Here is a 72,089-nt window from a genome sequence, read left to right as displayed (position 1 = left end):
CCAAAATGGTGCTGTTCCCTGATGTGTTCAGGTGTAGTAGCCTGAATCATCTTGAGTACCCAGATTGCCCTATGAATTCAGATATAAACACGTTGAATGTAGGTATTTATCAAAATTCTTGCCAACCACATCATGCACCAGAAAAATTGGCACTCATTGTAGATTGCCCTAGGTACATGAATACAATGAGATTCCTTTCTGGTCTATGCTTCACTCTGCCTATGAGGAAGCCCTTTATGGGAGGCAGTTATCATCGGTATATCAAGAAACAGTTCCACTTGGATCCAACAAAAGACCATCTTTCCACCTGAGTTAGCAAATTGGCCTATCAGCACTGAGACTGATGGGATGAAAGTCTTCACTCTTTTTGCCATTAGGATCCTAAACAGAGTGAACCACTTGGGCCATTACGCTGTTCTTACAGTGCACAGTTCCACAGCACAACATGACCAACAAGTTCAGTACAAATTGTCACTCATCTCAATAGAGAGATCATCAGGATATAGGAGGAATGAAGTATCACACTGGTACAGTAGTGGCTGCCCTGCTGAGGTGAGGGCTGAGACCACTGAGGGTCAGCATATGATTGATTGGAATTTTAGTCTCATCTCTGCTGCACCTGACATGAACATGTGTCATGTTGACTATAGGTGTGCAATAGTGTGCTCAGTGTGTAAGTGCCTCAGGCATAGTGGTACTGAGCCATACAGAAAAGGAAGGTCCTATCTTTGATCACAATTGTGTGATAATTGGTGGTGCTATAATTGATTTCTGTACAATTGGCTGAGTGAGATAAAATCAGCAGGACTCCCCCTCTAGATCCCTGTCCAGTAATCTGCTAGAAAGGCACATATGTGCATGTTAAGTGTTGACAAGACTGGATTCAACTACAATGCCATCTATAATTGAATAGCATACTGGCACATACTATTCAGGCTAACATGAAAAATAATCACTTTCTCACAGTATCGGAGGGCACCAGGCTCCCATGGAACTAAAACAAAAATAGCTGGAAAAACCCAGCTGGTCTGACAGCATCTGTAGAGAGGAAGACAGAGTTAACGTTTCGAGTCCGTATGACTTCATCAGAACTGAAGAGAAATAGAAATGAGGTGAAATATAAGCTGTTTAAGGGGGTTAGGACAGGTGGAGCTGGATAAAAGGCCAGTGATAGGAGAGGCAAAAGAGAGATTGCCAAAGATGTCATAGACAAAAGGACAAAGGAGTGTTGACGATGGTGATATTAGCTAAAGGAGATGCTAATGGTGACATTAAGAGTAGAAAGCAAGATGAGCAAGTGACGGATGGCCCCAGTGGGGGTGGGGTAGGGGGAAGGGATTGAAATAGGCTAAAAGCTAAAAACTTATCTCCATCTTTTAGCCTATTGCTGAGTTTTTCCAGCTATTTTTGTTTTTGTTTCAGATTTCTGGCATCCATTTTATTTTGCTTTTATCCCATGGAACTAAACCCAAAAAACATTGGCTATTTCTCATAATAGAAGAGAAAATCCACACAAAGAAAACTTTCTCAAATTGGCATTAGTTTTGATTCTAAATGTTGGGGAAAGATGAAAGAATCTCAGAATAATGAGATGCGAATGCAAAGCCCACTATTCATTTCAATTTCTTTAAGTGGAAACTGCATATATTTCATTGCCAATAAAGAGGCCAGTAGATCTCCTTGAACATAGTGGGAGGTTTGATCAAAAGCAAGATCATACACTCACTCATAACAGAGGCGAAAGAGCGAGGAGTGAGAGATCTAACAACAGCTGGTGCACATCACTCATAGGGATTGTTAACACAGTGTACTTGAACAAAACAGACATTTGTGTACAGTCAGCACAGCGAGAGAATGGAGGATGTTGACAACATGGAAATAAGCATGGAAAGGGTAAGCAGTGACGCTGGGAAAAATAGAGATTTTGCACATTATGCATTAGCTGGACGAATTAAGAATATTTATTAGCTGGAAATAATGAATCATTAAAATAAGATTGTGCCTGAATGGAACATAACTGCTTAAAATACTTTGGATTATTAGAGAAAAAAAAACTTCTCAACTATTGCATAGAGGAGGCAGTGGTGCAGTGGTATTGTTGCTGGACCAGTAATCCAGAAACCCAGAGTAATGCTGTGGTGACTTGGGTTTGAATCCACCATCGTAGATGATGAAATTTAAATTCAATAAAAAGCTGGAATGAAAAGTCTAAAGATGACCATTTGGTTCACTGGCAGGACAGACTCAGCAGCAGTGGCAGCACAGTGGTATACACTCAGGGGGGGAGTTGCCCTAGGACTCTGAAACATCAGCTCCAGATTCCATAAGTCTCATGCATCAAGGAAACTTCCTGCTGATTATCACATATCACTCTCCACAGATGATGCGTCAGTACATGTTGAACACCACTTGGAGCAAGCCCTGGTGGTGGCAGGAGTGCAGAATGTACTATAGAACCATAGAAAAGTTACAGCACAGAAGGAGGCCATTTGGCCCATCTTGTCCATGCCAGACACCCAGGTGCCCTCTCTAATCCCACCTTCCTGCACCCGGCCCATAGCCCTGCAGCTTACAGCACTTAAGGTGCAGATCTAGGTACTTCTTAAAAGAGTTTAGAGTTTCTGCCTCTACCATCAACTTGGGCAGCAAATTCCAGACACCCACTACCCTCTGCATAAAAAAGTTCTTCCTCATGTCCCCCTACGCCTTCTGCCACTTATCTTGAATCTATGTCCCCTGGTTCTAGAATTCTCCACCAAAGGAAACAATTTTATCCTGTCCAATCTATCTGTTCCCCACATAATTTTGTACACCTCAATCAAGTCACCTCTCAGCCTTCTTTGTTCTAAGGAAAATAACCCCGACCTATCCAATCTCTCCTCATAGCTACACTTTTCTAACCCTGGCAACATTCTTGTAAACCTCCTCTGCACTCTCTCCAGAGCTATTACATCCTTCCTGAAATGTGGTGACCAGAACTGTACACAATACTCCAGTTGTGGCCTCACCAGTGTTTTATACAATTCCAACATTATATCCTTAGTTTTATATTCTATACCTCTGCCAATGAAGGAGAGCATTCCATATGCCTTCTTTACAACCTTGTCTACTTGAACTGCTGCCTTCAGGGACCTGTGTACTTGTACGCCAAGTTCTCTTACTTCATCTACCCCTCTTAGTATATTCTCATTTATTGTGTAATCCCTGTAACTGTTTGACCTCCCTAAATGTATGACCTCACACTTCTCTATGTTAAAATCCATCTGCCACTTTACCGCCCACTCCACCAACCCATCTATAACATTTTGGAGATTATGGCTATCCTCTACACTATCTAGTACTCAGCCAATCTTTGTGTCATCTGCAAATTTCCCAATCGTGCCCCCCACGATCACGTCCAGATCGTTAATATATAACACAAACAGCTAGGGTCCCAACACCGAGCCCTGTGGAACACCACTTGAGACAACTTTTCATTCGCAAGGGCATCCATCAACCATTACCTTTTGCAGTTCTGTCGAAGGGTCATGAGGACTCGAAACGTCAACTCTTTTCTTCTCCGCCGATGCTGCCAGACCTGCTGAGTTTTTCCAGGTAATTCTGTTTTTGTTTTGGATTTCCAGCATCCGCAGTCTTTTTGTTTTTACCTTTTGTTTCCTGTTACAAAGCCAACATTTTATCCAGTTTGCCACATTACCCTGAATACCATGGGCTTTTAATTTCCTGACCAATCTGCCATGTGGGACCTTGTCAAATGCCTTGCTAAAATCCATGTACACAACATCCACTACACTACCTTCATCAACCCTTCTTGTCACTTCCTCAAAGAATTCAATCAAATTTGTGAGGCAAGACCTTCCTTTAACAAATCCATGCTGACCATCCCTGACTAGTCCATGCCTTTCCACATGACAGTTAATCCTATCTCTCAGGATTGATTCTACTAATTTGCTCACCACTGATGTAAGACTAACTGGCCTATAGTTGTTTAGCATTTCTTTTGATCCCTTTTTGAACAATGGAACTACGTTTGCATTTCTCCAGTCCTCCAGTACCTCTCCTGTATCTAGTGAAGATTGGAAAATCATCCTCAGAGCATCTGCTATCTCCTCCCTGACTTCCTTCAGGAGCATCGGAAACAATCCATCTGGCCCTGGTGACTTATCAACTTTCAAGAATTTCAACCCTTCCGAGTACTTCCTCTCTCTTTTTGAGTATCCCGTCCAATATCTCGCAGTGTTCCTCCTGGACTACTATATCTACATCCTCCCTTTCCTTTGTAAACACAGAGACAAAATATTCATTCAAAACACTTCCCACAGCCTCTGCATCTACAAACAAGTTTCCATCTTCATCTCTGATAGGTCCCACTTTTTCCTTAACTAACCTTTTAGCATTAATGTACTGGTAAAACATCTTTGGGTTATCTTTAACTTTACTTGCTAATCTTTTTTCATGCCCTCTCTTTGATTTCCTTATTTCCTTTTTTACTTCGTCCCTGCATTTCCTATATTCATCTAGGCTATCTGCAGTGCTTAGTTCTTTGTGCCTATTGTACGCTTTCTTTTTCTGTTTGATCTTCCCCTGTATTCCTCTAGACAACCAGGGGGGTCTAAATTTGGCAGTACCACTCTTATTTTTGTAGAGGACATGTCTACTTTGTACAATTAGGATCTCGCTTTTTAGTGCTTCCCACTGGTTTTCCACTGTTTCATCCTCCAGCAGTGCTGTCCAGTCCACCTCAGCCAAGTCCCTTCTCATTTATGAAAAATGTGCCTTCCCCCAGTTCAAGACTTTTACTCCTGCCTTATCTCTGTCCTTTTCCATGGTAATGCTAAATCTAACTGAATTGTGATCACTGTCCCCGATATGGTCGCCAACTGTCACTTCACCCACTCACCCTTCTTTGCTCCCCAAAACTAGGTCTAGAATTGCATCTCCTCTCGTTGGGTTTGTCACTAATTGGTTGAAAAAATTTTCCTGGACACACTGCATGAATCTTTCTCCCTCAGTACCCCTCATTTTGTTTGAAACCCAGTTGATATTAGGATAGTTGAAGTCTCCTACTATTATTGCCCTCTTGTTCTTACAAGCAGAAATTTGCCTACGTATTTGTTCTTCTATCTCCCTTTCACTATTTGGGGGTCTGTAGTATATTCCCAGTAGTGTGGCTGCCCCTTTTTTATTTCTAAGCTCAATCCATAAAGCCTTGTTTGTTGACCCATTTAGTATATCATCTCTTCTCACAACTGGAATTGATTCTTTAACCATTAGTGCTAGCCCCCCTCCTTTTTTATCTCCTACTCTATTGTGTCTGAAGACTCTATAACCAGGGATATTAAGCTGCCAGTTTTGTTCCTCCTTTAGCCAGGTCTCCGTTATAGCAACGACATCCTGCTGCCATGTGTCTACCTGTGCCCTTAACTCATCTACCTAGTTTGTAATATTCCTTGCATTGAAATATAAACCGTTTAACCCCATCAATTTCCCTTGCTGTACACCTTGTAAATTTTGCTTCTCCTGTAACTCCATATCTATCACAACGTCCCTAGCTAATGTTCTACTCATTTTTCTGATCTGAATCTAACCTATCTGATCCTACTCCTGGGATCCCATCCCCCTGCCACACTAGTTTAAATACTCTGGGTGAGGTCTTCAGTAGCTCAGTAGTACCACCAGAGACTGAGATGGTGGAGTCCTAAAGGACATAGCTGCTAGACTGGGTCTGCGGCAGGTGGTGAAGGAACCAACAAGAAGGAAAAACATACTTGACCTCATCCCCATGAAACTGCCTGCCGCAGATGCATCTATCCATGACAGCATCGGTAGGAATGACCACTGCACAGTCCTTGTGGAGACGAATTCCCATCCTTACATTATGAATATCCTCCATCATGTTGTGTAGCAATACCACCATGCTAAATGGGATAGATTTCAAACTGATCTAGCGACTCAAGTCTGGGCATCCATGAGGCACTGTGAGCCATCAGCAGTGGAATTGTACTCAACCACAAGCTGTAACCTCATGGCCTGGTATGTCCCCCAGTCTACTGTTACCATTAAGCCAGGGGATCAGCCCTGGTTCAATGAAGAGTGCAGGAGGGCATGCCAGAAGCAGCACCAGGCATACCCAAAGATGATGTGTCAATCTGGTGAAGTTATAACACAGGACTACTGGTGTGCCAAACAGTATAAGCAGCAAGTGATAGACAGAGCTAAGTGAATCCCCATGACCAAGATCTAAGCTCTGCAGTCTTACCACATCCAGTCGTGAATGGTGATGGACAATTAAACAACTCACTGGAGGAGGAGGCTCCACAAATATCCCCATCCTCAATGATGGGGGAGCCCAGCACATCAGTGCAAAAGATAAGGCTGAAGAATTCGCAACAACCTTCAGCCAGAAGTGGTGAGTGGATGATCCATGTCAGCCTCCTCCAGAGCTCCCCAGTATCACTGATGTCAGTCTTCAGCCAATTCGAATCACTCCACGTGATATCAAGAAACAACTAAAGGCATTGGGTACTATGGGCCCTGACAATATTCCGACAATAGTACTGAAGACTTGCGCTCCTAGCCAAGCTGTTCCAGTACAGCTGCAATTCTGGCATCTACCCAGCAATGTGGAAAATTGCCTAGATATGTTCTGTACACAAAAAGCAGGACAAATCCAACCCGGCCAATAACCGCCCCATCAGTCTACTCTCAATCATCAGTAAAGTGATGGAAGGGGTCATCAACAGTGCTATCAAGTGGCTCTTGCTTCGCAATAATCTGTTCACTGGCGCTCAGTTTGGGTTCCACCAGGGCCACTCAGCTCCTGACCTCATTACAGCCTTGGTTCAAACATGGACAAAGGAGCTGAACTCCAGGGATGAGGTGAAAATGACTGCCATTGACGTCAAGGCAGCATGTGGCCGAGTGTGGTATCAAGGAGCCTAGCAAAACTGGAGTCAATAGGTATCAGGGGGAAACTCTCCACTGCTTGGAGCCATACCTAACACAAAGGAAGATGGTTGTGGTTGTTGGAAGTCAGTCATCTCAGCACCAGGACATCACTGCAGGAGTTCCTCAGGGTAGTGTCCTCGGCCCAAATCAGCTGCTCCCTCAATGACCTTCCTTCCATCATAAGGTCAGAAGTGTGAATTTTCGCTAATGATTGCACAATGTTCAGCACCTTTCGCGACTCCTCAGATACTGAAGCTGTCCTTGTGCAACCAACCAGGCTTGGGCTGACAAGTGGCAAATAACATTCAAGCCACATAAGTGCCAGGCAATGACCATCTTCAACAAGAGAGAATCTACCCATCTCCTATTGACATTCAAAGGCATTACCTTTGCTGAATCCCCCACTATCAACATCCTGGGGGTTACCATTGACCAGATACTGAACTAGGCTAGCCATATAAATACTGTGGCTACAAGAGCAGGTCAGAGGCTAGGAATCCTGTGGCAAGTAACTCACCTCCTGACTCCCCAAAGCCTGTCCACAATCTACAAGGCACAAGTCTGGAGTGTGAATGGAATAGTTGCCCCTTGCCTGGATGAGTGTAGCTCTAACAACACTCAAGAACAACACCATCCAGGTCAAAGCAGCCCGCTTGATTGGCACCTCATCCACAAATATTCACTCCCTCCACCACCGACACACACCAGCAGTAGCGTGTACCATCTACAAGATGCAGAAACTCACCAAGGCTCCTTGGACATCACCTTCCAAAGCCACGACCACTACCATCTACAAGGACAAGGGCAGCAGATACATGGGAATACCACCACCTGGAAGTTCCTCTCCAAGCCACTTGCCATCCTAACTTGCAAATATATAACGTTCCTTCACTGTCGTTGAGTCAAAATCCTGCAACTCCCTCCCTAACAGCACTGTGGGTGTACCTAAAGCACAGGGACTGCAGCGGTTCAAGGAGGCAATTAGGAATGGGCAATAAATGTTGGCCCAGCCAGCGACACCCATATCCCTTGAATGAATATAAAAAATATTTTATTGCTCAATTGACTCATTTCTTACCATTAATCACTTGATCTCTTACTCATTGATCAACCAATCCCTCACCTCTCTATCAACTCCCTCAACAGCCAGATATCATGCCCCTCATTCAACTAATCTTTCCATAGCATTAATCTCTAATCCTCAATCAATTGATCTTTATCCGTCGATCAACAATTCTTTTACCTCTCCATCATCAATCTTCTGCTTACAATGGTATTCATGAATCACCCCATGATTGCTCACCATTCGATGGATTGGTTCCTCACCACAGAATCAGCTAGTTTGTTCAATTGGTTACCTGTTCTCAATTGATCTCCCAGCCCTCAACCTCTCAGTTCTACAGGGTGACAGTGTCTGAAGTCCAATTATGGCAACTCATTACAATTCAACAGTAGGTTCTAAAGAAATTGGAAGGGACTGAATGAAAGGCAATATTGATAAAACTGAATTTTTTCACACACTATGGTGTATGAGTTAGAATTTCACTGTCTAGTACTATGGGGTTTTGCCAGATAGATGTCTCCCTGGTAAGCACTAGCCCAACTCCTACTCCAAGGATTTATGAAATCTAAAATTTACACTTACCCATTGTACATTCAAGATGAAAGAATGCACCTGACCACCTTTAACAAACCCATACCCCCATTAAAAGCATTGACAGAAATACAACATTATAATCTGTGTTGTACATTAATGAGTATGAGTCACACTTGACCAAGAGTGTAAGGTATACTCATAACAATGTAATAGGAGCAGAACTAAGTCATTTGGCCCTTCAAGTCTGTCCCACATTCAACAAGATCATGGCTGATCTTCTATCTCAGCTCTGCCTTCCCTCACTACTCTCAGGTCCCTTAATTCCCTTAATATCCAAATTGTCACCAACCTCTGATATGAATATACTTAATGACTGAGAATCCACAGCTCTCTGGCGTTGAGAGTTTCAAAGATTCACAACCCTTTGAGTGAAGAAATTTCTCCTCATCTCAGTCCTAAATGACTGAGAATGTGACCTCGTGTTCTCGATTCACTAGCCAAGGGAAACATCTTCTCAACATATATCCTGTAAAGCCCCTTAAAAATTTTATGTTTCAATTAGATTACCTCTCATTCTTTTAAACTCCAGGGAATAAAGGCCTAGTCTACTCAATCTCTCCAACATCCACTCATACACAGGGACCCATTCTCTGCAAACAAAATGAATATGTTCAAGCCTTGTTTGAATTATCCAGGCGTATAGGGAGCCTATGGTTCCCCATTGCTTTCTCCATGGCAACGCCTCAACCAATCAGATTTGCCTTGCCAACCAATTGCCAACCTTTTCTCCTGTAGCATAAATTGTTGTGATCGTTTGAAATTTAGCTTTCTTGCATTTGTCCTGATGGGTGCAAAATGAAAAACTGCGGCACCACGTCTGTCTTCTCAGCAAAATCCATTATCTCCGCAGTTATGGTAAAACTCACCAATTCATGGGGAATCTCATGTTTCAACTTTTTAGCTGTTTGCTGTAGACGAGATTTTGAATTGTTATGTCACACTGCTGCTCTGAAGTTAGATTATGTTCACAAAAGAGTTTCAGAGAGTTACAAGTTTCCTGAACATTGTTCAGGGTAAGATTATTGGAATACCAGCCTTGTGAGAATTGTGTATTCTCATATACCAGGTCAGGTTGAGACAATGGAAGGTTATCAAAGCTGTCCTAAAGATACTTACACCTTTAATGTTGGAATAAAGACAGAAAATGCTGCAAATACACAGCAGTTCTGGCAGCATCTTTGGAGAAAGAAGCCAAGCTAACGTTTCAGGCCTGCGACCTTTCATCAGAATGTTGGAATGGTTTTCATTCAGAACCCACTGGCAGTGAGATAAGCTAAACAACTAACATTATTTTGATAACTCCCACATGAAAGGGGAAGATGTCTTCAAGATGATAGATTTGCTTGGCAGTTGAGTGAACCAACTCATGACACACTCAGCTTGGGATAGGATCAAAGTCAACACTTGTCTTTCACTTTATCTTTGAAAGAGTCAGTCTGCAGGAAGTTTGAGTACTAGAGATGGATAGGACTTACAAAGTGAGTTAGGCCCGATCATTTACTTATGTTTCATGATATGAGCAATGATAGGAAAGTCACTGTAATACTGTGTTGTGTTCATTGAATAAACAAACATTTGTAATTGGCCACATCTCACAAGAGCACTTCTCAATCTGCCTACCAAAAGATAGGAAAAATGCACATGGTGTCATGTGCAGTAATCATAGTATTCAGTACACACAATAAGGGGTCTTATTAGTACATCCTCCAAGTCATGCTATATTTGGGCAGTAAATGTATTTTCTGGATGTGGGTTTCATTTAGGGAATTGATCAATGACCCTGAATTCAAGAAAATATCTAGAGGCACACCTGAGCTTTATAACAATCAGCTATGATGCAACATTATGTGTTTCATTAAGAACCAATAAAAATATCAGTTTTGCAGCTGGAGTGCTATTTAGGGTGGGAAGTTGGTTTCAGCACCTCTGGGCAAAAGGCAAGAAATTATCCTGTGTTTCATTCCTGATCACTATACACAAATACGTGTCTGTGGCCATTCAACAAAACAAGATTGGCTTGGCAATAACCTGCTAACATTTGCTATTTAAGCTTGCACAAACAAAGTAGCGACTGACTGAGGTACTGGGAAAATTGCCAGTGTCCCTGGATACATATTACAATCTGATTCAGTGTCTTTTAGAGATTGAGAGAAAAAAAATCACTTAACATTAATACAATTGTTGCCACGGTTACTGTACTATTAAAGTACAAAGCTTTAACATTCTCTGGTTGAGTATTCGTTATGTCAATGGATCTATAACAAGAAACAAATTAAATAATCAGCTGAATTTCTATTGCAACCAATACATGTCTTGACAGGAAGCAATAATTTAATATTGTTTTAAATACAAATAATATTTAGGCTGTGATTACTTACCAAGAACCTCATTCAAATTAAGGTGAATTAGAAATATTTCTAATATGAAATAATATGAAATATTTCAACAGAAGTAGTTCTGTTGAAGGGTCAGGAGGACTTAAAATGTCAACTCTTTTCTTCTCCGCCGATGCTGCCAGACCTGCTGAGTTTTTCCAGGTAATTCTGTTTTTGTTTTGGATTTCCAGCATCCGCAGTTTTTTTGTTTTTATCTTAGAAATATTTATTGTTCTGTGTCTTCAACCTCTGACAATGCAAACTATGGCTTGTCCTCCCATGAGACAGTGTCCCTTTAAACAACTGAGACCTAAAATGGTCAGATGATCTAGCCCTACTTGTAATATAGTCCGTAATATAGGTAGAGCGCTGCACCCATAGATGGCAGTAGGCCATACAGTCTTCACTCAGCTAATAGTGTTTATGCTTCCCATGCAGGTTCTGCTGCAGCCGAGACTCATGAGCATCCTGCTACTGAACCTCCAGACAGTCCCATTGTCTCCGACAGTGCAGTGTCACATCTTTCCCTTGAACCCAGCAGCAGCTCAGGTGCACTCACTTCAGTGGGGAGACAATTGCGAACCGGCCCCAGGCCACAATCTGGTAAGTACCTCGCAGGTATGTACATGCAGATGACAGAGGCTGTGAGAGACCAGGCCACAGACAGTCAGACAGCTGTTGGAGGCCAGGCCCATGCTTCGCCTCAGGCTAGTGATGGGCCTCCAATGAGGACCACACTCAACCTGGTGGAGTTACAGAGGCAAACAAAGAGAATCTGGCAGAGCTGCCTGTGGCTTTGAGCAGACATGGACGGTCAATGGCAGAGTCCATCCAGACAATGACCTCTGCCACGTCTCAGGTAGCTAAGTGCATTGTTTCTTCCATGGAGAGGTTGGTGACTGTAGTGGAGAGGCAGACCCAGGAGACCCTCAATGGATGCCTGGTATTAATATTGTTTAAATACAAATCATATTTAGGCTGTGATTACTTACCAAAAATCTCTTTCAAATTAAGATGAATTAGAAATATTTATTATTCTGTTTGTCTTCAGCCTCTGACTATGCATACCATGACTTGTCCTCTCATGAGATAGTGTCCCATTGAACAACCAAGACCTAAAATGGTCAGATAATCTAGCCCTACTCTGTAATATGTCTGTAATATAGGCAAATCGCTGCACTCATAGATGGCAGTAGGCAAACCTGCAAACTTGCTTAGCGCAGCAGTGGGTAAGCGAGAGATTGTCAGTGCCCCTGTACACTCCCCCAGGTATACCTCGATCAGCAGGAAGCAGGGAGGTGCCATTTGCACCAAGAGGTGGGGGGTGGGGGGGTGGGGGGGAATGCAGCCTAATGCACTTGAACGTTCCTCTCATGGTGGTCCAAGTCTTGACAGGAACACCCCAGCCCCTCTGTTCATGTGTCCAAACTCCTCCTGCAGCAGTGGCCATAGAGAAGCCTCCTGTACTGGTGCAGGAGAGCAGGAGACCTGTAGTTAACTGGGCCCTGAAGGCCTGGGGCTGCCAGAGGACGTCCACCGCAATCATCCAAGGCCATGGGGCATAGAGAATAGCAGCCTGTCCCAACACATCTGCAGATGCTGGGGATGTATCTCACTTTAGCACCCGGAAAAGTTTTAAAAAGTTCACTTAGACACAGTTGCACCACTGGTTAGCTCATTTGGAAAGAATGTTTGTGTCATGTTAAACTGTTTTAGGGTGTACGTCAATGTGTGCTTTTTCTTGAAGGCTTCCTGATGTTGCCACATTAAGAGGTTTGGAAATCCATCAGAATGTGTGCAAAGAACATTGTGAGCTTGGTCACCATTTCAGCAACGTGCATCTCTGTGATAGCAGTGGAAGGACAATGGAAGGGCTTTATTGCAAAGACGTGTGCAAAATATGGCCAAAAAATAAGAATGGTGAATGGCTGATTCTTATTGGTATTGAGGTCTTTGGAAGCAGGTTTGGATTCTTACCTTCTCTCGATCTTTTCATTGAGAACTGTCGGCGTGACATTAGTCGTCTCAATTTCTCTGCTCCTCTCACCCATTCTAACCTGTCTCTCTCTGAACTTACTGCACTCCATTCTCTCAGGCCCAACCCTGACATTGTCATCAAACCCGCTGACAAGGGTGGTGCTGTTGTTGTCTGGCGCACTGACCTCTACCACATGGAGGCTGAGCGTCAACTCGCAGACACTTCCTCCTACCTCTCCCTGGACCATGACCCCACCACTGAACATCAAGCCACTGTTTCCAGGACTGTCACTGACCTCATCTCCTCTGGGGATCTCCCTCCCACAGCTTCCAACCTGATAGTCGCCCAACCTCGGACGGCCCGCTTCTATCTCCTACCCAAAATCCACAAACAGAACTGCCCCGGTAGACCGATCGTCTCAGCTTGCTCCTGCCCCACAGAACTCATTTCTCGTTATCTTGACTCCCTTCTCTCTCCCCTTGTCCAGTCCCTTCCCACCTACATCCGTGATTCCTCTGACACCTTACGTCACATCAACAATTTCCAGTTCCCTGGCCCCTACCGCTTCCTCTTCACCATGGACGTCCAATCCCTCTACACCTCCATCCCCCACCAGGATGGTCTGAGGGCCCTTAGCTTCTTCCTCGAACAGAGGCCCGAACAATCCCCATCCACCACTACTCTCCTCCGTCTGGCTAAACTTGTTCTCACGCTGAACAATTTCTCCTTCAACTCCTCTCACTTCCTCCAAATAAAAGGTGTGGCTATGGGTACCCGCATGGGCCCCAGCTATGCCTGTCTCTTTATGGGGTATGTGGAACATTCCTTGTTGCAGTCCTACTCCGGCCCCCTTCCACAACTCTTTCTCCGGTACATCGATGATTATTTCGGCGCCGCTTCATGCTCTCGTCAGGACTTGGAAAAATTTATTAATTTTGCTTCCAATCTCCACCCCTCCATCATTTTCACGTGGTCCATCTCTGACACTTCCCTTCCCTTCCTTGACCTCTCTGTCTCAATCTCTGGTGATAGACTGTCCACCAATATCCATTACAAACCCACCGACTCCCACAGCTATCTCGACTACAGCTCCTCACACCCCACTTCCTGTAAGGACTCCATCCCATTCTCTCAGTTCCTTCGCCTCCGTCGCATCTGTTCCGATGATGCTACATTCAAAAACAGTTCCTCTGACATGTCCTCCTTCTTCCTTAACCGAGGTTTTCCACCCACGGTCGTTGACAGGGCCCTCAACCGTGTCCGGCCCATCTCCCGCGCATCCGCCCTCACTCCTTCTCCTCCCTCCCAGAAACATGATAGGGTCCCCCTTGTCCTCACTTATCACCCCACCAGCCTCCGCATTCAAAGGATCATCCTCCGCCATTTCCGCCAACTCCAGCATGATGCCACTACCAAACACATCTTCCCTTCACCCCCCTTATCGGCATTCCGTAGGGATCGCTCCCTCCGGGACACCCTGGTCCACTCCTCCATCACCCCCTACTCCTCAACCCCCTCCTATGGCACAACCCCATGCCCACGCAAAAGATGCAACACCTGCCCCTTCACTTCCTCTCTCCTCACCGTCCAAGGACCCAAACACTCCTTTCAAGTGAAGCAGCATTTCACTTGCATTTCCCCCAACTTAGTCTACTGCATTCGTTGCTCCCAATGTGGTCTCCTCTACATTGGAGAGACCAAACGTAAACTGGGCGACCGCTTTGCAGAACACCTGCGGTCTGTCCGCAAGAATGACCCAAACTTCCCTGTCGCTTGCCATTTTAACACTCCACCCTGCTCTCTTGCCCACATGTCTGTCCTTGGCTTGCTGCATTGTTCCAGTGAAGCCCAACGCAAACTGGAGGAACAACACCTCATCTTCCGACTAGGGACTTTACAGCCTTCCGGACTGAATATTGAATTCAACAACTTTAGGTCGTGAGCTCCCTCCCCCATCCCCACCCCCTTTCTGTTTCCCCCTTCTTTTTTTTTCCCAATAAATCATAAAGATTTTCCTTTTCCCACCTATTTCCATTATATAAAAAAAAACCCACTAGAGCTATACCTTGAGTGCCCTACCATCCATTCTTAATTAGCACATTCGTTTAGATAATATCACCAACTTTAACTTTAACACCTATGTGTTCTATTGTACTATTGTGGTTGACATCTTTTGATGATCTGCTTCTATCACTGCTTGTTTGTCCCTACAACCACACCAACCCCCTCCACCTCTCTGTCTCTCTATCTCTCCGCCCCCCACACACACACCTTAAACCAGCTTATATTTCAGCTCTTTCCTGGACTCGAACTCAAGTTCTGTCGAAGGGTCATGAGGACTCGAAACGTCAACTCTTTTCTTCTCCGCCGATGCTGCCAGACCTGCTGAGTTTTTCCAGGTAATTCTGTTTTTGTTTTGGATAAGGTTTTCCCTTGCCTCCCTTCTGTCTACCTCCAAGGTTCAGGCATCAACTCCATGCAGTTGCTCTGGTCCCCTTCATGATCAATCTCCACATCCCCATTCTCCTCATCAGATGAGGATTGTGCCTCCTCTTCTTCATCTGGGAAGGTTGTGAAGTCCGCAGCACACAATGACAATCCCCAGAGAGATCAAAGCAGCGGAAGTGCATCTTCGGAACATTGATGGTTTGTTCAATTATGGCCCTTGTTGTGCTAGTGTTGTACCTCTTTGTTCTGCATCACTGTGCAGGTTTCTGACAGGTATCATCAGCCAGGTGCAAAGGGTGGCCTCTGTCACTGAGGATCCATCCATTAATCTGTGGTCATGGTACGAGCAGGTGTGGCATCTATGAGTCATGCAGCATGTAGGCTTCATGGCCACAGCTTGGATATCAAGCACACACCTGTAGTATTTAACTTCCAGCTGAATATTGAGTAAATAGTAGCTCTTTCTATTGATATAAACTACCAACTGCTCAGAGGGTGCCTTGATGGCTACATGGATGCAGTCTATTATGTCCTGAACATGTGGAAACCCAGCTACGACAGTGAATCCTGTTGCCTTCTCTGCCTGCCAGTTGTCATCTGTCCTGAATCTGATGTACTCTGCAGCCATCTCAACAGTGTATTTATCACCTCCTATATGGAGCGGTGAGTAGCTGCTTGCAAGATACCACAAATCTCACCTGTGGGATCCCGGAATTGAGGGCTGCATAGACTTTCAGGGTCACTGGAATTGGGGTTCTATAGTATCACTGTGGACGTATTTCACCCTGCAGTAGGGCTCAGAGGTCTGTGTCTGTCTGAGTTGAGAGGCATAGTATCTTCTGGCACTGCCTCTCTGACATCTGCAAGTATGCCATCCTGGTCCTGCACACATTGGATGCACTAGGCCATGCGCCTCCATCTCTTTTGCTGCCTGGCTTCCTGTCCTTGTGCTGCCTCTTGTTGTTACCACTACTGATGTGTGGGCTGCATTGGTTGTGTGAAGCAGGATGCTCATCAGCACTGCACATTCTGTCCAGCACATGAAGATGCAGAAGGACTGGGTAGATTAATCCCATGGTGTCAATACCTCATCCTTTCCTTACAGACAGCATCCAAGATGTCCTCTCCTTGGGTCCTGAGATCGGAGAGACCACTTTAAGGAATGGCCCCTCTGCACCTCAGTGGTGCACTGCCCCTTTAAATTTTGAGCCATTTCTTCTCCACAGTGAGCTTTCTGGCTGAAGCTCCACTCCTGAGCCTCTCGGGTCTGCAATTTTTATACACAGAGAAAGCTCCAAGATCAATCCAGTACCCTGTGATTCAGTCTCCCGGAAGCCAAAACAACTCTCACAGTGAGTCAAGAAAGTCACTTACAAGTAACCAGCTTTCACTGGGTGGGTTACTGAAAGCACAAAAAACCAGTGTGCATTTCAGTCAATTCAGGAGACAGCATTAAACTTCTGCAAATTGGATGTAAATTATATTCAAGTGGCTCTTTATTCATTTCAATGAGGTTCCCGCTGTCGGAATTCTGATCCATGGCCTCCTGTGTGATCCTCCGATTCGCCATTCATCTTTCCCACTCCAGTGGGTTGCACTAAATCCAGCCTATATGACTCCCTGAATTGGAATCCACTGCTTTAAGTGATATGGATACCAGCTTCCATAGAACCATAGAAAAGTTACGGTGCAGAAAGAGGCCATTCAGCCCATCATGTTGGCGCCAGCCAGAAAAGATGAACAAGAAACTAGCTGCTCATTTTGACCCCACTTTCCAGCACCTGGTCTGTAGCCTTGATGGTTACAGCACTTCAGCTGCAGATCCAAGTACCTTTTAAATGTAGAGATAAAAACAAAAAACTGCGGGTGCTGGAAATACAAAACAAAAACAGAATTACCTGGAAAAACTCAGCAGGTCTGGCAGCATCGGCGGAGAAGAAAAGAGTTGACGTTTCTAGTCCTCATGACCCTTCGACAGAACTGTCGAAGGGTCATGCGGACTCGAAACGTCAACTCTTTTCTTCTCCGCCGATGCTGCCAGACTTGCTGAGTTTTTCCAGGTAATTCTGTTTTTGTTTTACCTTTTAAATGTGTTGAGCATTTCAGCCTCAACCACCAATTAGGCAGTGAATTCCAGTCGCCCACCACCTTCTGGGCGAAAAGTTTTTCCTCATGTCCCCTCTAATCTTTTGACCAATCATCTTAAATCTATGCCTCCTGGTAATTGTCCTCTCAGCTAAGGGAAACAATTCTTTCCTGGCTACCCTATCAAGGCCCCTCATAATTCTGTACACCTCAATTAGGTCACCCCTCAGTCTCCTCTGTTCTAAGGAAAACAACCCTAGCCTAACCAATCTTTCCTCATAGCTGCAATTTCAAGCCCCAGTAACATTCTCGTAAATCTCCTCTGTACTCTCTCCAGAGCAATTATGTGCTTCCAGTAATGTGTTGACCAGGTTCTTGAATGAGAGTCAAGTAATCTACTACTGGAGTTGGCGAATCTTACAGATGAGAATTAAGTGCACAATAACTGATCTTCTGAACAGGAATTCAGCATTCTACAAATGAATTACCAGAAACTGAATGGGGAGCCAGCATTCTAGCACTGGTTATCAGATGCTCTATGTGGGCATATTTACTCTATCAACAGTAGCACCAGATCTTTGCAATGGGATCTAACAACCTACTATTAGAGATGCCAGGCCTCTTGAACAGGAGTCCAACACTCCATCATAAAGTACATCAGTTGTTGTCAATAGGTGTTCCGAAGTCTCCACAGGGTAATCACGTCTTTTGAATGGAGACAATAGACTTATCAGACTTTCTCAATGGAAGTTCAACACAACAGAGTTGATATACTAAACTCTGTGGAATTGCAAAGCCTTCTGAATTGGAGTCCTACATGCTGCCATTGTGTTCACAATCCTCTGAATGGAATTCCAGTTATTTGCCACTGGAGTTCCAAAATATCTGGTTAAAAGTCTAGATTGGAATACAGCACAATATTATTCTAGATAGTAGACTTCAAGTAAGGACATAATAAATATAATAGGCTCTGTGAATTGAAGTCCAGCACCCAAGCAACTGAGTTTTGAGCTCCACTTCACGGGAGACAAAATGGGCGTTACCTATTGTGCATCTGTAATCCACATCCCTCCATTTCAGCACTTCCCTGTTAATGTAGCATCTATTTCAATAGGCACTACAACCTCAGGTGATTCACTAGGATCACACTGGTCCACTCAGCATCCTTACTCTAACTTTTGTGCAAGAAGTCATCTTTGATCTGGTGGAGGAATATGACTCAGCAAGCTCAGTGGTAATCTCACCATTGATGTGTAGTGGTATATAGATGAAACACTTGTAAAGTTTCAGGGTGTTGACCAGCCATGTAGATAGATGACCACCGCTTACTTCAACAGGTAAAGAGTGCACCAAGGACTTCATTGACCATCTTGGGCTGCAATAAGGGCACTATAATTGGTCTCAGCACAATGGACAAGGAGAGCAAAATTGGCCATGGTTCCTTTTTTCAGTCCTGCTTGAAAGTGTATGTGAATATAGTGAAGACAGGATCTCAAATCTGATATTATCTCTGGTTCAGCAATTGTATTCACAGATAAAAAAATGACTTTAGGAGCCGATGAAACTGTTTGCCAACCAGGACTATCATGTAAAGGAATTGATAAAAGCAACATAGAAGAAAAAAATGATAAACCACATTTACTCAGCAACCTGACAAGTAAAGTCACATAACAACATCAATACACAAAATGACAAAGAGTAAAAATTAGCTTCAGCATAATCTATGCCTTAAAAATGTTTTCAGAAACATTTAGTTCCATTCTCCATGGCGAGTTTGATGGTGGGGGTGGCATTTAATCTGGCGGGAGGGAAGGAGGGGATGGGGGCCCCTCTACCTTCCTGCATCCACCCTGATAAGTGTGCAGTGGGAAGGCCTATGGATGGCCTTGTGTCCTGCTGCTAACTGAGGCCCTTAAATGGGAAATTAATGCCCGCTTAATGTTCTCATCTGGCCACCACTGATATTAACGCAGTGGTGGGTCTGGGGGCTCACCATGCAGGGAGCATGACAAGCAAACTTGTGTGGGATTGTTTAGGGGCGTCCAGGTGGGTCCCTCTTTCAAAGACACTCAGTGCCTTGATTGAGTACAAAACAAAAACAGAATTACCTGGAAAAACTCAGCAGGTCTGGCAGCATCGGCGGAGAAGAAAAGAGTTGACGTTTCGAGTCCTCATGACCCTTCGACAGAACAGTTTGATTGAGTATCCTGGCATGGAGAAGAGGGGCCTGCTGAGAGCCACCCTCCCTGCCTTTGCTGTTGACCCTGCTCGGACCCCGCCCCTCTGTGCCGCCCCAACCCCCCTGCCCCACCCCCCACCGTGCCGCCCCATCCCTGCCCACCATCACTCATCTGTGGCCTGGGATCCAATGACAATACTAGGCCTTGAGTGGGTGTTGTACTGGCAGCAGCAACCAACTCCCTGGTGGCGCTGCCATCCAATAGAGCTGCTGGCCTCTGATTGGCTGGCAGCTCTCTGTGGGTGGGACTTCCACACCCGGGGACCTTGATCCCATGGAAAGGCACTGCTGCTGGCCTGTCAAGTGCCTGGGTGACACATGATGTGGCAGGCCTTCCCGAAAAGTGGCTACATGGAGCTCTTGGACGAGACGCCTGTCACCTCCATTAAATACCACCCCTTGAATGCTCCAAGGTGGATCCTATTGTGCTTTTCCTTCAAATGTGGAATTACTTCCAAGCCTGGCTAAGAGGATGAAAGTCTCTTCTCTGTGCATATACTAAGGATTTTGAAATAAGTTTGAGAACAGTCTTAACCAAATCCCTGGTAGAAACAAGCGCACAAAGTCACTGATACATAGGGACTGCTCAATAACCAGTTATTTAGAAAAAGCTAATTGAATGTGAGATTTGTATCATGTTATTCAAAGGCAGTGGTTTGTAATTGACCACTATTTAGGTTTGAACATAAAACTAATTCGGTCATCCAAAGTCTCTCACTAGATTCCTGCTCCTTATGTCTCTTCCACACTGATGGAATATTTTCCTCCATTAGAAGTCACACTATTTGACCCAGTTTTTCTACTGCATGGTATGAATGCTTAAGGCATGCTAATCTGGCACTGCAGGGAGCAGTTGCACTGCATGAAACTTGAGATTTACAGTTTGCTGTGCATCTCACATACACAACCTGATTAACTCAGAATGTGCCTAGAACACGGATCAGATAAATCTAGCAAGTGACCCTTCACCAAACTGATGTTACAGTTGTTTAATATGACTTGTGTGAAAAATGTTCAATATATTGCCAGAAGAATTCCATTAAAGAAATCAAATAATTTAATCAACTTGATGAAAACAAACTTATCATATCAACAAACACAGCCTTTCTTGAAAGAATAAAAATCTGGTATAATATTACAGTGGGATTCAGGCTGGCTCAGTTGATAGCATTCTCCTCTTTAACTCAGAAACCCCACCCCTTACCTCAGGTGCATAATATAGGCCGACACAAAGAGTGTTACATAATCATAAATTTTTTTTTGGATATTATGTTTAACTGGCCCTAGATGTCTCTTCATAAAATGAGTACAGTGTGGAAGGGGGCCATTCAGCCCATTGAGTCCATGCTGACTCTGCAAGAACAACTTTGTTAGTCCCAGTTCACTACCCTTTCCCTGTACAAAAACAGAATTACCTGGAAAAACTCAGCAGGTCTGGCAGCATCGGCGGAGAATAAAAGAGTTGACGTTTCGAGTCCTCATGACCCTTCGACAGAACTTGAGTTCGAGTCCAGGAAAGAGCTGAAATATAAGCTGGTTTAAGGTGTGTGTGTGGGGGGCGGAGAGATAGAGAGACAGAGAGGTGGAGGGGGTTGGTGTGGTTGTAGGGACAAACAAGCAGTGATAGAAGCAGATCATCAAAAGATGTCAACCACAATAGTACAATAGAACACATAGGTGTTAAAGTTAAAGTTGGTGATATTATCTAAACGAATGTGCTAATTAAGAATGGATGGTAGGGCACTCAAGGTATAGCTCTAGTGGGTTTTTTTTTTTTTATTTTTTTTTATATTTTTTTTTATATAATGGAAATAGGTGGGAAAAGGAAAATCTTTATAATTTATTGGGAAAAAAAAGAGGAAGGGGGAAACAGAAAGGGGGTGGGGATGCCCACCCCCTTTCTGTTTCCCCCTTCCTCTTTTTTTTCCCAATAAATTATAAAGATTTTCCTTTTCCCACCTATTTCCATTATATAAAAAAAAATATAAAAAAAAAATAAAAAAAAAACCCACTAGAGCTATACCTTGAGTGCCCTACCATCCATTCTTAATTAGCACATTCGTTTAGATAATATCACCAACTTTAACTTTAACACCTATGTGTTCTATTGTACTATTGTGGTTGACATCTTTTGATGATCTGCTTCTATCACTGCTTGTTTGTCCCTACAACCACACCAACCCCCTCCACCTCTCTGTCTCTCTATCTCTCCGCCCCCCACACACACACCTTAAACCAGCTTATATTTCAGCTCTTTCCTGGACTCGAACTCAAGTTCTGTCGAAGGGTCATGAGGACTCGAAACGTCAACTCTTTTCTTCTCCGCCGATGCTGCCAGACCTGCTGAGTTTTTCCAGGTAATTCTGTTTTTGTTTTGGACTTCCAGCATCCGCAGTTTTTTTGTTTTTAACCCTTTCCCTGTAGCCCTGCAAATTTTTTATCTTCAGGCGCTTATCTAATTCCCTTTTGAAATCTGTCCCCACTATTCTCTCAGGGAGTGCATTCCAGATCATAGCCACTAGCTACATACAAAAGATTTTTCCTCATGTCACTTTTCATTCTTTTGGCAATAACCTTAAATCTGGGCCCTCTGGTTCTCAAGCCTTCTGCCAGTGAGAAGAGTTGCTCTCTATCTATTCTGTCTAGACCATTCATGATTTTGAACATCTCTATCAAATCTCCTCACAATCTTCTCGTCTTTAAAGAGAACAACCCCAGCTTCTCCAACCTATCCACATAACTTAAGTCCCTTATCCCTGGATCCATTTTCGTAAATTTGTCTGCACTATCTCTAAAGCTTCCATATCCTTCCTAAAGTCCAGTGCCCAGAATTGGACACAATACTCCAGTTGAATTCAAACCAGTGATTTACAACGGTTCCTCATAATTCCTTGCTTTTCTTACTCTATGTCTCTATTTATAAAGCCCAGCATCCCGTACGTCTTTTAAACCACTTTTTAACCTTCCCTGCCAGCTTCAATGATTTGTGCACATATATCCCCAGGTCCCTTTGTTCCTGCACTCTCTTTAAAGTTGTGCCTTTACTTTATATTGCCTCTTCCTACCAAAATATATCACTTCATACTTCTGTGCATTTTAATTCAACTGCCACATGTCCACCTATTCTGCCTGAATACGCTCTCTTGAAGTCTATCCCTATCCTCCTCAAAATTCACAATTCTTGTTATCTGCAAATTTTAAAATTGCGCTCTGTGCACCCAAGTCTAAGTCATTAGTATATATTGACCCAGATCTTCCATTTCCCGGAGGGTCATATCCCAGGGGTACCCCAGAAAATGCACTGGAGAATCCCTCGGAAGCCTGGGAAATTTCAACTTCCATTAGGAAATTACCACATGTCTGGTACCTTCCAAAACTCTGATTTAAAGTTTGAGACTTTGGATGGTTCCAACTCTCTTGGCAGAATAGTTACTCAAAAAAAGTTAGAAGGATTAAAACCAGTTCTAACTCCTGGGTAACCACACTACTGACCCATCCTGAGCCCTCACTGGACACCCCAATGACCCCTACAACCCCTGACTACCACCTCGATCCCCACCCCCATCCCTGACTATCCCCAGACAGCCCGACTACCCCCCGACCATCTGACTACCCCCCTGGCCATGCGACTATCCTCTTGACCACCTGACTACCCCTCCAACCCCTGTCACCGCCCCCCCTACAGACTTTCCCCAAACCATCCTACCCACTTACCTTACACTCTTACCTTCTTTCCTAGCTTCTCAAAGTGGCCAGGACATTCAAACATACCGGTTTATGGCAGTTGGTGACATAAAAAGTGACCATGGCCTCACTTCCCCTGACAATCCTGCACTGCACTGAAGGCCTCCAGGAGCAGCTGAGCTGCACATTTCTTAGCAGGGGCAGGTCCAGACTAAGGTTAGTGAAAAGGAGCAGAGTGGCAATCTGACAGTGATTGCCACTCTATGGAAGATTAGCAGTGGTTCTAGTACTGACCCCTGGTGGACCCAATGTATACCTTCCTCCAGTCTAAAAATGAACCATTAACCATTACTCTCTGCTTCCTGTCACTCAGCCAACTTCATATCCATACTGCCTTGGGCTTCAACTTAATTGGCAAGCCTATTATGTGGCATATTAGCAAACACATTTTGGAAGCTACCACATCAATACCCTCATTAAGCCCCTCTGTTACCTTCTCAAAAAACTCAATCAAATTGTTAAACAGGATTTGCCTTGAACAATTCTGTGCTGACTTTCCTTAATTAATCCACATTTGACCAATTGACCATTAATTTTCCCCTGGATTATCGTTTCTATATGCTTTCCCACCACTGAGGTTAAGCTGATTGACCTGTAGTTGCTGGGTTTATCCTAATATCCATTTTTGAACAACTGTAATATTTACGATTCTCCAATCCTCTGGCACTACCTTGTATTGAGATTGATCCTTGTCCTTTTCCATAGCAAATCTAAATCTTATGATATTATGATCACTGTTCCCTCAATGTTCTCCTACTGACTATTGATCCACCTCATTCCTTACAGCCAGTCCTGCAATACCTCCCTCCTTATTGGGCTGGCAACATAATGAACAAGAAAATGTTGCTAAACACACTTCAGAAACTCTTCCTCCTCTGCCCTTTACACTATTACTATCCCAGTCCATGTTAGGGTAATTAACTCTCCCATTATGACTATTCTTGCAGCTCTATGTAATTTATCTGAAAATTTGCTCCTCTAAATTTTTTTTCCTAGTTGGTGGCCTATAGGAGGTGCTCAGTGGTGTAATGGTACCTCATTTCTTAACTCTAACCAAATAGATTCTGTACTTGACCCCTCAAGAGCATTCTTTCTCTCCACGGCAATATTCTCCTTGATCAATACTGCCACTTCTCTTCTTTTATTTCCTAATCTATCTTTTCTGAACATCCTGTATTCAAGAATATTGAACCCAGTCCTGTCCTTTTGAGCAAGGTCTCTATTATTGCAACAAAATCATATTTCCATGTGGCTATTTGTGCCTGCAGTTCACCAACCTCATTTATCCTGCTTTATGCATTTAAAAAAAGATACTGCAAACCTATTTTAAACCTTACTGTATTCTCTTGGTCTGACCCCAGGGAAACCTTACTATTTCTTACTCTAGTGCTATCTGCCTCTCCCAATTCTTTCTGCACCTTGTTTCTTCTTTCTGATGCTGCATTTATATTCACATACTTCTTCAAGTAAATTTAAACCCTCCCCAAAGGCACCAGCAAATCGCTTTGTGAGGACATTGGTCCTGTCTCTGTTGACGTACAGCCCATCCAGCCTATATAGGCTCCACCTCCCCCAAAACTGATCCCACTGCCCCAGAAACCTAAACTCTCCCTCATGCACTTTCTCTCCAGCCATGCATTCATGCACTCTACACTCCTAATTTTACACTCACTAGAGCATAGCATTCCAGAGATTATTACCTTTGTTTATTAATCTCCTTCCTAGCTCCTTAAAGTCTGCCTTTAGGACCTCATTCCTCTTCCTACCTATTGTACTGATATGGACCATGACCTTTGACTGTTCAATCTCTCCCTCAGAGTGCTCTGCTCTGCAGATGCTCAGTGACATCTTTGACCTTGGCACCAGAGCAGGCCACATATTATCCTGGAATCATATATGTAGCCACAGAAATGCCCATCTGTTCCTGTAACTATAAAATCCCCATTCACTTTTGCTTTTCCAATTTTCCTGCTACTCCCATTACAGCTGAGCCACCCATGGTGCCGTGGATTTGGCTCTGGCTGTGCTCCCCAGATGAACCATCACATTCACCAGTATTCAGAATTGAATCCCAGTGGAGAGTGAGATGCACTCAGAGGAGTCCTGCACTTCTTCCTTGGTCCTGCTTGACTATCTGTCACTCATTCTCTCTGCCTGCACAACTATAAGCTGCAGGGTGACCATCTCTAGAAATGTGCTCTCCATGTAGCTCTCAGTATCATGGATGCACTGCAGTGATGCTGCTTTTGCTCAAACTCTAAACCCCTGAGCTCCTCCAACTAATGACACTTCCTGTACATATAGTAGTCCAAGACAAGAAAAGTGTCCTGGAGTTCCCATGTGGAGCAGGATATGCATCTGACTGGACTGAGGTGGCCTAACATGTTTCTATTTATGGCACTTCTAACTAGGCTTATCAGAAATAAAATTAAAACAAACTCTTGATTTAAAACATGAAACCTCATGCTTTTTAAAACACAGTTTATTTATTCTAGTTGCTATCTTAGCTCTTAAAGCAGGACTTTTCAGATGGCAGGGTCTCCCCACCATCACCCATAGGCTTGGCAAGGAATGCTTCCCCACCGATCATGGCAGCCCCGCAGCCTTTTAATGCTGTGAGCAGAGTTAATTGGCTAGAGATGGGACTTCCGCTCCTCACTCGGGCAGAGGACCCACGTCAGAGAGCATTGACTGGCAGCTCTGTAGTCCCAGTAGTGCCACCAGTAGGGATGATCAGGACTGGGCTACAAACAGCCTCCAGGTTCTAAATTCCACAGCTCAGGCAGGGAGGGGAGGTAAGGTTCTCTGAGGGTTGGGGCAGGGGGATGGAGGGTGATGTAGGGGCAGAGAGAAGGGGTTGGGACTCTTGATGGACAGGCTGGGGAGAGGGAGCACTTGGGGGAGGGGTGGATGTGGAAAAGATCTTGAAGTGGGGGGGGGGGGGTCACCTGATGTGGAAAAGGGGCCCTTGAGGGAGGTAGGGAGGCATCTGCAAGGAATCCCTGTGGGGAATTGGAAAATTCTGCCCTGGTTTCTTACCTTAATACTTACCCTCAATTATGATCTTAGTTCACTTGGGTATTGCTGCTCCAGCCTCATTGCACTGACTCTGATTCACTCTGGCGCCAATCTTTCAATTTCTGCCTGTGCTCATGGCTTCCTCCTTTATCCCAGCTTCCACTCTCCCTGCATTAACCAAGCTCCCGCTCTCCCTGCATTATCCCAGCTCCCACTCTCCCTGCATTAACCAAGCTCCCGCTCTCCCTGTATTATCCCAGCTCCCACTCTCCCTGCTTTATCCCAGCTCCCACTCTTACCCTTTATCCCAGCTCCCATTCTCTCTCACTGCTTTATCACAACTCCCACTCTCCCTGAATTATCCCAGCTCCCACTGTCCAAAGTTTATCCCAGCATCATTCCCATTGCTTTATTCCAGCTCCCACTCTGACTGCTTTAATCCAGGTCCCACTCTCATTGCTTTATCCCATTTGTAATCTCCCTGTTTTCTCCCAGCTCTCACTCTCACTGCTTTATCCCAGCTCCCACTCAGGGGGCCAAGACTGCAGAGACTGAAGGAAGTACTCAAGCACATGCCGGGAGGGGTGGGGGGAGGAGGAGCTAAGGGAAGCAGCCAATTCTTCCGCAGCTGAGACCATTCAGTTGCAGATCCATTGACATGCTTAGAGTCAGGCATCTAAAGCTTTTCTGCCCACCAATCAACTCAAAAACATGAAAATGCCACCAAATGCACCAGAACTTTCACCCCTCGGGCGCAGACTGCAAATTAATGTGTGTTTTAGGGGGCAGCAGAGCAATTTGCCGACTGGGTAGGTTGTAGAATCCCCTCGCAAAAGGTGGCCATAGTGCAGTCACTAACGGAGGCACTCACAGCCCCTTACAATGTCTATGTTAAGGTTTGGACCAGTCTCCCCCACGGTTCAAGCTAACAGTGCAGCCTTGCAGTGCGGGTTAGGAGAATGCCTGCATCTGAGCCAAGAGCACAGCGTGCAGTCTATTCGTCGAAGCTGCCACCAATCAATCAAGTGGAATGATGCAAGGTGGGTGGGGTTTCGGACAGCCAATGAGCGTACTACACACTGGCCATCCAAGTGGTGGCCAGCACTCTCCTGCATGCGTTAAAGGGCCTTCAGACTTGACCAAGAGAGGTTCTTAAGACATCCAAGCTAACCCACATGTCTCTCTCTTTGATCCTGTAGGAGGAGTAAGTCAGGATCATGGAGCCTGGTGATTTAGCGGTGTGCCTCATGGCTTAGAGGGAGCAGAGAAGAAGAAGAGAGTGGTGGAGGCGCCTGGCTTGGCAAAGGGAGGAGCATCTCTCTCAAGATGAAGGGGCGGCAGGGCCTGCTTTGCATGCAGCTGAAGATCCACAGCGAGCCATCACTCATAGGTGCTTCGCTAGACCCAAGGTCTAGAGACAACGCCTGTCATTCATGCAGATGAGTGAAACCGCGGTCCTTGACTCAAACATCTTGGAAGAGGAATCTGCTGAAACCTCAATTGAAGACCCGTCACAGCACTCACCCACACCCTCTCCAGTGCAGAGACATACACCTCGGTGCGACCTAGTTCTAGAATAGCCTTAGGGTCACAATCTGGTGAGCACATCACATTGTCTGATCCATAGCAGGTGGCAGGAGGGACTTCCAGGAGTCCGGCACTTGGAGGACTGCTGGAGGCCAGACTGTTACTGAGTCCAAGTCGGATGATAAGCCTCTGGACTCAGTCACGTCACAGTTGCTGGAGTTGCAAAAGCAAGCTCGGGAATATCAGGAAGAGATGTCCACTGCACTCCTCAGATTGCAAGGCACAATGGAGGAGCGTGTCCACCTTCAGGCTGAGGTCATAGTGCCGGTATGCTAACGCACCGAGGTTAACACTGGCAGGATGGCGGCTGCCATGGAGACCTTATTCCAGGACATTGATCTTGCACTGCTGTGTGGCTGAACTCCATTGCCGACACCATAGTTGGCCACCAACAATGTCAACACGAGAGGGGTGAAGGGCAGCTCGATCTCACTCCAGCTTTCCCTTCTCCTCAAGGAGTCAGCCAAGGGCCCTTGGGCACCCATAGGGAGGAAGATCAACAGGTGCACACCACAGGGCCATCCACCCATGTGACTCTGGGAGTGTCCAGCCCATTCGAATCCCCTCTTCCTGTGACCCCAGCAGCTCCAGCTGCACAGGCTGAGGAGGGTGCCACTGCTACACAGCAGGACCCCTAAAGCAGGTGGAAGCCCTCCAGGTTTCAGCTCTCCAGAAGATGCCCGTCAAGGTTATCAAAGACAGGGCGTAGCAGTCATCTGCAGGAATGAAAGACGGCATCGATAGATCCTGGGTCCAGCTTGGCACCAGCGATGGCTCGCAGTTGTTCTTTAGTGGCGTGTGCGGGAGCCCTAACTGCCTCTTCTTCCTGAGGATGCTGCCCCTCCCTCTGCACAGCCAGGTGCCCCCATCACTCTCTTCTCCTTCATCTCCGCTCCCTGTAAGCCATGTGACATATAGCTAGGTCACCAGGCTGCATGCTCCTGAAGTACCCCTGAAGGATGAAAGAGAGAGACGTGTGGATTAGCTTGGATATTCTAAGAACCTCTCTTGGTTAAGTCTGAAGACCACTCAATGTATCGCTCGTCACCACTTGGATTGGCAGAGTTTAATGCGCTGCATGTCAGCTCAAAACCGCAACCACCTCTGTCCCACTCCACCTGACCGACTGGTGGCAGCTTTGCCCACTGGACTGCATGCTGTGCTCTCAGCTCAGGCACAGGCATTCTCCACACCCACACTGCAAGGTTGCACTGTTAGCTTGATCCATGGAGGAGACTGATCCAAATCTGAATGCTGACATTGCAACAGGGTGTGAGCGTCTCCACCAGTGACTGCTCCACGGCCAGCTTTAGTAACGTGCCCAGTCGTCCAATTGTTCTGCAGTTCACTAAAATGCTCATTAGTTTGCAGTCTGTGCCCGAGGGGTGAAAAGCTTTGGACCACTTGGTGGCACTTTCAGGTCTCTGCGTTGCTTGAGTCGGCAGATAAGTTAGAGGCCCGATTCCAAGCATGTCAATGTGATCGTGCCTGAATTGTCTCAGCTCTGGAAGAATGATCACTTTATACAAGGTTTCCCTATAGTGTGGTTGCATTGCTCCAGCCTCCTCCCGCACGCACTTGTGCACTACTATCAACTGGAGTGTAGCCCTTGTAATCCTCCCCTCTCTACTCGCCTAAAAACCCCCCAATTCACCTCAACCACAGGGCAGCCCTTGCCTTGGCACCGCATTGTCAGCCAACTAGGAAAAAGCAGCTTGCATGTGCCCGCAACGTCTCAACCTTGAGGTCCTACAAGTGACCCTTGCATGTGCTGCACAACATTCACTCACTTCCGAATAAAGATTTGTGAAACATGTGCTCAGATGATCCAGCATGGGGGTAATGAATGATATGCAGATGTTTTGCAATAAAGTTCCCGAAGCCTGGCTGTGGAAAGTGCTACACGCCATTAACAGGTGGAGCAGACGATTGCAAACGTGTTTCACACTGGCATGAATTCGATTTTTGGCCTTCCCACCATATTGTCCACTCACAGCCGCCATGACGCCTGACGCCAGTGGGCAAGGACGATTCCGCCCTTTAACCCAACTTCCATTCTCACTGCTTTATCCCAGCTCCCACTCTCCATGTTATATTCCAGGTCCTGCTCTCAATCTTTATCCCAGCTGCCACTCTCATTGTTTTATCCCACTTCTCAATCTCCCTGTTTTATCCCAGCTCTAATTCTCACTCTTTATCCCACCTCCCAATCTCCCTGCTTTATCCCAGTTTCATTCTCACTGCTATATCCCAACTCCCACTCTCGCTCTTTATCCCAGCTCCCACTCTCACTCTTTATACCAGCTCCCACTCTCACTCTTTATACCAGCTCCCACTCTCACTCTTTATACCAGCTCCCACTCTCACTCTTTGGGCAGGATTATCCTGTCCCGCCAGGGCCGTGTGTAATGCTGGACAGGTCCTGTAAATGTGGAGGAAGGCGTAAATTCTGTTTTTCACCAGACGAAAAACAGGACGCAGTTGTCCGCTCCCAGCTTTAATAGCGGCTCAGTGCTCTGCCGCACCATGTCAGGAATGGCATATGCATGGATTTATATATATCATGAATGCTCATTATGAAGCTAGCTCACCAGAGTCACACCCCAACTCCTGATCAGAAGCCCAGGCTGGTGTCTAATCAGACCAGTGAGATTCACTACTGGATATAAGTGATATGCACCTGGCGACCTGTACTTAACTCATGACTTAGAGATACGTTCGCCTACCTTTCAATGCGCTGCATTCACAGCTACACCGACTCCATGCCAGGCAACACAGGCAAGAGCAACAGGAACTCAAGGGGGTTTCAGTGACTCTCCATTCCAGACCAGCGGTAAGGCAGGGGGAGGGAGGAAGGGGCTGGAGGGCAAAAACTCGACTGTGTTGGGGAGGGGAGTTACCGCTCAAGATGGAGGCAAAGGAAAGGGGTGGAGGGTAAAGGCTTGACTGGGAGTCATTTGCCACACAAGACAGAGGCAGTGGAAGAGGCAGGAGGGTGAAGGCTTGACTGGGGTGGTTTCACACAAGACAGGCAAGAGAAGGCACTGGAGGGCACAGGCTTGACAGGGCAGGGGGGAAGACTGGGAAAGGGAGCACATAAATGACTGGAGGTGGGGTGCTGGGGGAAACATACTCGAGGTCAGAATGGAAAGTCAGTTCTGTGGCAACGCATACAATTTAGATGGCTGAGCTTAGAAAGACTTCCCTTGTCCTAGTCCAAGAAGTGGGAGGGCCTGTTAATCCTGCGTTATTTGTGTCCAGAATGGTGTGCGCAGGGCATGGTGACCCCCTCACACACATCGGTCTTGGGTTTCTGGCTTCATACTGGGCCATAGATGACATAGTCACAGTCAGGGGAGGCATCTGCAGCCTTTGGATGGAAAAGAGGTAATATAAGAGTGGGCTTTCGGTGGTCTCATCGGGGATGGGGGGGTCTCTGTATGTGACAGTGCAGTAGCCCTCAAGATGAGGAGGGGTCAGGTCATGGGGCATCGGGACACCAGTACCAAAGGATTCAGGGGGTAGGACAGGGATGTCCACGACTATGACTATGGGATCAAGGATTAGAGGGCAGGAAGGAGAGTGATTGGGAGGGAGGGAAACCTGCGAATTATGCTCCTCCAGGATGATTGGAGCGATTTCCACAGTCACGGGGGAAGTTCAAAGCTGGTCTGGTAGTAGAACCTCAGCACTATCATTTTCCAGCCTGAATCTATGGTGCAGCTGAAAATGAAAGAATGAAAAACATCAGCTGAGAAGGGCTCTCAGGGCTTGTGGGAGGAGTCAACCACTGTACTTGTGGGCTGGTTGAAGGGGCACCCGACTACTTTCCAAATTTCCAAATGAAGAGGAAGGCACAGCTTAGACAAGTTAGGAACATTCCGAACCTATTTGAGGGAATCTGGAGCCTTAACATATTTTAGCACTTTCATGCGGGGGTAATTTATAATCAGGTCATTAAACAATTTCCTTGTTAAAACCCTTTATCGCACTCTTGGCAAATCCTGATTTTAAGACGGTACCAACAGGCAAGGGGTAAACAGGACAAAATGCAGAAACCTATTGGCCATAACACCTCTAAAACCTGCAGCTGGCAGCTTTAGAGATGGGAAGCCCCCACCCCCTCTAAAATACTCTCATTTCCTCCCTGTTCGTTTGGACTGCTGTATAAACCAAAGTCTCAGGGTGCCCTGCCTGAGGCATCCAGTGCCTGGCAGAATTCTTGCAGATTCAAACATATGAACAAGGAGCAGGAGTAGGCCATTCAGCCCCTCAAGCCTGCTCCACCATCTAATAAGATTATGGCTGATCTGATAGTAACCTCAAATCTGCATCCCGCCTACTGCTGATAACCTATTACCTTGCTTACCAAGGATCTACCCACTATAGCAATGGATTACAAATCTGGAGCACTACAGGTCCTATGTCCTGGACCAAGGTCTCCGTGGCAGTCGCCATCCTGCCAGTGTTGACCTCAGTACACTGGCATGTCGGCGCACAATGATATTTGAATGTGGACAGACTCCTCTATCGTTCATTACAATCTGTTGATGGCATCTGACAGCCCTGCTTGATTATCCTGTGTCTGACGTTATAGCTCCAACATCTGTGTTAGGGCCATGTCCACAGCTCATCATCTGAATTGGGCTCAGCAGAATCCTTGCCTCCAGCTGTTCTCCAATTGTCAGAGACATTGGATGTCCCTGCATTTGCTTGTGATCCTGTGCCTGCTCTAGGACATGGTCCCACCGAGGTGTGTCTCTCTGCACTGGTGGAGGGTGTGGGTGAATGCTGTGATGGATTTTCATCTAATGAAGTGGGTGGGGACGCAGGGGCTGAGAGACTGGCTGCCTTTCTCACTGTTGCCTTTCAAAGAGAGAACTGGTTATTAGTGATCGGCTGCGGAGTCAACAAGGTGTCAAAGCACTCACAGTATCATTGGACGGACACTGAGCTGGTATTGGGTCCTCATTTGGTTGGGAGATGCCGGTCTCATCTTGACGCACACATGGTCCTGGTCCTCTCTGGCCAGCTATGCCGTATGCTCTGTGAGGATCCTGAGCTCAGGCAACCCCCGCCTTTCTTGGATCTCTCTCTTTTGTTATGGGCGAGCTTGTCCTGCATAAAGACAGATGGACAGATTGTGGGCGGATGCTGAGGCAGGTGATATAGATGCCTGCCTTGTGTGGGTGCTGAGTGGACCCGCGTAAGGGTTGAAAATATGAGCTAAACAGGACGTGAGAGGAGATGAAGAAGTCAAGATGAGTGTGAGAGATTCAGCGGTGAAGTCCCTTGTGATGATGCTGTGTGAGATCCCTGTCACCCTGCGAGTGTTTGATGAACTTCTGAGAGTGTGAATTGAGAGTGAGGAGAAGGTTGACTTACCCTTCATCCTTTTTCTGCACTGGATGATGGATCTCCTGTGAGCAGGATTGGCGCTGACTGCATTGGCCAAGTCCTCCCAAGCTGGAGTGGTGAGGTCGCTGGACCTCTTTCTCCCATCACAGTGGTAGAGCACATCCCGGCATTCCTCCATGGCACCCAGAAGAGCCTCCAGCGCTCTGTCACTGAATTTGGAGGCACTCATTTTCTTGCTTTTGGGGGCCATCAGTCTCATGCACTTGACCTGGCCTGTAGAGGTGAATGATGTGCTGTTTAAATGTGGCTCCAGGGAAGATGATCTGATGAGGTCATGGCGGGGTGGGTGAATCGCAGCCCGCCCCGCCACAGTATCTGATGTGCTTCCTGTTCATGCATATATAATGAGCTGAAAAGCAGATGACCTGGCGCGGAATCCCACCATTGTGGCTAGCAGGAAATGCTCTGCTTTTGCCCTCAGCCACCTCATATCCCAACTCCAACTCTCACTGCTTACCGCAGGTTCCATTTCATTCAGATAGATTCTAAAGATTCACTGGTGCTTTTTGAGGAGGAGCATTGGCGCTTTCATGGAATTGTGGCCAACCTTGGTCCCTTCGCTACCAAAAGCGAATGAACTAGTCTGTGAAAAGATTAGCATTTTGGTCTGAAATTAAAAGTCTAATGATGACCATGAAACCATTGTCAATTGTTGTAAAAACCCATCTGGTTCACTATTGTCCTTTAGAGAAGGAAATCTGCCACCCTTACCTGGCCTGGTCTAATTGTGACTCCAGACCCACAGTAATGTGGTTGACTCTTAAATGCCCTCTGAACAAGAGCAATCAGGGACAGGCAATAAATGCTGGCCTAGCCAGTGACGTCCACAACCCATGAATTAAAAAAATTTAAAGTCTAAAATCTAGCTGTTGCTAGCTTCTTGGAAGCATAGAATCTTAAAGCATCCTGGAAGGCCATTTGATGTTTGTGTTGACAGAGCTGTTCAATTTAGATCCACATCTCAACCTTTTCACCCATAACCCTGCAAATTAGTCCTCTTCAAGTACATTTTATATTCCGTCTAAAAGTTCTTATAGAATCTGATTCTATCACACTTACACATAATGTGTTCCAAATCTTAACAACACTAAATATGAAGAAACCTCTCCTCATTTTTCCTCTAGTTCCTTTGTCAATTATTTAAAATTTATACCCTTTGGTTACCAACGCTCTTGCCAGATGAAATAATTTTTCCCGACTTGCTCTATCAAGACCCCTCATAATTTTGAACATCTCTATTAGGTCTCAACTTATCCTTCTCTTTTGGTAGGAAGAATAAAAAAGAAGCTTATTATCTAAATGGTGAGAGATTGCAGAGCTCTGAGATTGAGAGGGATCTGGGTGTCCTAGTTCATGAATCACAAAAGGTTAGTATGCAGGTACAGCAGATAATTAGGAAAGCTAATAGAATGTTATCACTTATTGTGAGGGGAATTGAATACAAAAGTAGGGATATTATGCTTCAGTTGTACAGGACATTGGTGACAGCACATCTAGAGTATTGTGTACAGTACTGATCTCCTTATATAAAGAAAGATGTAAGTGCATTAGAAGCAGTTCAAAGGAGGTTTACGAGATTAATACGAGGAATGGACGGGTTGTCTTATGAAGAAAGGCTAGGCATTTTAGGCTTGTATCCACTGGAATTTAGAAGAGTAAGAGGCGACTTAATTGAAACCTTTAATGTCCTGAGGAGTCTTGACAGGTTGGATGTGGAGAGGATGTTTCCCCATGTGGAAGAATCTAGAACCAGGGGTCACTGTTTAGAGATAAGGGGGTGCTCATTTAAGACAGAGATGAGGAGAATTTTTTTCTCTCAGAGAGCTTAAAAGGCAGTGGAAGCAGAATTTTTGAACATTTTTAAGTCAGGGCTGGATAGATTCTTGATTAACAAGGGGGTGAAAAGTTATCAGGGGTAGGTAGGAATGTGGGGTTGAGGTTACATTCAAATCAACCATGATCTTATTGAGTGGTGGAGCAGGCTTGAGGGGCCGAGCGGCCTACTCCTGCTCCTAATTCATATGTTCGTATGCTGTAAAGGAAACAAGCCCATGTCATGAGGTATAATAATTTCCATAATTTTTTTGGTTTAGTGTAAAGTAGGTTTTTGGGAGTTTGTGTTGTTCTGTCTGTGTGTGTGATTTAGTTACATCTTGTAGCCAAACAGACTGCAGATTGAAGTTATTAAAAGAGATAAGGTGTAGAAGTATTTTTAATATTTTAATGGGTAAACATGGTTGGGGCCTTAGCATGTAAGGTGTAAAGGGAATTTGCATTTGTAGATAGATGAAAGGGATGTTTAACAGCCAGACAAGCAAGCTAAGGAATGTGTTTATTTTTCTCAAGGGTTATTGACAATAAAGTTGGTAACATGAGAAGATTTATATTATGAGAAAGGTAAAGTTTCAAAGGCATACGGACAATGGAATTTGCACGTTAAAAGGGAGAAGCACATATACAGGGGAACAAGGCTATGTGTCAGGGAAGGCATTGTAAGATCTAACAGAAGTGTGAGAAGCCTCCAGCATTTGTGCATTAAGCCTGCTGTCTACAGAAACTGAAGCTGGAGAAAGCCACTTTGAGTTCCACTGTCCAGGGTATTGTGTTAACTTACTGGAATCTGTTTAAAATCTATTTTTTACCGTTGCCTTAACGGGGATGTAGCTGGAAACCAGATTAATTGGAGGTTTTAGCAGTTATTACAATTGTAATTTGTAGCCCTATGTATGTGTTTGAAATCTTTTCTTGTGTTAATAAATGTTTAATTTAGTTTTTTAATAAAACTCTGAAGTCTTGGTGAGCTCATTACTTCTGAATTCAGGGCACGCAACTCAAAATAAATACAAATTGCAAAACTGTTTTGTGATAGCATGATCAAGTTTCCCTCGTGGATTTGATCCACCTGGCACGCATCATCTACTGCGTCATAACATTCCAGTTTCTCCAATCTCTCCAGGTAACTGAACTTTGCCAACCCTCAAATCATCCTAGTAAAACTTCTCTTTACTCTCTCCAGGGCTTTGACATCCTTCATAAAGTACATGTTGTACATAATATACCAGCTAAGGATTAACCAGAGATTTGTAGAGATTTAGTCCTTGTTTTTGTATTCTATGCCCCTATTTATCTGTGTCAAGATACACTTTGGTTCACAGAAGGCATGTCTTAGGTAACTCAATACATTTTTGCGATGATTGTTTAGTTATTCACTATGCAGTTTGCTTTGGGGAGGAGTTAACTCACTCAATTAAAATATGATGTGCTACATCTTTTGTTCAAATATGCCTTGTTTTGAATTTAAGTTAATTATTGAAATTCATGAAGGTCTGGTTAATATTTTGAAGGCATTTATTAACCTATACTTCCCAACTCAATTAATTTGATCTGGAGCCTTTGAAGAAAGGTTGTCTGGTGGGAACCTCTGCTGACAAATAGATAAGCAGTCAGTGAAAGAAGAATTTAGGATCTATCGTATAAAAGCTAATTATAACGCAGTTGCACAACAGTATCTATTTATTTTCTATGTTTATGAGAATTTTATGCGATGAAAATATTTTTATGTTCTTGCTATTCACCTAGTCTTCTAATACTGTTTAATCCATCAGTTATGCAATTAAAGTGCAAAACAATGTCTCATGTAAATAAAGAAAAAATTGCTTAATGTTGTGCTTTTTATGTCCACAGGACATCCAAAAATACTTTACTACTAACAAATTACATCTGCAGTGCGGTCACCAATGTTGCTGCAAAGTTATGCATGTGTGCAGGCATGCACGTGCAGGACAGAATCTCTAGCTAAAGTAAACTGAAAACAAATTTTCTGCTTGTTACTCCAGGCTATTATAATATTTTATCTAGATATCAAGGCAAGTGAAAACACTTGAGGACAAACAAACATATGAATTAGATGCAGTAGGCCATGTGGCCCCTTGAACTTGCTCTGTCATTTGATAAGATCATGGCTGATCTGAATTTGGCCTCAACTCCACTTCCTTGTCTACCCCCTATAGCCTTTGACACTCTTGTTAAGAACCTATCTAACTCAGCCTTAAAAATATTCAATGACCCTGCCTCCACTGCTCTCTGGGGAAGAGAATTCTACAGGCTAACAAAACTCTGAGAGAAAACATTTCTCCTCATCTCCACCTTAAATGGGAGACCCCTTATTTTTAAACCTTGTCCCCTAGTTCTAGCTTCTATCACAAGGGGAAACATCCTTCCAGCATCCACTCTGTCAAGTCTCCTCAGGATCTTATATGTTTCAATAAAACCACCTCTCATTCTTCTAAACTCCAATAGATACAGAACCAACCTGTCCAGCCTTTCCTCATAAGGCAACACCTTCATCCCAGGAATCAGTGGAGTGAACCCTCTCTGAACTGCTTCTGTTGCAATTATATTATTTCTTAAGGAGACCAAACTGTACATAGTACTCTAGTACAACAACGCCCTGTACAATTGTAGCAAAACATTCCTACTTTTATATTCCAATCCCCTTGCAATGAACAACAACATTCTATTTTGCTCCCTATCACTTGCTGTACTTGCATTCTAACTTATTGTGATCCATATACAAGGGCACCCAGATCTTCTGTACCACAGAATTTGGCAATCTCTCTCCATTTAAATAACATGCTGCTTTTCTGTTCTACCTGCCAAAGCGGACAAGCTCACATTTTCCCACGTATACTCATCTGCCAATGTTTTCCCCACTCACTTAACCTATGTAAATCCCTCTGTAGACTATGTACTCCTCACAATTTATTTTTCTACTTATCTTTGCGTCATCAGCAATTTTAGCAGCCATACATTGGGTCCCTTCATCCAAGTCATTTATATAGATTGTAAACAGTTGAGCCCCCAGCACTGATCTCTATGTTAACTAACCAATCCTCTACCCCTGATAATATTTCAGTACACCATGAGCTCTTATTTTGTGTGGTAATCTTTGATCTGGCACCTTGTCAAATGCCTTTTGGAAATCCAAGTACATGACTTCTACAGGTTCCCCTCTATCCATGTTACTTGTCACTTCCTCAAAGAACTCTAATAAACTAGTCAAACATGATTTCCCTTTTGCAAAACCATGTTGACTCTGCCTAATTGCATTAAGATTTTTTTAAATGCCCTGCTATAACCTTCGTAATAATAGATTCTGGTATTTTCCCATGACAGATGTTAGGCTAACTGCAAGGCCTATAGTTTCCTGCTTTCTGTCTTCTTCTCTTGAATAGAAAAGTTACATTTCCTGTTTTCCAATCTGATGGAACTTTTCCAGAATCATTGGAATTTTGGAGAATTACAACCAATGCACCTACTATCTGTGCAGTCCCTTCTTTTAGGACTCTCGGATGAAGCCCATCAGGTCCTGGTGACTTGTCAGTCTTTAGCTTATTTCCATATTTGGTCATGAGATGCGGGTATTACTGGCTAGGCCAGCATTTATTGTCCATCCCTAATTGGCTCTTGAGAAGGTGGTGGTGATCTGCCTGCTTGAACCATGCAGCCCATATGGTGTAGGTACACCCAGTGCTGTTAGGGAGGAAGTTCCAGGATTTTGACCCAGCAACTTGAAGGAACAATGATGTTTCCAAGTCAGGATGGTGAATGGCTTGGAGGGGAACTTCCAGGTGGTGGTGTTCCCATCTATCTGCTGCCCTTGTCCTTATAGATGGTAGTGGTCATGAGTTTGGAAGGTGCTGTCTAAGGAGGCCTAATGATGTCCTGCAGTGCACCTTGCATTCGTCAATGGTGGAGGGAGTGAATGTTTGTAGACAGGGTGCCAAATCAAGCGGGCTGCTTTGTCCTGGATAGTGTCAAGCTTCTTGTGTTGTTGGAGCTGCACTCATCCAGGCAAGTGGGGAGTATTCCATCACACTCCTGACTTGTGCCTTGTAAATGGCAGACAAGCTTTGGGGAGTCAAGAGGTGAGTTACTCACCACCGGATTCCTAGCCTCTGACCTACTCTTGTAGGCACAGTATTTATATTGCTAGTCTGGTTCAGTTTCTGGTCAATGAGTCCCCCCACAGGATGTTGATAGTAGGAGACTCAGAGATGGTAATGCCATTGAATGTCAAGGGGCGATGGTTAGATTCTCTCTTGTTGGAGATGGTCATCGCCAGTCTTGTGTGGCGTGAATGTTACTTGCCAGCCCAAGCCTGGATATTGTCCAGGTCTTGCTGCATTTGGACATAGACTGCTACAATATCTGAGGAGTCGCGAATGGTGCTGAACATTGTACAATCATCAGTGAACATCCCCACTTCTGACCTTAGGATGGAAGGAAGGTCATTGATGAAGCAGCTGAAGATGGTTGGGCCTAGGACACTACCCTGAGGAACTCCTACAGTGATGTCCTGGAGCTGAGATGATTGACATCCATCAACCACAACTATCTTCCTTTGTGCTCGGTATGACTCCAACCAGCAGAGTTTTCCCCTGATACCTGTTGACTCGAATTTTGCTAGGGCTCCTTGATACCACACTTGGTTAAAGGAGGGCTTGATGTTGAGGGCAGTCACTCTCACCTCATCTCTGGAGTTCAGTTCTTTTGTCTGTGTTTGAAGAAAGGCTGTAATGAGGTCAAGAGCTGAGTGCCTGTGGCAGAACCCAAACTGAGCATCAGTGAACAGGTTATTGCAAGACAAGTACTGCTTGCTAGCACTGTTGATGACCCCTTCCATCACTTTACTGATAATGGAAAGTAGACTCATGGGATGGTAACTGACTGGGTTGGATTTGTTCTGCTTTTTGTGTACAGGACATACCTGGGCAATTTTCCACATTGCTGGTAGATGCCAATGTTGTAGCTGTACCGGATCAGCTTGGCTAGGGGCGCAGCAAGTCCTGGAGCACAAGTCTTCAGTACTATTGCCAGTGCCCATAACCTTTGCAGTATCCGATGCTTTTAGCCATTTCCTGATATCACGTGGAGTTTTCTCAGTACATTTTCCATGGTGATTGTAATTGTTTTAAGTTCCTCTCTCCCTTTCACCTCCTGATTTACAAGTATTTCTGGAATGTTATTTGAGTTTTTTACAGTGAAGACAGATACAAAATATCTGTTCAACACTTTGGCCATTTCCTATTCCCCATTATTGATTCACCAGACTCACTCTGTAGAGGATCCACACTCATTTTAGTTACTCTTTTCCATTTTAAATATTTGTAGATGCTCTTGTTATATGTTTTTATATTTCTGGCTAATTTTGTCTCATACTCTAGTTTCTCTCTCCATATTACTTTTTTAGTCATTCTTTGCTGGTTTTTAAATCCTGTCCAATATTCTGGCCTATCTCTAATCTTCTCAGAATAGTACGCTTTTCTTTCAATTTGACACTATCTTTAACTTCCTTAGTTAGCCATGGATGGTGCATTTGTCTCCTCAAGTCTTTCTTTCCCATTGGAATGTATCTTTGCTAAATGTTATGAAATATCTCCATAAATGTCTGCCACTGCATCTCTACTGACCTACTCCTTAACCTAATTTCCCAGTAAACTTTAGCCAGCTCCGTCTTCATATCCTTTTAATCGCCTTAATTGAAGTTTAAAACACTAGTCTTGGACTCACTCTTCTCTCCCTCAAACTGAATGTGAAATTCAATCATGTTATGATCACTGGTACCTCGAGGTTCCTTAATATGAGGTAATTAATTAATCCTTTCTCATTACATACTACCAAGTCTAGAATAACCTGCTCTCTGGTTGGCTCCAGAATATGCTGCTCAAAGAAATTGGCCTGAAAACACTCATCATCCAGGTTACCTTTGCCGATCTGATTCATCCAATCTATACATAGATTAAAAGCACCTCTGATTATTGCAGTGCTTTTTTTTACAAGCCCACATTATTTCTTCCTGTATACCCCCTCCTACTGCGTTGTTACTGTTAGGCACTACTCCCACAATTGACGTTTTCCCTTTGCTATTTCTTATCTGTTCCCAAACTGATTCTACATCTTGATCTTTAGAACTAAGGTCAACACTCACTATTATACAAATTTCATCCTTAATTAACAGAGCAACCCACTACCTTCTCCTAGCTTCCTGTCCTTCTGAAATGTCAAGTATCCTGAATATTCAGGTCCCAGCATTGGTCACCTTGCAGCCACATCTCTGTAATGGCTATCAGGTTATAAATATTTCACAGAATCACAGAATCACACAGTGCAGAAGAGGCCCTTTGGCCCATCGAGTCTGCACCGACACATGAGAAACACCTGACCTACCTACCTAACCCCATTTACCAGCACTTGGCCCATAGCCTTGAATGTTATGACGTGCCAAGTGCTCAGCCAGGTACTTTTTAAAGGATGTGAGGCAACCCACGTCTACGACCCTCCCAGGCAGCGCATTCCAGACCGTCACCACCCTCTGGGTAAAAACATTTTTCCTCACACCCCCACTAAACCTCCTGCCCCTCACCTTGAACTTGTGCCCCCTTGTGACTGAGCCTTCAACTAAGGGGAACAGCTGCTCCCTATCCACCCTGTCCATGCCCCTCATAAGCTTGTACACCTCGATCAGGTCACCTCTCAGTCTTCTTTGCTCCAAAGAAAACAACCCAAGTCTATCCAACCTCTCTTCATAACTTAAATGTTTTATCCTAGGCAACATCCTAGTGAATCTCCTCTGCACCATCTCTAGTACAATCACATCCTTCCTATAATGTGGCAACCAGAACTGTACACAGTACTCCAGCTGTGACCTCACCAAGGTTCTGTACAACTCCAACATGACCTCCCTACTTTTGTAATCTATGCCTCGATTGATAAAGGCAAGTGTCCCTCACACTTTTCAGGGTTAAATTCCATCTGCCACTTATGTGTCCATTTGACCATCCCATCTGTATCTTCCTGTAGCCCAAGACACTCAACCTCACTGTTAACCACCTGTCGAATCTTTGTGTCATGTGCAACTTACTAATCCTACCCCCTACATAGTCATCTATGTCGTTTATATAAATGATGAATAATAGGGGACCCAGCACAGATCCCTGTGGTACGCCACTGGACACTGGCTTCCAGTCACTAAAGCATCCTTCTGTCATCACCCTCTTTCTCCTACAACTAAGCCAATTTTGAATCCACCTGATCAAATTCCCATGTGCGTTTGCCTTCTTTATTAGTCTCCCATGTCGGATCTTGTCAAAGGCTTTGCTGAAATCCATATAAAGCACATCAACTGCACTACCCTCATTTACACACCTCCTCAAAAAATTCAATCAAATTTCTTAGGCATGACCTCCCTCTGACAAAGCCATGCTGACTATCCCTGATCAAACCTTGCCTCTCCAAGTGGAGATAGATTCTCTCCTTCACAATTTTCTCTAATAGTTTCCCTACCGCTGACATAAGACTCACTGGTCTGTAGTTCCCTGGCTTATCTCTACAACCCTTCTTAAATAGCGGAACCACATTAGCTGTTCTTCAGTCCTCTGGCACCTCTCCCATGGCCAGAGAGGAATTAAAAATTTGGGTCAGAGCCCCGGCAATCTCCTCCCTTGCCTCCCTTAGCAGTCTGGGACACAAATCATCTGGATCTGGAGATTTTTCCACTTATAAGCCTGCCAACACCTCCAATGCCTTGTCACTCCCTATATCAATTTGCTCAAGAACCTCGCAGTCTCTCTCCCCGAATTCCATACCTTCATCCTCATTCTCTTGGGTGAAGGTGGATGTGAAGTTTATATGTATTTCTATTTGAGCTGACAATTCATCTGCTTTGTTAGTAATGCTATGGGCATTCATATAGGGAGCCTTTAGCTCTGTCTTTTTACTATTTTTGCAAACTCTGGCCTTATCTGCTGTCGCACTCTTGAGTTTTTATTGTTCTGTCTGTTCTGCCACATCCTGATTATCATTACCCTTATTGCTACCTTGCTCTCTTGCCTTGTCCTTTTGTTTTAATTTACCACATCTTCCCTCATGTGATCCCTTATCCCCACTACTTAAAATAAAGCTCTCTCAACTGCCCTAGTTATATGACTTGCCTGAAGACTGGTCCCAGCATTGTACAGGTGAAAGTTGTCCCAATGGTACAGTTCCCACTTTCCCAGTACAGGTACCAGTACCTCATGAATTGAAACCTATTTCTCCCACACCAATCTTTCAGCCATGCATTCATTTCCCTAATCCTGTTTACCCTACACCAATTTGCTTGTGGCACAGGTAATAATCCAGAGATAATTATCTTTGAGGTTCTGATTCTTAATTTAGCCCCTAGGTGCTACAGAGAACTAAGGCAGGTTACGAGATTAGTCTGAACACAAAAGCCAAATCTATCAGGAGAAAAAAAATTTGAAAGAGACAAAAAGCATAATTCATGCAGTTGTGGGACTACTCTGCACGAATGAACTTTCACATTTGCCAAGTAACAACAGTATCTACATTTCAAAAGTATCAATACCGTAATTCTCAGATTATTTTCAATTTGATTCATTCCTCCCCTTCAGAACTTCAAAGCCAAATTTGAAGATGAACAACTTTGAAGATTTACCCACTTAACAGAGGATGGATTCAGAGAATGCAGCTCAGAGATTATAGGAATGGGACAAAATATGTAAGTGATGTAAGGGTGAACGACTATTTTAGAAACTTGCTAGAGCATTTTCTGGGATCGGGAAATAGTTATACAGATTTTTTTCCCAGAGATTAAATGGGTGAAGTAAAATCTGTTGTGACGTAAAACATACATGGCTTGTGAAAGGGGCATTATTAGTCTTTTTGCATCCAGTGTTTTTTCATAATTTAAAAATCTTATGTTTAACATCCAGTGTGATATTTCTGCAGGATGTCCTCGCTTAACTTTGTCCCGCACAAAATCATTCCGCGTTAATGTTGATCTCCAATTAATACTCCGCACTCACATTGCGTTGCTACTGATTCACATTAATGTTATTGTAGACCTGGACATTCCCGTGTAACTTCTGTGTCGATGCAACAAGAGCTGGATCTTGTGTAAGGTGGGAAGCAGGCAATCCTGTGAGGCTTGGGGCAGGTTCAGATACTGGAAGCAGCCTAGATTTTTATTTGTGCTGGCTGGGTCCAGGTTGCGCTGTAGTGACTTCCAGTGGTCCTTTTAAAGGCTGCTGGTTGAACACTCAGTACCTTGTTCAGTATAGACATGTGGAGTGTGCACTAAGCCAATTTGTGAACTGTACAAAATGGCAATTCTGCCCCCGCCCCTCCACCACCACCTTGGATGTTGTGGTATTATTTGTTGATTTTCTCCATAAAATTCATTCATAATGAGCCAAAAAGAAAGAGCCAGTTGTTATGAAATGCTTTCTGCTGAGAAAAGACAGCAAAAACAAATTACACTTCAAGTGAAATTATCATCCATTCCCCTAAGTGAGAGGGGCCAGGATTTTCCGGCTCTGCCCATGACAATTCCCCCCACAGGCAGGACCAGAAAATCCTGGCCAAGCCTTTACAGCTTGGTGAGTTCCCAAACTTTGTTTTCTTGGTTATCTCACAACAGGAAATATTTATTGTTGATGTTTCTACATTTTCTTAACTTTAAAATCTTAATATGTTGGTATGGAAATGTAGGCCCAGATCCCCCAGACTCCAGATGGTTGTACCCTGGGGTCACACCAGAAAATGAGCTGGTGGACCCCTCAGAGATCCCAACACAAGGAGTGCACAGGAATTGCCTGGGAAGTTTCAACTTCCATTAGGCAATTCCCATGCACCTGGAACCCTCCAGATGGTTCTGACTCACTCAGCAGAATAGTTACCCAAGAAAAATTGGAAGGATTAAAACCAGTTCTAACTCCTGTGTAACTATACTACTGACCACCCCGACTCCACACTGGACCCTACAACTAACCCTCTGCACAACCATCCGGCTACCCCCCTAACTACCCCCTGACTACCCCTGACTGCCACTCATTGCCCTGACTACACCCCTGATCCCAACAATTACCCCCTGACCCCTTGACTACCGCCCGACTACCTCCCCAGCCCCCCCGACTAGCCCCTCACCACCCGACAACCCTCCTACCTGCCCTTCCCCTTCACCCATTTACCTGCCATCCTACCCCCTCACCCACCTGCCACACTATCCCCTCACCCTCGCGCCTACCGCCCTACCCCCACCCACCTTTGTTTGTGCAAAGTGTCTCAGTGCAGAAGTGCACTGATGACTCCCAAATTTGTACTCCAACCTATTACATTAACCATTTTAAAAGGGTGAGATATTGCCCAAGAAATTTAAGCTTATTTGTGGAAGTGAAAGTCCAGGTGGAATGTGGTAAACCCTTGCTGTATCTTGAATTCCTAAATGGATTTGGCAGAGTTCTACATGGAAAGCTTAAATCAGTAGGGATTGAGGATAAATCTTGGGATTGAATAAGAAACTCACTGAAAGATAGCAGATAAGTTGTACCATTAAGTACTGAAGAAGGAGGCTCAGTTTTGGACCATTTGCATCCAGTTCTGGGCACCACACTTTAGGAAAGTTGTGAAGGCATTAGGAAGGGTGCAGAAAGGATTCACAAGAATGATTCCAGAGATAAGGAACTATGGTTATATAGGTACAGTGGAGAATCTGGGGCTGTTCTCTTTAGAGAAAAGAAGGTTGAGAGGAGATAGATAGAGGTGTTCAAAGTCATGAGGGGGTCTGGAGAGAGCAGATGGGGAGAACTGTTCCTATTGAGAACAAGGGAACACAGATTTAAGGTAATGGGCAAAAGAAGCAATGGCGACATGAGGAAAACTTTTTTACGCAGTGAGTGGCTAAAATTTGGAATGCACTGCCTGGGCAGAATATTGCACTTGTCGGACGGGCGTGTGCCCGACCTGACTGAGCGAAAAATGACGCACGATGATGTCAGGCGAGCGTCCTGATGTCATCACATACCAGCCTGATATTTCTGTTGGTGGGCATGTGCAGGAGCTGGCAGTGTGCCCGCCGACAATTAAGTGGCCTTTTAAGGCCCTTACTGAACTAATTAAAATAGATTTTTTGCTGGCTGGCCAGTCTTACAGGTGGCAGGCAGGCAAATCGGCCAGGCAGCCTTTGGATTTTTTGTGAAACCTCACCCGGGGGGGATGGGGTTTTGATCAGTGAATATAAAAAAAAGTTTTCAGACTCATTTCTAACATGTCCCTGCTCATATGACAGAGTCACATGAGGGGACAAGTATTTAACATTTTAAAATTATTTACTTTTTATTTAAAAAAACTTCAGCTCTCTAAGGCGGCTCTATGCCTCAGGGGGCTTTTACTGTATGCACCCACACGCTGCAGTGCATGACTCATGCTGGCTAGCCATTATTTGGCCAGTCAGCATGAAATCACGGTCAGGGCCTGATTGTGGGTGGTGGTCCGTTTCGCAGCCTCTCCCGAGCCCGCCTGCCGAGCCCGCTCAACAACTGGAAAACCCTGGCCCCTGAGAATGTGGTGGGGGCAGGTTCAATGGCTCAGTGGCTTTCAAAAGAGGGTTGGATTATTATCTGAAGAGGAAAAATTTGCAGGGCTATGGGGAAAAGACAGGGAAATGGCACTGAGAGAGAGCCAATGGAGACATGATGGGCTGAATGGTCTCCTATGCTGTAACCATTCCATGATTTTATTCTATGATTCTAATTCACACTAATGACTTAGATTCAGCAACTCAGTGCAAGTTAGTCATATTTTCTGATTATACCAAACCAAGAGGCAACTAAGAAATTTTAGTGTGAATTTGGACAAAAAACTGGCTTGAATCTTCTGTTCAGCAGCAATGCTGCACTCATTGCAGCTGTACACAAAGATTTTCCCAACCCATTACTACCGCACATTTCTTCTGGGATCTTGCAATCCCAGATGGAGAAGAAGTGCACAGTGCAGCCTCTCCCGGCAAATCCCACTGGATTGCACTGGAGTCAGGGGATGAGAGGACATGTTCCCTTTTTACAGCACTAGCTGCTGTATTCTGGTAAAAATTTAAAGGTCCAGTCTTTTAATGAATGAGTGTGGGCTAGTGAATGGATAAGTGAATGGCTGATTGGGTGAATGAGAGAATGGGTGAATGGGTGAGGTGGGTAGGTGGGTGTGAGGGGAATTGGGTAGGTGGGTGTGAGAGGAGTTGGGTAGCTGGGTAGGTGCATAGACACATAGGTGGGTGAGTGAGCAGTTGAGTCGGTGGGGGTAGTTGAGTCTGGTCGGGGGTTGGTCAGGTTGGAGGGCAGTCAGGTGGTACTCGGGTTGGGGGAGTAGTCAGGTGGTTGGGGATGAAGTCTGTTCCGGTTGGGGGTTATTTGGGTCTGGTCGAGTGTCGGGGTGGGGTGGGGTTAATCAGGTAGGTGGGTCAGGGGGATAGTCTGCCCTGGTTGGCGGGGGGGTTGTCAGGCCTGGCTGCAAGGTGGTCATGGGGGTTAGTTGGCGGCTCAAGGGATAGTTGGGTCTAGTTGAGGGGGGTGATTTGGTGGGGGAGCGGGGCATATCAGTTGTGGGGTTACGTGTTTTAATCTGTTTAACATTTCCTGGGTAATTATTAAGATAAGTCGCGCAGATCTGTCCAAAGTCTCCAACTCTAGCTCAGAATTGCCCAACGGAATTTGAAACATCCCAGCTAAGTTCCACGTATGTTCCTGTGTCAGGACTTCCACATGGTCCTGATGCGTATGATCCGCAGTATGTTCTGCCTCTGACGATCTAGAGACCAGAAGATTGGGCCATCATGTTTTTGGGCAAAATAATGGCAGATGCTATTTAATCCCAACAGGTGTAAAGTACTGCACATAGGTAAGAGAATGGCTGACACGTTCTTCATAAATAATGTTGAAATAGCTTTGTGATGATATCCAAAAAGACTTTAGAGTCTGGTAGACTTAACATCTAACAAGTCAAACTGTGCAATCGAAACAGTAAAATACAAATCAGGGAAAATCATAATCAAGCTGTAGAGTGATTTACCCAGGCCACACTTTGTTACTGCATCCAGTTCTGGTCCCAAAACACAAGGGACATGTTCAAGCCCTGGAGGCAATGCAGAGATAAAGCCATAAGGCTGATCCATTGAATCTGAGTTATATGAAAAGATTGGAGAAAATTGGGCTTTTTTGCCTTGAAAGGAGATCTCTGAAAGGTGATTTCAGAATGCTGTAGGATTGGAAAGGGCAAAATTGGAAAATTACTTTAAATTTCAATAGCAGAACAAGGGAACACAGTTTCAAATTAATAATGGCAAATTCAAGACTGATATCAGCAAGTTTTTCTTCCCACAAAGAGTGAGCACTACCTGGAAAGGACTTTGTGTAAAGTAGCGGCGAAAAATCTATTGGAATTTTTGAAGAAACATTTGGATGCTGCAGTGGAGCAGCATGGTCTTTCTGGATGGCTGAATTAAAATGGACTGAATGTCCTTCATCATCCATAATTATCCTGTGAAATAGAGGTGAGAAATGTGTTAAGGAAAAATAATCACAGAATAGAATATTCTGTGTGTGTATGTGTGTGTTTGTGAAAGAGAGCGGGGAAGATGTATCAAAGTCCTGGCTTATAGTCACCTTGTCTTTACGCAGTTTGACAGCCATGCTCTGCTGTTTTCAATACCGCACTGTGTCTGACCTTTAGGAAGGGACTCGCTGTTCTCGGATGCACACCCCATCCCACTGTGAGCTCTGATTAACGAGCCCTTGGTGGTCTGCTCTCCGTCATATCCTTCCTGGCTCCCTTACTGCTGAGATCAGGTATAAAATGTTGGTCATGCACAGTGCCCTAATATAACACAGAATGACAACAGGGAAGATGCTTCATTCAGAATCCAGTTTTCATCAACCCTTCCATTACCTGCTTCATCCAGTCAGACAAATCCTAGCTGTAAGCTTTCCAGCTGTGAGCCATGTATTTGAGGCATGGCCTTCACTAAAAACATAAACCTCATTAAAGGTACAAACTATATCTGTCTCATGCACCACAGGAGGAAGCAAAGGACATCAAAGAAGTGCAACTACTTCAGCATACATAGCCTTATTTACTATTATGTTTATATATTGTAAAACTCTAATAAAGGCACACATGCCAATCTGGTAAACTAGCAAAAGTTGACACCATTCAAAAAAAAATCCTGAATATAGAACTGTGATACACAAAGACCAGGAGTTAGATTAAACATCAACACGGTCATAGACACACTGGGTAGAATTTAATGCCCTCTTCTGAGGCATGTTTAGTGGTGGTGGGAGTTTTTATTGGGCAGGAGGGTGATGGCTGGGGACCCTGCTGCCTTCCCACCTCTGTCCCGATTAAGTCCGGGGTGGGAAGGCTTGTGAACAGCCTCCCTGCCTTGCCGTCAACTGAGGCCCTTTACGTGGATGTTCATCCAGCAGCAGGCAGGGGACTTACCTTGGGGAAGCCTGAAAAGCAAAACCCTGACAGGGTTGGCTCCCAGGGAGGGTTCCTTGTTCTCAGGCACTGAGTGCCTGATTGATGGACCCAGCATCAGGAAGGAGGGCCCACTGAGAGGCACCCCCCACCCCTGCTGCTGAAACCCCTCCCCCACCTTCCCTCGCCCCATGATGCTAATCCTGTTATCACTTACCTGTGGCCAAGGTGCCTCACTGATCTTGTGCCTCGGGTGGGTGCATTATCGCAGCCTCAACATCCCTATTGGCACTACTGAGCCTCTGATTGGCTGGCAGCTCTTGGGAGTGCGGGATTTCTGCCTCTGGTATCCTTGATCCTGGGTAAGGCCCACCACGGACCTTCCTGAAAGTAGGCGACACTGAGTCTCACCGGCTCTCTAGTCGGCAGTAAGACCCGCTGTCACCTCCATTAAAATCCCCCATTGTCACTTCAGTTGAAATAATACCAAGTGTTCATTTTATTGCAGAGGATAAACTAAACCAAGCAAATGTGCAGTTTGCAGTGGTGGCAGATTTAGAAACATATCACAGGGGAATAAGAATGTGGAATGCATGCAATTTATTTTCTAATGGGAACTGGGAGCATATTGTCTTCCAGAAAACGGTGATTCGGTGTGAAGCATTTTTTGATATATTGGAGCTCATTACAGGAGCTTATTTTTACTGCTGGAGGGAGCAGTTGGGAATCCCATGCAGGAATCCTTGTCAGGAGCCCAGCTGATTTTAACTGCTGGGCCTCATTTGAATTTTGCAGATCAGCTGGCCGCCCATTTCTAGGGGGAGACAATGACCAGGTGGTCTTAAGAGGGGACTGTTGGAAGCAAAATCAATCTTTGGGGGTGGGCAAGGGGTGGCGGTGACTGGGTGTGGGGTCCTACTCCTTCTGGCCTCACTAAGGAAAGTTTTTCTTAACTCACTGACAGCTTCACATGCTTGAGTTAGCTGCAGCAGGCACCTAATTCTGGAGTGGGTTAACTTGCTATGGGGCCAGTGTGGTCATGAGACCCTGATTTACATTTATTAATGAGGCCCTTTCCAGAGTCCAACTACTTAACTGCTGATGGCTTGGCCTAAATAGCCAAGTGGTTATGGTACTGGGTTTGTAACCCTACGATCAAGAGTTCAAATCTCACAATGGCAAACTATGAAACAATGTAACTTCATCTGAAACAGATGGAAACAGGTTTACTCAAAAAAGAGTATCAAGAGTTCATTTTCTTAACGATCTCGTGGAGGTAATTGTGGATTCAGTTGGTTTCCTGATACTGAGGAGAGAAGGTGTGTGGTGTTGGTGTTGCTGCTCCTCAGTGTTTCAACTGTTTCTGCTGCTGCCTTTGGGGTTGTTGCTTCTGCTGTGTGCTGCTGCTGCTCCTGCACTTGAGGGTGTTTGCTGCTGCTGCTGCCCCTGCACTTGAGGGTGTTTGCTGCTGCTGCTGGACCTGCACTTGAGGGTGTTTGCTGCTGCTGCTGGACCTGCCCGTGTGGAGCAAAAGGAGAGAGAGGGAGGCCAGGAGGCCAGGACTGTGTCTGAAAACAACATCCTAGGTGGGTGTCCAACATTATTGTTTGTGTAAGGTGGGGGCAATAAAGGACTGTGTTTTGTAGGGGGAGGAAAGAAGACTGCAGGAAGGTTTGGGGAAGGAAGAGAGGGGGGTGTGTGGTTAAAACCACCATTCTGCTACCCCCCCCGCCCCACCCAGCCCTTTCCCAGTAAGGCCAGCGGTGGCTGGTGAAGACATCGCCTCCCCCTGCAGGAAGATCATCACACCCCACCCAACATCCACCTTTCACTGGAGACACCCACCTGGACTCTTCCCTTTTCCCTCCTGTGCCTCCCTGTCCTTCACTCCTCTCCCTCCTCTCCTCTCCTGTACAAAAGGGGGAGGTTATTACTACCTCCCTCCCTAGGGAGGAACATTGTATATTTAATAAAAAAAATATATATATATTAAAAAATATATATAATTTAAAAAAAAAAAAATGGCCAATCCTTCCCAGGGTGGGCGTGGCTCTGGCCTTAAAGCCAGTTCAACATCTCCTGTGGCCGGGCCCTCGAGGGCTAATGTGGAGGCGGCTTTGTCACCGGTGGCAGGGCCTACAAAAAAGACTTATGCGGGGGTGGTTGCTTCTGCAGCTCCTGCTGCTCCCGCTGCCCTGTCGCCATTCCGTCTCCTCACCAGGGCCCTCGGGGTAAAATGCTACGCTCACCCTGAGATGACTATTGAGGCCTGCGTTAAGGCTATGGCTGGGGTTGTCGGCCCCTCAGCCATTGTCGCGGCCTCAAAGATGTACGGGAGGGCCATCTTTTTCTTGAGGTCCGAGCGGGCGGTGCGACTCGCCCTGCAGAAGGGGCTCACTGTGGGCGGGACTTTTCTGGCGGTGGATCCCCTTGAGGCCACCGCCCAGAAGATTGTTATTTCAAATGTCCCGCCCTTTATACCATGTGGGCTCCTCCTCCCCCACCTTAATAAGCTGGGGGAGGTCAGGTCGGGGGTTGCACCAGTCCCGCTCGGCCTCAAAGACTCGGCCCTCCGCCACGTGTACTCCTTCCGGCGCCAAGTTTTCGTCCGCTTGGCCCAGGAGGAGTACCTGGAGGGGGCCTTCTCAGTTAATTTTGAGGGGACCGCCTATCGGGTCTTCTGGACCGCGGAGGGTGTGCGGTGCCATGCCTGTAAGGAGGTGGGGCACGTAAGAAAGAACTGCCCCGCCTCCAAGGCCACGAGCCCCACCCAAGCGGCCGCGGCTGGCACCGCCCCTCCTCCCCCCGCCACCACTCCATCTCCCTCCCCGCAAGGGGAAGCGACCCCGGCAGCAGCTGCCATCTCGGCTGCCGGTGAGGTGGGGGGAGAGCCCCCGCGCCGTAAGAAGGCGCGGAGGAAGACCCGAAATTTGGAGGCGGCCCCTGAAACGCCCCAAACCCCCCAAACACCTGCAAGCACCGGCTCGGGGGAAAAGACAACATCCGGCCCCGGCGTCGTGTCCGCGTGTGCTCCCGGGCCCGTGGGTGCTAAGGCGCCGAGTGCTGGGCCCGGCGTCGTCCCTGCGCGTGCTCCCGGGGCCGGCGGGGAAGGGACGCGGGACCCCGAGCCGGGGTATCTAACACCCAAAACCCAGAGGGTGGAGTGTCCGGGAGGGCTGGACAAGGAGGAGGGGGCCTCGGAAATGGAGGTCTCCCTAGCCCCCAGCCTGACCCGGAAGAGACGTCACGCTTCGGAGGAGGAGGTGGGTGATGCCCAAACTGAAGAAGTTGGGTGTGTCCCTTCCCCCGATGAAGAGGTGGTGGCGTCTCCACCAAGTAAAATCTCGCCCTGTCCTCTGGGGGAACTCAAAACCCCTGCACCGACTCCCACCACTATTACCCCTGTCAACCTGCTGCAGTCCCCTGAACAGGGCCCCTCGGGGGTCACTGAAGGCACCTCCCTTGAGGTGGTGCCCGACTCAGAGACCCTCGATACCCCCGAGGTACCTTCTGGCTCATCGGGGGACTGTAACTTGCAAAATTTAAAAAATGTTAACGGGTCATTGGGTGGCGGCGAAAAGGAAGGCCTTCCCGCTCCCTCCCAAACCTTCGCACCGGGCGTCCTAGTTTTAGGTCAGGAGCTTGTCCTGAGCTCCCCGGACGACCCGGTGCCGGGAGGAGAGCGGGCATCAGAACTGCCGCTGCCCTCTGACCCAAAACGTTTAGAGGAGACCAGAGAGGACCCCTCTGGCCTTGATCCTGGGGGTGGGATCGAGGTACAGGTGGGGCCAGCTGGCAGCTCCGAATCAGCCCCCGTACTCAATGCGGGGGAGGGGTCGGAAGCTGGAGGCGACGACCTGGAGGAGGACGGGGTGTCCGTGGTGAGCGCTGGAGATTACGCTGAGTCGCTCTCAAGCGAGGCGGTGGATCCCCTGGTGCCCTCCACTGACTCCCCCCTCATCCCCCCAAGGGAACTCCGGGACTTTTTGGCGAGTCATCGCGGTCGCCGAGACAGGGTTCAGTTGGCCTTGGACCGGTGGCATTCTTTTCCGCTGGTGTTCTGGTCCACTCGCGAGGCTCTCAAGTCTCCTGAGTTGGATAGGAACGCGCGGCGGAGGGTCCAAACGTTTCTCGCTGGGCTCCTGAAGGAGAGGAAGGACTAAAAAGTCCTCTTCTTCTTTTTAATGACTTAAGGTGAAGATTTGATGTACCTTTGACAATGAAGACGACTATAGCCAGCCTCAACATCCGCGGCAGCAGGGCCGCACAGCGCAGGTTCCAGAACTTCTCGGTCCTCAGGGACGGGAAGTATGCGTTGTGCTTCCTGCAAGAAACCCATACCGTTCCGGGAGACGAAGCCACGTGGCTCCTGGAGTGGCGAGGGGGGGTCTACATGAGTCACCTAGCCTCCAATTCTGGCGGGGTGGCTATCTTGTTGGCCCCACATTTTCAGCCGGAGATCTTGGGGGTCAAGGAGCCAGTGCCAGGCCGGTTGCTGCACCTGACTGTGCGTCTGGGGGGGGCGGTGCTTCACTTTGTGAATGTGTACGCTCCCCTGGGCACGCAGCAGCAAGCGAGCTTCTTTGAAGAAGTGTCCACTCATCTCGGCTCCATCGACGCTGGCGAGTGCATCGTCCTCGGGGGGGATTTCAATTGCACCCTCGGGGTCCGGGACCGTCACGGTACCCCGCACTGCACGCGAGGTGTGAGTAAGTTGCGGGACCTGGTCAGGTCCTTCGACTTAGTGGACGTCTGGCGAAATCTCCATCCTGACTCCAGCGTGTTCACCTTTGTGTCACCTGGAGTCGGAGCGTCCAGACTCGACCGCCTTTACGTTTCGAAGGCGTACGTGTCCTGCGTTCCGGCTGCTTCTATACAGCAGGTTCCGTGCACGGACCACCGTCTGGTGTGGGCGGAGCTCACTTCGTTCTGCGCTCGGACGGGGTCCGCGTACTGGCATTTTAATAACCTGTTGTTGGAAGACCAGCGGTTCCTGGACTCGTTCCGTCGCTTCTGGGCCGGCTGGAGAAGGAAGCGGGGAGGCTTCCCCTCCTTGAGGCTATGGTGGGACGTGGGCAAGACTCACGTCCGAGTTTTCTGTCAAGAGTACGCGAAGGGGTCGACAAAGAGACGCAAATCCAGGGTCGAGGAGTTGGAGAAGGAGGTGCTCGACCTGGAGGCACGTCTCCGTCAGCCCGACGCGGACCCGGCCCTGCGGTCGGTGTACGATGAGAAGAAGGGCGCGCTGCGGGACCTGCAACTGGTCGGGTCTCGGGGCGCGTTCGTGAGGTCGCGGATCTGTTTCCTTAAGGAGATGGACCGTGGCTCTCCCTTCTTCTACTCACTGGAAAAAAGGCACGGGGTCCGTAAGCAGCTCTTTACGCTGCTGGCCGACGACGGATCACTTGTCTCGGATCCGGAGGGCATCAGGGCCATTGCCCGAGATTACTACACTGCCCTTTTCTCTCCGGATCCGTCCAGTGAGGAAGCTTGCAGAGTTTTGTGGGAGGACCTGCCGCAGGTCGGCCCGGAGTGCGCCGGAAAGCTCGACTCCCCTATAAGTCTGGGGGAGCTGACCGGCGCACTCGACGGTCTTTCTAGGGGCAAAACCCCGGGACTAGACGGGCTGACCGTGGAGTTCTTCAGGGCGTTCTGGGACGTCTTGGGGAGCGACTTCGCGGGGGTCCTGGGGGAGAGCATTGCTACCGGGGAGATGCCCCTTTCGTGGCGCAGGGCCGTGATTGCCCTGCTACCGAAGAAGGGGGATCTCCGCCTTCTTAAAAACTGGCGCCCGGTCTCCCTCCTCAGCACGGACTACAAAATCTTCGCCCGAGCCATGTCTTCTCGGCTCGGCACCGTGCTGGACCACATGATCCACCCTGACCAGTCCTACACCGTCCCGGACCGAACCATTTATGATAACATCCATCTGGTCCGGGACATCATCCACCATTCCCAGAGGGCTGGTCTGTCGAGCGCCTTCCTGTCTCTCGATCAGGAGAAGGCGTTCGACAGGGTGGATCACGAATACTTACTCGGAACTCTGCGAGCTTTCGGGTTCGGGACGCATTTTGTCGCCCGGATCCGACTTCTGTACACTGCCGCGGAGTGTCTAGTGAAGGTTAACGGGTCCCTGACGGCGCCCCTTCGCTTTGGGAGAGGGGTACGTCAGGGCTGCCCCCTGTCTGGCCAGTTGTATTCTATTTGCGTGGAGCCTTTCCTGCGCCTCTTGCGGAGGAGGTTGTCGGGATTGGTTCTGCGCGGGCCGGGCATCGGGGTGGTCCTTTCGGCTTACGCCGATGACGTGCTCCTTATGTTTAGTGACCCGGCTGACCTGCGGAGGATGCGCGAGTGCCAGGAGGTCTACTCTGCCGCTTCTTCTGCCAGGATCAACTGGGGTAAGTGTTCTGGACTCCTGGTCGGTCAGTGGCAGATGGATCCCCTACCCGAGGAGCTCAGGCCTTTCACCTGGAGCAGGACCAGCCTCCTCTACCTGGGGGTCCATCTCTGCCCCGCTGAGGAATCCTGGCCGGCAAACTGGCAGGAACTGGAGACGAAAGTCACCGCTCGCCTGCGGCGCTGGACAGGACTGCTCCGAGTGCTATCTTACCGGGGTCGAGTTCTGGTCATAAACCAGCTGATCGCCGCCATGTTGTGGTATCGGCTGGTCACTTTGACCCCTCCCCCGGACTTTGTCACAAGAATCCAGAGATTGTTAGTCGACTTCTTCTGGGACAAAAGATTGCACTGGGTCGCTGCCGAGGTTCTGAGTCTCCCGCTTAGGGAGGGTGGTCAGGCGCTAGTGTGCCTACGCACACAGGTGGCGACTTTCCGCCTTCAGACCCTGCAGCGATACCTCTACGTCGAGCCTCCTCCTAGATGGTGTGCCCTGATGACGTATTTCTTCCGTCAGGTGCACGGCCTGAATTATGACGTGCAGCTCCTGTTTATAGAACAGCTGGGCCTCGGTGGCTCCTTGCAGGCGTTGCCCGTCTTTTACCAGGACCTGATCAAAGTCTGGAAAGTGGTCGCCTCGCGACGCAGCTCTCCCCCGTCAGGAGTAGCGGCTATCGTCAGAGAGCCGCTGCTCAGGAATCCGCCCCTCCGTCCTTTTCAGTGGTTGGCGGAGAGGAGGGCTGTGGCCGCAGGGGTGACCAGGATCGGGGACGTGCTGGGTGGCGGAGGACTGGGCTGGATGCTCCCGCAGGAGTTGGCGCGACGCGCGTCTGTGAGTGTCCAGGTCGCAGCCGATGCCATCCAAGACCTGAGAACGGTCGTGCTCGGACCCGACGTTATTTTGGGTCTTGAGGTGGCCCAGGTGCGCGGTGGTCTTCCGTCTGAGCGTTCCCCTGTTCGGACGGAATTCCACATTGGCCCCAAGCCCCGAACCCTCCCTCGGGTGCTGGTGCCCCGCAATATGAGCCGCCTCGGGGACATGCCCTCTGTGCCTTTTGGCACGGCAAAGAGGAGCTTTTTGTACGGACTGCTGCTGCACACCTTCCATTTTCTCGCCCTTGTCCGTCGACCGGACACGCCCTGGCGTGCCTTGTTGCCGTCCGGCGGCGGAAGCCCCCGATGGGAGGCCCTCTACGGAGGTGTCCTCCCCCTTTCTATCGGAGACCTGGGTTGGAGGGTGTTGCATGCAGCAGTCCCTTATAATAAGAGGATGCATTGGTTCGCGGACTCTCAGGACACGTGCCCTTTTTGCGGTCTTGTGGAGTCCGTGGACCATGTATACATAGGGTGTTGTAGGCTGCACTCCCTTTTTAGTTATTTGAAAAACCTTTTATTGATGTTTTGTTTGCACTTCAGCCCCACGCTCCTGATCTATGGGCACCCGGTGCGGAAGGGGGTCGGGAAGGAGGAGGACCTCCTCGTGAACCTGCTCCTGGGCCTGGCCAAGTTGGCCATTAACAGGTCCAGGCAGCGGGCGATCGACGGGGGAGTCCCGCCCGATTGTTTGTCCCTCTTCCGCGGCTACGTTCGCTGCCGGATGTCCCTGGAGAAGGAGCACGCGGTGTCTGCTGGCACTCTCGAGGCCTTCCGTGCTCGGTGGGCACCGCGGGGACTGGGGTGTTTTGTTGACCCCTTTAATCACATTTTGATTTAAAGTTTGTAAGTTTCCTTTAAAACTTTGTTCTTGGTTTTACAGCTGACCTGAATTAGGGGCTGTGCCTGATTTATCCCAATTTTGTTGATTTGGTTTTCATTTAAAAGATTATCAAGAGTTCAAATCTCACAATGGCAAACTATGAAACAATGTAACTTCATCTGAAACAGATGGAAACAGGTTTACTCAAAAAAGAGTATCAAGAGTTCATTTTCTTAACGATCTCGTGGAGGTAATTGTGGATTCAGTTGGTTTCCTGATACTGAGGAGAGAAGGTGTGTGGTGTTGGTGTTGCTGCTCCTCAGTGTTTCAACTGTTTCTGCTGCTGCCTTTGGGGTTGTTGCTTCTGCTGTGTGCTGCTGCTGCTCCTGCACTTGAGGGTGTTTGCTGCTGCTGCTGCCCCTGCACTTGAGGGTGTTTGCTGCTGCTGCTGGACCTGCACTTGAAGGTGTTTGCTGCAGCTGCTGGACCTGCCCGTGTGGAGCAAAAGGAGAGAGAGGGAGAGAAGAAGAACAGCTTCTGTTGCTACAGGACAGGAAGGCCAGGAGGCCAGGACTGTGTCTGAAAACAACATCCTAGGTGGGTGTCCAACATTATTGTTTGTGTAAGGTGGGGGCAATAAAGGACTGTGTTTTGTAGGGGGAGGAAAGAAGACTGCAGGAAGGTTTGGGGAAGGAAGAGAGGGGGGTGTGTGGTTAAAACCACCATTCTGCTACCCCCCCCGCCCCACCCAGCCCTTTCCCAGTAAGGCCAGCGGTGGCTGGTGAAGACATCGCCTCCCCCTGCAAGAAGATCATCACACCCCACCCAACATCCACCTTTCACTGGAGACACCCACCTGGACTCTTCCCTTTTCCCTCCTGTGCCTCCCTGTCCTTCACTCCTCTCCCTCCTCTCCTCTCCTGTACAAAAGGGGGAGGTTATTACTACCTCCCTCCCTAGGGAGGAACATTGTATATTTAATAAAAAAAAAAATATATATATTAAAAATATATATAATTTAAAAAAAAAAATGGCCAATCCTTCCCAGGGTGGGCGTGGCTCTGGCCTTAAAGCCAGTTCAACATCTCCTGTGGCCGGGCCCTCGAGGGCTAATGTGGAGGCGGCTTTGTCACCGGTGGCAGGGCCTACAAAAAAGACTTATGCGGGGGTGGTTGCTTCTGCAGCTCCTGCTGCTCCCGCTGCCCTGTCGCCATTCCGTCTCCTCACCAGGGCCCTCGGGGTAAAATGCTACGCTCACCCTGAGATGACTATTGAGGCCTGCGTTAAGGCTATGGCTGGGGTTGTCGGCCCCTCAGCCATTGTCGCGGCCTCAAAGATGTATGGGAGGGCCATCTTTTTCTTGAGGTCCGAGCGGGCGGTGCGGCTCGCCCTGCAGAAGGGGCTCACTGTGGGCGGGACTTTTCTGGCGGTGGATCCCCTTGAGGCCACCGCCCAGAAGATTGTTATTTCAAATGTCCCGCCCTTTATACCATGTGGGCTCCTCCTCCCCCACCTTAATAAGCTGGGGGAGGTCAGGTCAGGGGGTTGCACCAGTCCCGCTTGGCCTCAAAGACTCGGCCCTCCGCCACGTGTACTCCTTCCGGCGCCAAGTTTTCGTCCGCTTGGCCCGGGAGGAGTGCCTGGAGGGGGCCTTCTCAGTTAATTTTGAGGGGACCGCCTATCGGGTCTTCTGGACCGCGGAGGGTGTGCGGTGCCATGCCTGTAAGGAGGTGGGGCACGTAAGAAAGAACTGCCCCGCCTCCAAGGCCACGAGCCCCACCCAAGCGGCCGCGGCTGGCACCGCCTTTCCTCCCCCCGCCACCACTCCATCTCCCTCCCCGCAAGGGGAAGCGACCCCGGCAGCAGCTGCCATCTCGGCTGCCGGTGAGGCGGGGGGAGAGCCCCCGCGCCGTAAGAAGGCGCGGAGGAAGACCCGAAATTTGGAGGCGGCCCCTGAAACGCCCCAAACCCCCCAAACACCTGCAAGCACCGGCTCGGGGGAAAAGACAACATCCGGCCCCGGCGTCGTGTCCGCGTGTGCTCCCGGGTCCGTGGGCGCTAAGGCGCCAAGTGCTGGGCCCGGCGTCGTCCCTGCGCGTGCTCCCGGGGCCGGCGGGGAAAAGACGCGGGACCCCGAGCCGGGGAAACAAACATCAAAAACCCAGAGGGTGGAGTGTCCGGGAGGGCTGGACAAGGAGGAGGGGGCCTCGGAAATGGAGGTCTCCCTAGCCCCCAGCCTGACCCGGAAGAGACGTCACGCTTCGGAGGAGGAAGTGGGCGACGCCCAAACTGAAGAAGTTGGGCGTGTCCCTTCCCCTGATGAAGAGGTGGTGGCGTCTCCACCCAGTAAAACCTCGCCCTGCCCTCTGGGGGAACCCGAAACTCCTACCCCTACCACTGTTCCCCCTACCAGTCTGCTGCAGTCCCCTGAACAGGACCCCTCGGAGGTCACTGAGGGCATCTCCCTTGAGGTGGTGTCCATCTCCAGTGCACTTAACACCCCTGAGGTACCTTCTGGCTCGTCGGGGGACTGCAACTTTGAAAATTTAAAAAATATAAATGCGTCATTGGGTGGCGGCGAAAAGGAGGGCCTTCCCGCTCCCTCCCAAACCTTGACACCGGGCGTCCTATGTTTAGGTCAGGAGCTTGTCCTGAGCTCCCCGGACGACCCGGTGCCGGGAGGAGAGCGGGCATCAGAACTGCCGCTGCCCTCTGGCCCAAAAAGTTTAGAGGAGACCAGAGAGGACTCCTCTGGCCTTGATCCTGGGGGTGGGATCGAGGCACAGATAGAGCCAGCTGGCAGCTCCGACTCAGCCCCTATACTCAATGTGGGGGAGGGGTCGGAAGCTGGAGGCGACGACCCGGAGGAGGACGAGGTGTCGGTGGTGAGCGTTGGGGATTACGCGGAGTCGCTCTCAAGCGAGGCGGTGGATCCCCTGGTGCCCTCTACTGACTCCCCCCTCATCCCCCCAAGGGAACTCCGGGACTTTTTGTCGGGGCACCGCGGTCGCCGAGACAGGGTTCAGTTGGCCTTGGACCGGTGGCATTCGTTTCCGCTGGTGTTCTGGTCCACTCGCGAGGCTCTCAAGTCTCCTGAGTTGGATAGGAACGCGCGGCGGAGGGTCCAAACGTTTCTCGCTGGGCTCCTGAAGGAGAGGAAGGACTAAAAAGTCCTCTTCTTCTTTTTAAATGACTTAAGGTGAAGGTTTGATGTACCTTTGACAATGAAGACCACTATAGCCAGCCTCAACATCCGCGGCAGCAGGGGCGCACAGCGCAGGTTCCAGAACTTCTCGGTCCTCAGGGACGGGAAGTATGCGTTGTGCTTCCTGCAAGAAACCCATACCGTTCCGGGAGACGAAGCCACGTGGCTCCTGGAATGGCGAGGGGGGGTCTACATGAGTCACCTAGCCTCCAATTCTGGCGGGGTGGCTATCTTGTTGGCCCCGCATTTTCAGCCGGAGATCTTGGGGGTCAAGGAGCCGGTGCCAGGCCGGTTGCTGCACCTGACTGTGCGTCTGGGGGGGGCGGTGCTTCACTTTGTGAATGTGTACGCTCCCCTGGGCACGCAGCAGCAAGCGAGCTTCTTTGAAGAAGTGTCCACTCATCTTGGCTCCATCGACGCTGGCGAGTGCATCGTCCTCGGGGGGGATTTCAATTGCACCCTCGGGGTCCGGGACCGTCACGGTACCCCGCACTGCACGCGAGGTGTGAGTAAGTTGCGGGACCTGGTCAGGTCCTTCGACTTAGTGGACGTCTGGCGAAATCTCCATCCTGACTCCAGCGTGTTCACCTTTGTGTCACCTGGAGTCGGAGCGTCCAGACTCGACCGCCTTTACGTTTCGAAGGCGTACGTGTCCTGCGTTCCGGCTGCTTCTATACAGCAGGTTCCGTGCACGGACCACCGTCTGGTGTGGGCGGAGCTCACTTCGTTCTGCGCTCGGACGGGGTCCGCGTACTGGCATTTTAATAACCTGTTGTTGGAAGACCAGCGGTTCCTGGACTCGTTCCGTCGCTTCTGGGCCGGCTGGAGAAGGAAGCGGGGAGGCTTCCCCTCCTTGAGGCTATGGTGGGACGTGGGCAAGACTCACGTCCGCGTTTTCTGTCAAGAGTACGCGAAGGGGTCGACAAAGAGACGCAAATCCAGGGTCGAGGAGTTGGAGAAGGAGGTGCTCGACCTGGAGGCACGTCTCCGTCAGCCCGACGCGGACCCGGCCCTGCGGTCGGTGTACGATGAGAGGAAGGGCGCGCTGCGGGACCTGCAACTGGTCGGGTCTCGGGGCGCGTTCGTGAGGTCGCGGATCTGTTTCCTTAAGGAGATGGACCGTGGCTCTCCCTTCTTCTACTCACTGGAAAAAAGGCACGGGGTCCGTAAGCAGCTCTTTACGCTGCTGGCCGACGACGGATCCCTTGTCTCGGATCCGGAGGGCATCAGGGCCATTGCCCGAGATTACTACACTGCCCTGTTCTCTCCGGATCCGTCCAGTGAGGAAGCTTGCAGAGTTTTGTGGGAGGACCTGCCGCAGGTCGGCCCGGAGTGCGCCGGAAAGCTCGACTCCCCTATAAGTCTGGGGGAGCTGACCGGCGCACTCGACGGTCTTTCTAGGGGCAAAACCCCGGGACTAGACGGGCTGACCGTGGAGTTCTTCAGGGCGTTCTGGGACGTCTTGGGGAGCGACTTCGCGGGGGTCCTGGGGGAGAGCATTGCTACCGGGGAGATGCCCCTTTCGTGGCGCAGGGCCGTGATTGCCCTGCTGCCGAAGAAGGGGGATCTCCGCCTTCTTCAAAACTGGCGCCCGGTCTCCCTCCTCAGCACGGACTACAAAATCTTCGCCCGAGCCATGTCTTCTCGGCTCGGCACCGTGCTGGACCACATGATCCACCCTGACCAGTCCTACACCGTCCCGGACCGAACCATTTATGATAACATCCATCTGGTCCGGGACATCATCCACCATTCCCAGAGGGCTGGTCTGTCGAGCGCCTTCCTGTCTCTCGATCAGGAGAAGGCGTTCGACAGGGTGGATCACGAATACTTACTCGGAACTCTGCGAGCTTTCGGGTTCGGGACGCATTTTGTCGCCCGGATCCGACTTCTGTACACTGCCGCGGAGTGTCTAGTGAAGGTTAACGGGTCCCTGACGGCGCCCCTTCGCTTTGGGAGAGGGGTACGTCAGGGCTGCCCCCTGTCTGGCCAGTTGTATTCTATTTGCGTGGAGCCTTTCCTGCGCCTCTTGCGGAGGAGGTTGTCGGGATTGGTTCTGCGCGGGCCGGGCATCGGGGTGGTCCTTTCGGCTTACGCCGATGACGTGCTCCTTATGTTTAGTGACCCGGCTGACCTGCGGAGGATGCGCGAGTGCCAGGAGGTCTACTCTGCCGCTTCTTCTGCCAGGATCAACTGGGGTAAGTGTTCTGGACTCCTGGTCGGTCAGTGGCAGATGGATCCCCTACCCGAGGAGCTCAGGCCTTTCACCTGGAGCAGGACCAGCCTCCTCTACCTGGGGGTCCATCTCTGCCCCGCTGAGGAATCCTGGCCGGCAAACTGGCAGGAACTGGAGACGAAAGTCACCGCTCGCCTGCGGCGCTGGACAGGACTGCTCCGAGTGCTATCTTACCGGGGTCGAGTTCTGGTCATAAACCAGCTGATCGCCGCCATGTTGTGGTATCGGCTGGTCACTTTGACCCCTCCCCCGGACTTTGTCACAAGAATCCAGAGATTGTTAGTCGACTTCTTCTGGGACAAAAGATTGCACTGGGTCGCTGCCGAGGTTCTGAGTCTCCCGCTTAGGGAGGGTGGTCAGGCGCTAGTGTGCCTACGCACACAGGTGGCGACTTTCCGCCTTCAGACCCTGCAGCGATACCTCTACGTCGAGCCTCCTCCTAGATGGTGTGCCCTGATGACGTATTTCTTCCGTCAGGTGCACGGCCTGAATTATGACGTGCAGCTCCTGTTTATAGAACAGCTGGGCCTCGGTGGCTCCTTGCAGGCGTTGCCCGTCTTTTACCAGGACCTGATCAAAGTCTGGAAAGTGGTCGCCTCGCGACGCAGCTCTCCCCCGTCAGGAGTAGCGGCTATCGTCAGAGAGCCGCTGCTCAGGAATCCGCCCCTCCGTCCTTTTCAGTGGTTGGCGGAGAGGAGGGCTGTGGCCGCAGGGGTGACCAGGATCGGGGACGTGCTGGGTGGCGGAGGACTGGGCTGGATGCTCCCGCAGGAGTTGGCGCGACGCGCGTCTGTGAGTGTCCAGGTCGCAGCCGATGCCATCCAAGACCTGAGAACGGTCGTGCTCGGACCCGACGTTATTTTGGGTCTTGAGGTGGCCCAGGTGCGCGGTGGTCTTCCGTCTGAGCGTTCCCCTGTTCGGACGGAATTCCACATTGGCCCCAAGCCCCGAACCCTCCCTCGGGTGCTGGTGCCCCGCAATATGAGCCGCCTCGGGGACATGCCCTCTGTGCCTTTTGGCACGGCAAAGAGGAGCTTTTTGTACGGACTGCTGCTGCACACCTTCCATTTTCTCGCCCTTGTCCGTCGACCGGACACGCCCTGGCGTGCCTTGTTGCCGTCCGGCGGCGGAAGCCCCCGATGGGAGGCCCTCTACGGAGGTGTCCTCCCCCTTTCTATCGGAGACCTGGGTTGGAGGGTGTTGCATGCAGCAGTCCCTTATAATAAGAGGATGCATTGGTTCGCGGACTCTCAGGACACGTGCCCTTTTTGCGGTCTTGTGGAGTCCGTGGACCATGTATACATAGGGTGTTGTAGGCTGCACTCCCTTTTTAGTTATTTGAAAAACCTTTTATTGATGTTTTGTTTGCACTTCAGCCCCACGCTCCTGATCTATGGGCACCCGGTGCGGAAGGGGGTCGGGAAGGAGGAGGACCTCCTCGTGAACCTGCTCCTGGGCCTGGCCAAGTTGGCCATTAACAGGTCCAGGCAGCGGGCGATCGACGGGGGAGTCCCGCCCGATTGTTTGTCCCTCTTCCGCGGCTACGTTCGCTGCCGGATGTCCCTGGAGAAGGAGCACGCGGTGTCTGCTGGCACTCTCGAGGCCTTCCGTGCTCGGTGGGCACCGCGGGGACTGGGGTGTTTTGTTGACCCCTTTAATCACATTTTGATTTAAAGTTTGTAAGTTTCCTTTAAAACTTTGTTCTTGGTTTTACAGCTGACCTGAATTAGGGGCTGTGCCTGATTTATCCCAATTTTGTTGATTTGGTTTTCATTTAAAAGATTATCAAGAGTTCAAATCTCACAATGGCAAACTATGAAACAATGTAACTTCATCTGAAACAGATGGAAACAGGTTTACTCAAAAAAGAGTATCAAGAGTTCATTTTCTTAACGATCTCGTGGAGGTAATTGTGGATTCAGTTGGTTTCCTGATACTGAGGAGAGAAGGTGTGTGGTGTTGGTGTTGCTGCTCCTCAGTGTTTCAACTGTTTCTGCTGCTGCCTTTGGGGTTGTTGCTTCTGCTGTGTGCTGCTGCTGCTCCTGCACTTGAGGGTGTTTGCTGCTGCTGCTGCCCCTGCACTTGAGGGTGTTTGCTGCTGCTGCTGGACCTGCACTTGAAGGTGTTTGCTGCAGCTGCTGGACCTGCCCGTGTGGAGCAAAAGGAGAGAGAGGGAGAGAAGAAGAACAGCTTCTGTTGCTACAGGACAGGAAGGCCAGGAGGCCAGGACTGTGTCTGAAAACAACATCCTAGGTGGGTGTCCAACATTATTGTTTGTGTAAGGTGGGGGCAATAAAGGACTGTGTTTTGTAGGGGGAGGAAAGAAGACTGCAGGAAGGTTTGGGGAAGGAAGAGAGGGGGGTGTGTGGTTAAAACCACCATTCTGCTACCCCCCCCGCCCCACCCAGCCCTTTCCCAGTAAGGCCAGCGGTGGCTGGTGAAGACATCGCCTCCCCCTGCAAGAAGATCATCACACCCCACCCAACATCCACCTTTCACTGGAGACACCCACCTGGACTCTTCCCTTTTCCCTCCTGTGCCTCCCTGTCCTTCACTCCTCTCCCTCCTCTCCTCTCCTGTACAAAAGGGGGAGGTTATTACTACCTCCCTCCCTAGGGAGGAACATTGTATATTTAATAAAAAAAAAAATATATATATTAAAAATATATATAATTTAAAAAAAAAAATGGCCAATCCTTCCCAGGGTGGGCGTGGCTCTGGCCTTAAAGCCAGTTCAACATCTCCTGTGGCCGGGCCCTCGAGGGCTAATGTGGAGGCGGCTTTGTCACCGGTGGCAGGGCCTACAAAAAAGACTTATGCGGGGGTGGTTGCTTCTGCAGCTCCTGCTGCTCCCGCTGCCCTGTCGCCATTCCGTCTCCTCACCAGGGCCCTCGGGGTAAAATGCTACGCTCACCCTGAGATGACTATTGAGGCCTGCGTTAAGGCTATGGCTGGGGTTGTCGGCCCCTCAGCCATTGTCGCGGCCTCAAAGATGTATGGGAGGGCCATCTTTTTCTTGAGGTCCGAGCGGGCGGTGCGGCTCGCCCTGCAGAAGGGGCTCACTGTGGGCGGGACTTTTCTGGCGGTGGATCCCCTTGAGGCCACCGCCCAGAAGATTGTTATTTCAAATGTCCCGCCCTTTATACCATGTGGGCTCCTCCTCCCCCACCTTAATAAGCTGGGGGAGGTCAGGTCAGGGGTTGCACCAGTCCCGCTTGGCCTCAAAGACTCGGCCCTCCGCCACGTGTACTCCTTCCGGCGCCAAGTTTTCGTCCGCTTGGCCCGGGAGGAGTGCCTGGAGGGGGCCTTCTCAGTTAATTTTGAGGGGACCGCCTATCGGGTCTTCTGGACCGCGGAGGGTGTGCGGTGCCATGCCTGTAAGGAGGTGGGGCACGTAAGAAAGAACTGCCCCGCCTCCAAGGCCACGAGCCCCACCCAAGCGGCCGCGGCTGGCACCGCCTTTCCTCCCCCCGCCACCACTCCATCTCCCTCCCCGCAAGGGGAAGCGACCCCGGCAGCAGCTGCCATCTCGGCTGCCGGTGAGGCGGGGGGAGAGCCCCCGCGCCGTAAGAAGGCGCGGAGGAAGACCCGAAATTTGGAGGCGGCCCCTGAAACGCCCCAAACCCCCCAAACACCTGCAAGCACCGGCTCGGGGGAAAAGACAACATCCGGCCCCGGCGTCGTGTCCGCGTGTGCTCCCGGGTCCGTGGGCGCTAAGGCGCCAAGTGCTGGGCCCGGCGTCGTCCCTGCGCGTGCTCCCGGGGCCGGCGGGGAAAAGACGCGGGACCCCGAGCCGGGGAAACAAACATCAAAAACCCAGAGGGTGGAGTGTCCGGGAGGGCTGGACAAGGAGGAGGGGGCCTCGGAAATGGAGGTCTCCCTAGCCCCCAGCCTGACCCGGAAGAGACGTCACGCTTCGGAGGAGGAAGTGGGCGACGCCCAAACTGAAGAAGTTGGGCGTGTCCCTTCCCCTGATGAAGAGGTGGTGGCGTCTCCACCCAGTAAAACCTCGCCCTGCCCTCTGGGGGAACCCGAAACTCCTACCCCTACCACTGTTCCCCCTACCAGTCTGCTGCAGTCCCCTGAACAGGACCCCTCGGAGGTCACTGAGGGCATCTCCCTTGAGGTGGTGTCCATCTCCAGTGCACTTAACACCCCTGAGGTACCTTCTGGCTCGTCGGGGGACTGCAACTTTGAAAATTTAAAAAATATAAATGCGTCATTGGGTGGCGGCGAAAAGGAGGGCCTTCCCGCTCCCTCCCAAACCTTGACACCGGGCGTCCTATGTTTAGGTCAGGAGCTTGTCCTGAGCTCCCCGGACGACCCGGTGCCGGGAGGAGAGCGGGCATCAGAACTGCCGCTGCCCTCTGGCCCAAAAAGTTTAGAGGAGACCAGAGAGGACTCCTCTGGCCTTGATCCTGGGGGTGGGATCGAGGCACAGATAGAGCCAGCTGGCAGCTCCGACTCAGCCCCTATACTCAATGTGGGGGAGGGGTCGGAAGCTGGAGGCGACGACCCGGAGGAGGACGAGGTGTCGGTGGTGAGCGTTGGGGATTACGCGGAGTCGCTCTCAAGCGAGGCGGTGGATCCCCTGGTGCCCTCTACTGACTCCCCCCTCATCCCCCCAAGGGAACTCCGGGACTTTTTGTCGGGGCACCGCGGTCGCCGAGACAGGGTTCAGTTGGCCTTGGACCGGTGGCATTCGTTTCCGCTGGTGTTCTGGTCCACTCGCGAGGCTCTCAAGTCTCCTGAGTTGGATAGGAACGCGCGGCGGAGGGTCCAAACGTTTCTCGCTGGGCTCCTGAAGGAGAGGAAGGACTAAAAAGTCCTCTTCTTCTTTTTAAATGACTTAAGGTGAAGGTTTGATGTACCTTTGACAATGAAGACCACTATAGCCAGCCTCAACATCCGCGGCAGCAGGGGCGCACAGCGCAGGTTCCAGAACTTCTCGGTCCTCAGGGACGGGAAGTATGCGTTGTGCTTCCTGCAAGAAACCCATACCGTTCCGGGAGACGAAGCCACGTGGCTCCTGGAATGGCGAGGGGGGGGTCTACATGAGTCACCTAGCCTCCAATTCTGGCGGGGTGGCTATCTTGTTGGCCCCGCATTTTCAGCCGGAGATCTTGGGGGTCAAGGAGCCGGTGCCAGGCCGGTTGCTGCACCTGACTGTGCGTCTGGGGGGGGCGGTGCTTCACTTTGTGAATGTGTACGCTCCCCTGGGCACGCAGCAGCAAGCGAGCTTCTTTGAAGAAGTGTCCACTCATCTTGGCTCCATCGACGCTGGCGAGTGCATCGTCCTCGGGGGGGATTTCAATTGCACCCTCGGGGTCCGGGACCGTCACGGTACCCCGCACTGCACGCGAGGTGTGAGTAAGTTGCGGGACCTGGTCAGGTCCTTCGACTTAGTGGACGTCTGGCGAAATCTCCATCCTGACTCCAGCGTGTTCACCTTTGTGTCACCTGGAGTCGGAGCGTCCAGACTCGACCGCCTTTACGTTTCGAAGGCGTACGTGTCCTGCGTTCCGGCTGCTTCTATACAGCAGGTTCCGTGCACGGACCACCGTCTGGTGTGGGCGGAGCTCACTTCGTTCTGCGCTCGGACGGGGTCCGCGTACTGGCATTTTAATAACCTGTTGTTGGAAGACCAGCGGTTCCTGGACTCGTTCCGTCGCTTCTGGGCCGGCTGGAGAAGGAAGCGGGGAGGCTTCCCCTCCTTGAGGCTATGGTGGGACGTGGGCAAGACTCACGTCCGCGTTTTCTGTCAAGAGTACGCGAAGGGGTCGACAAAGAGACGCAAATCCAGGGTCGAGGAGTTGGAGAAGGAGGTGCTCGACCTGGAGGCACGTCTCCGTCAGCCCGACGCGGACCCGGCCCTGCGGTCGGTGTACGATGAGAGGAAGGGCGCGCTGCGGGACCTGCAACTGGTCGGGTCTCGGGGCGCGTTCGTGAGGTCGCGGATCTGTTTCCTTAAGGAGATGGACCGTGGCTCTCCCTTCTTCTACTCACTGGAAAAAAGGCACGGGGTCCGTAAGCAGCTCTTTACGCTGCTGGCCGACGACGGATCCCTTGTCTCGGATCCGGAGGGCATCAGGGCCATTGCCCGAGATTACTACACTGCCCTGTTCTCTCCGGATCCGTCCAGTGAGGAAGCTTGCAGAGTTTTGTGGGAGGACCTGCCGCAGGTCGGCCCGGAGTGCGCCGGAAAGCTCGACTCCCCTATAAGTCTGGGGGAGCTGACCGGCGCACTCGACGGTCTTTCTAGGGGCAAAACCCCGGGACTAGACGGGCTGACCGTGGAGTTCTTCAGGGCGTTCTGGGACGTCTTGGGGAGCGACTTCGCGGGGGTCCTGGGGGAGAGCATTGCTACCGGGGAGATGCCCCTTTCGTGGCGCAGGGCCGTGATTGCCCTGCTGCCGAAGAAGGGGGATCTCCGCCTTCTTAAAAACTGGCGCCCGGTCTCCCTCCTCAGCACGGACTACAAAATCTTCGCCCGAGCCATGTCTTCTCGGCTCGGCACCGTGCTGGACCACATGATCCACCCTGACCAGTCCTACACCGTCCCGGACCGAACCATTTATGATAACATCCATCTGGTCCGGGACATCATCCACCATTCCCAGAGGGCTGGTCTGTCGAGCGCCTTCCTGTCTCTCGATCAGGAGAAGGCGTTCGACAGGGTGGATCACGAATACTTACTCGGAACTCTGCGAGCTTTCGGGTTCGGGACGCATTTTGTCGCCCGGATCCGACTTCTGTACACCGCCGCGGAGTGTCTAGTGAAGGTTAACGGGTCCCTGACGGCGCCCCTTCGCTTTGGGAGAGGGGTACGTCAGGGCTGCCCCCTGTCTGGCCAGTTGTATTCTATCTGCGTGGAGCCTTTCCTGCGCCTCTTGCGGAGGAGGTTGTCGGGATTGGTTCTGCGCGGGCCGGGCATCGGGGTGGTCCTTTCGGCTTACGCCGATGACGTGCTCCTTATGTTTAGTGACCCGGCTGACCTGCGGAGGATGCGCGAGTGCCAGGAGGTCTACTCTGCCGCTTCTTCTGCCAGGATCAACTGGGGTAAATGTTCTGGACTCCTGGTCGGTCAGTGGCAGATGGATCCCCTACCCGAGGAGCTCAGGCCTTTCACCTGGAGCAGGACCAGCCTCCTCTACCTGGGGGTCCATCTCTGCCCCGCTGAGGAATCCTGGCCGGCAAACTGGCAGGAACTGGAGACGAAAGTCACCGCTCGCCTGCGGCGCTGGACAGGACTGCTCCGAGTGCTATCTTACCGGGGTCGAGTTCTGGTCATAAACCAGCTGATCGCCGCCATGTTGTGGTATCGGCTGGTCACTTTGACCCCTCCCCCGGACTTTGTCACAAGAATCCAGAGATTGTTAGTCGACTTCTTCTGGGACAAAAGATTGCACTGGGTCGCTGCCGAGGTTCTGAGTCTCCCGCTTAGGGAGGGTGGTCAGGCGCTAGTGTGCCTACGCACACAGGTGGCGACTTTCCGCCTTCAGACCCTGCAGCGATACCTCTACGTCGAGCCTCCTCCTAGATGGTGTGCCCTGATGACGTATTTCCTCCGTCAGGTGCACGGCCTGAATTATGACGTGCAGCTCCTGTTTATAGAACAGCTGGGCCTCGGTGGCTCCTTGCAGGCGTTGCCCGTCTTTTACCAGGACCTGATCAAAGTCTGGAAAGTGGTCGCCTCGCGACGCAGCTCTCCCCCGTCAGGAGTAGCGGCTATCGTCAGAGAGCCGCTGCTCAGGAATCCGCCCCTCCGTCCTTTTCAGTGGTTGGCGGAGGGGAGGGCTGTGGCCGCAGGGGTGACCAGAATCGGGGACGTGCTGGGTGGCGGAGGACTGGGCTGGATGCTCCCGCAGGAGTTGGCGCGACGCGCGTCTGTGAGTGTCCAGGTCGCAGCCGATGCCATCCAAGACCTGAGAACGGTCGTGCTCGGACCCGACGTTATTTTGGGTCTTGAGGCGGCCCAGGTGCGCGGTGGTCTTCCGTCTGAGCGTTCCCCTGTTCGGACGGAATTCCACATTGGCCCCAAGCCCCGAACCCTCCCTCGGGTGCTGGTGCCCCGCAATATGAGCCGCCTCGGGGACATGCCCTCTGTGCCTTTTGGCACGGCAAAGAGGAGCTTTTTGTACGGACTGCTGCTGCACACCTTCCATTTTCTCGCCCTTGTCCGTCGACCGGACACGCCCTGGCTTGCCTTGTTGCCGTCCGGCGGCGGAAGCCCCCGATGGGAGGCCCTCTACGGAGGTGTCCTCCCCCTTTCTATCGGAGACCTGGGTTGGAGGGTGTTGCATGCAGCAGTCCCTTATAATAAGAGGATGCATTGGTTCGCGGACTCTCAGGACACGTGCCCTTTTTGCGGTCTTGTGGAGTCCGTGGACCATGTATACATAGGGTGTTGTAGGCTGCACTCCCTTTTTAGTTATTTGAAAAACCTTTTATTGATGTTTTGTTTGCACTTCAGCCCCACGCTCCTGATCTATGGGCACCCGGTGCGGAAGGGGGTCGGGAAGGAGGAGGACCTCCTCGTGAACCTGCTCCTGGGCCTGGCCAAGTTGGCCATTAACAGGTCCAGGCAGCGGGCGATCGACGGGGGAGTCCCGCCCGATTGTTTGTCCCTCTTCCGCGGCTACGTTCGCTGCCGGATGTCCCTGGAGAAGGAGCACGCGGTGTCTGCTGGCACTCTCGAGGCCTTCCGTGCTCGGTGGGCACCGCGGGGACTGGGGTGTTTTGTTG

The sequence above is a fragment of the Carcharodon carcharias genome, chromosome 10, assembly GCF_017639515.1.
Source record: "Carcharodon carcharias isolate sCarCar2 chromosome 10, sCarCar2.pri, whole genome shotgun sequence".
Lineage (NCBI taxonomy): Eukaryota > Metazoa > Chordata > Chondrichthyes > Lamniformes > Lamnidae > Carcharodon > Carcharodon carcharias.
Note: the sequence above shows the minus strand (reverse complement) of the source record.